The sequence below is a fragment of the Pyrus communis genome, chromosome 8, assembly GCF_963583255.1.
Source record: "Pyrus communis chromosome 8, drPyrComm1.1, whole genome shotgun sequence".
In the NCBI taxonomy this organism is placed as follows: Eukaryota; Viridiplantae; Streptophyta; class Magnoliopsida; order Rosales; family Rosaceae; genus Pyrus; species Pyrus communis.
The window spans coordinates 25,128,664-25,181,411 of record NC_084810.1 but is presented as its reverse complement, the minus strand read 5'-3'; the positions used below and the strand labels follow the sequence as shown (position 1 = coordinate 25,181,411).

Here is a 52,748-nt window from a genome sequence, read left to right as displayed (position 1 = left end):
CCCTAGAACCCAGCCTAGTTGACTAGATCAATTTGACGGACCTGGTTTGACCTGATCGTTGATCGGTTGACTTTGACCCAGTTTGACAGTTGACCTAGTCATCGATCAACGTTGACTTTGACTTTAACTTGTCAATGTTGACTTTTTGACTTTTTTCGACTTTTCGTCTGGAATCCTTCCTAGGCTAATTTCGACGTCCTAGACCTGTTTTTGACGTTCATTTTCCCAAATTCAATCATTTGAATATAGTTTTATTAATTGTACCTTTTATGTGTTTAGGTGCAATTAATAGCGGCGATTCTGTCATTCCTAGTTTGTACGGCTCTACTACGACGGAGTATCTGTGAGTCGACTCCTTTTAAAATGCATGTTTTAATAGTAGAATTGCATATATGAAAAGCATGATTTAATGATTACGTTTTATGAGATATTATGCTTACTTAGAATATTTTGGAATATCATATTTACTGTTGAACCCATATTCTTTGTAGGATACCTAATGGATGACGATATACTATTTAGAACATGTTTTTACACACTTCATTATAGTATAGATGGATAACTTTATACCATGAAGATGTTTTTGAGATATATGTACGTATGTTTGGAAAGACTATATTTAATGTTTTTGTACATATCTAGTGGTCACTGTTATGTTTGTTTGGCAATGATACTTATATTGGCTTCGGCCGGGCGTAGGTTGGGCCTGTTTAGCAATGATATTTATATTGGCTTCGGCCGGGTGTGCAATGATATTTATATTGGCTTTGGCCGGGTGTAGGTTAGGCTTGTTTGGCAAATGAATGACGTGTTCTAAATGGCCTGTTTGGCAAACGAAGGGTTCTGATTGAATAGATACTGATACTGATACCACTAGTTAGCACTATATATGAGATATGTTTTGTGAAGGTTTTATGGCATGCTAGGGTTTTCGGAAAACCTACTACATATTATGCTATTTATGTGTTTTGTTTAAAACTTTGGGAGTTGGTATGTTAATAACTGTTTCAGTATTATATATATCAACTTGATCCACTCATGTTTGTTTTGCGCCCCCTCAAGACTTAGAATCGAGGTGTACAATTCCAGCGTCAAGACACTTCCGCATCGGCATCTTCAAGTCTTCTCGGTGTAGGACCCACTCCTTTGTTCATTCAATTTTTTTTATATTAATTCTTTTAGTGTTTTAGATTAGATGTGTGCTCTGAACATGTTCCTTAAACGCATATTCATTATACTTAAATTTATAAGTCTTATTTATTCCTTGTTCTCAGCATTTGCATTCAATAAATGACATTGAACAAAGGTTAGAAAAAATTTGTGCATCGCTTCTCAGTATCGGTATTGTTCAATTTTCACCGACGCTAACTGCTAGGGCAAATATTTCAGTTCCTCCAACAAGCAATTATCTAATTTATGTTTGTGAAATAGGACACACTATCTTTGTCTCTGTGGAACCCCAGGACACCCAAAGGGCACCCAAAACCCAAGTTCGGCAAACTGTGGGTGTGCGAGCCCAAATTCGGCCACATCCGGTCTTCTCTCGATGAAACAAGGGTAACAAACTTCTTCCCTTCTCTTGTATCTTCATGTTCGTAAGTAGATTGGAGGGTAGATCGGCGAAATGGCTTCAACCGAAGCTTGGAAAGCTCCGACCTTCTTCCCTGGTGAGGAAAGGGCCTTCAAACCCAAACTAAAAAGACCAGGCCTTCGGGCCGTGACCAACATCTGACCTTTGGCCCGCTAAATCCCCAAACCCAACCCATTTATTTAATTGATTTTATTATATTTATTTTTTTTAAAACCCTTATTTTGGGCTGGGCTTACAAGCCCAAGGTCCATTAGAACCCCAAAGCCAAAACAGGCCTTCGGGCCGTGTGAAACGGGCATTCGGCCTAGTGAACCTTAAGGCCCAATTCCTTGGAACCAAGGCCTTTGGGCCTTAGAACCCGGCCCAGTTGGGAAGCCCAAACCCTTAGGCCCTTTTGACCCAATACCCTAGAACCCAGCCCAGTTGACTGGATCGGTTTGACTAACCCGGTTTGACTTGGGCGTTGACCCGTTGACTTTGACCCGATCTGATAGTTAACCCGGTCAACGTTGACTTTGACTTTGACCTGTCAATGTTGACTTTTTGACTTTTTTCAAGTTTTCGACCAGAACCCCTCATTGGTTAATTTCGATGTCCTAGACCCGTTTTTGATGTTCATTTTCCCAAATTCAATTGTTTGAGTATAGTTTTATTAATTGTACCCTTTATGTGTTTAAGTGCAATTAATAGCGGCGATTCTGCCATTCCTAGTTCGTATAGCTCTACTACGACGGAGTATTTGTGAGTCGACTCCTTCTAAAATGCATGTTTTAATAGTAGAATTGCACATATAAAAAGCATGATTTAATGATTACGTTTTATGAGATATTATGCTTACTTAGAATATTTTGGAATATCATATTTTCTATCGAACCCATATTTTTGCAGGATTTCTGATGGATGACGATATACTATTTAAAACATGTTTTTACACACTTCTTTATAGTATAGATGATGGATGACTCTATACTATGAAGATGTTTTTGAGATATATGTACCTATGTTTGGAAGGACTGTTTTGCCTGTTTGGCAATGATACTTATATTGGCTTCGGCCGGGCGTAGGTTGGGCCTGTTTAGCAATGACATTTATATTGGCTTCGGTCGGGCATAGCTTGGGCTTGTTTGGCAAATGAAGAAGTGTTCTAAATGGCCTGTTTGGCAAATGAAGGGTTCTGATTGAATAGATACTAATACTGATACTGATACCGCTAGTTAGCACTATATATGAGACATGTTTTGTGAAGGTTTTATGGCATGCTAGGGTTTTCGGAAAACCTACTACATATTATGTTATTTATGAGTTTTCTTTAAAACTTTGGGAGTTAGCATGTTGATAACTGTTTCAGTATTATATATATCAACTTGGTCCACTCATGTTTATTTTGCGCCTCCTCAAGACTTAGAATCGAGGCGTACAATCCCGGCGTCAAGGCACTTCCGCATCGGCATCTTCAAGTCCTCTCGGTGTAGGACCCACTCCTTTGTTCATTCAATTTTTTTTATATTAATTCTTTTAGTGTTCTAGATTAGATGTGTGCTCTGAATACGTTCCTTAAATGCATATTTAAATTTATAAGTCTTATTTATTCCTTGTTCTCAACATTTGCATTCAGTAAATGACCTTAAACAAAGGCTAGAAAAAATTTGTGCATCACTTCTCAGTATCAGTATTGTTCAATTTTCACCAGTCTCGCCAACTGCTAGAGCAAATATTTCGGTTCCTCCAACAAGCAATTATCTAATTTATGCTTGTGAAATAGGACACACTATCTTTGCTTGCCACCAAAACGGCAAAATTTGGAGGGTACGACCTACAAGAAAACAGTGTGACAATCAAGTTAGTCCATTTGTGGTAAAAAAGATTGATGTAGAGTTGACAAAAATTAATGTCTTACCATTTTCCCTCCCTTGTTTGTGAGCTTAAGTGGCCCTATGTGAACATTGAAGTCTTAAGTGGCCTTTATCTTTTGTTTAAAAAAAAAAAAAAAAAAAAAGTGGAATCACTTAGTATTACGGTCTAGTAGTATTCTTCTTCATTTGTAAGTGAGAGGTCTTAAGTTCGATTATCACCAAAAGCAAATTTGAATCATATTATTATTAACTCATTGTGAGGCTAAACTTACATTTCCTTTTTAATATAAATAATTTCGTTTGTTCCAAAAAAAAAAAATTACAGTGGCCTTTATCTCTCCGCTCTTGTTGTATATCCTATTTCTTCCATACATTTGTTCTCTAATTCTAGCCAAATAATAATAATAATAATAATAATGAAAAATTAAAAGCAAAATAGGTATCAAATTAAAAGCAAAATATTATTATATGTTCAATTTATACTTTTGTCGTCGCATTTGCAAGATTCATGACAACCAACGGGGCTAGGACTTTTTCCGGTGCCCTCATGATATCGATTGTATAATAGAATATTCAATAATTAAATGGAAAGTCTAGTTTACTTTGTGTACATATACTCATTATCATTTGATAAAAAAAACTCTTGATTCAAATAATTAAGAGCGTTACTCTATGCTCAAAATGTCTCAAGACCCAAAATTTTGATGGATAATATTCATCTCCTAATTATCCTCCCATATCAGGAACTAATACAAAACAGACAAAGCCCCAATAAATATGGACGGCTCAAATTAGCATTACATGCAAGGTTGATCAATTGTACCAATAACCAATTAGACTCCACCATATGACCCACCGTAAAAAGGGAGATACGATTTATCTCACAATCATGTCTCATATCCTATGGAACTAATACAAAACACACAAAGCCCCAACACCTTGGAGTATCAGAGGTTTCTCTTTGAATTAAGGTATTATTTCTAAATAAAATAAAATAAAAATAAAGCCCCAACAAATAAAAATGTTTAAAAATTATCACTAAAATTGACATAACTCATCTCTTTGGTATTTGAGAATTAAAATTAATAGAAGCAGTCCCTGAGTTTTTCCACTGTCAATCATTTTTGTCCTTCTGAGAAAATCTCCGTTAAATTGAGGGTATTTTTGTCAGATCAACTCCTTCTCTTAAACTGGTGATTTCTCCAATTTAATAAAGACTTGTCACAAAATGACTAAAATGATTGACGATGGACAATCTCGATTTTAAATCTCAAAGACCAAAATGAGAAGTTAAGACAATTTCATATACCATTTTGGTTAAAAAGCCGTCGTATATTTTTTGGGTCTTCCACTCCATCAAGTGACAGGCTAAGTGGTTGGCTCGAATTAAGATTACATGAAAGGTTTTGGTAAAAGATGTTTCATTATTAAGACTACGTAGGTTGATCGATGATAATAAACCCAATTAGACTCCACCATAGTTGTTTATATGAATTGACTCACATGGATGGTTCGGAAGACTCACTATGCACAAATATCAGCAACACCATAAAACTTTTGCAATATTTGATCAAAGCTTGGTCGTCCAAATGAAGCACATTTTTGTACTTGACCAAATGCGCAGACGTTTCAAACTTGGAGTTAATTTTTATCTTTTTTGTTCTTTCAGTTATTGTGGTTGTAACGTAATGCAGAAACTTTCCATTCCTTTAATTAATTCCAAAAACCTGAAGTCCAATGTATTCTTTGTTTAGACTAAGTTTTCGAATTCCATATGAAATGTAGAATGCCCCAATCATTAAGTCAACCCAACCTTAAGGATGACTTACCAACCCAATATCGGTCTCAAATGCATACCGTGTCTGACTTGGTCCAGATGACCCTTTGTACGTTTAACCCTTCTTTATGATACTCGTTTGCGTGGGGACACAAATAATACTGTATAAAGATTAAGCTCCTATAAATACCTTATCATTGGTTTCTAAGTGCATCCAAGTAGCTCAAGTAGAAATCTAGAGTAAACAGTTCATAGATTCATAAGACTGATTTTCTGTTCGCGAATATGAAGGTATGCTTTTTCATTTGTTCATATATAACGTATATATTTAATTATTCTCCTTTAAAACTTTCAAAGGAGTGTGTATGAGAGAAGAGTGTGCAGAAATCATTTCGTGTTCTTTGTTATTTTGAAATTTTTTCACCTTTTTAAGGCCACATCAAAAAGGCTTTAACTGTATGTATACTCTTTGTATATGCAGCAAAAGATAGTCATGAAGGTGCAGCTGAGCTCCGAGAAGTGCAGAACCAAGGCCTTGAAGATTGCTGCAGTTGCCAAAGGTACGCATCAATAAAATCATCAAGAAATCTAGTGACAATCCAAATGGTCATTGATCATTCATATGAAGTATTGAAAATTACTTAATTAATCAACTAATGATGAATCACTGATTAAGCAGGTGTGAGCACAGTGTCCATAGAAGCAGAGAAAGAGCATGTGGTGGTGATCGGAGACGGAGTTGATGCCGTTGACTTGGCTAAATCATTGAAGAAGAAGCTTGGCTCTGGCACCATAGTAAGTGTTGAAGAAGTGAAAAAACCGGAAGAAAAACCAGCTGAGCTGCCTGAGCCAATTCAGTGGGCATCAAGCTATATTCACTATCCACAGTATCCAACTGCGCAATACTACTATGATGGATTTTACAGATGGTAAATTCAGCAATTCAACATTAAGTGAGTTTGACGACTCAGCAATTTGTGGCCCGTAGTTCGAATCGGCTTCCTGCAACAGACCTCAAGAATCATGTTGTATATATTTGTTTTTTACCGCAGGCCCTCTCAGTGCCGGTGGTTAGAGAACTGTTGTGGAAAGTGTGGTTTCCCCTTCTTGTAATTTTGCTCTCTTATTTGTCTTATTAAAATATTGTTGGTTACAGTTTATGCGTTTACCTTTAATTTATGTTACTGTTGCCCATATATCTTTGTTAAATACTGTTCGTGTAAAATTGGCAATTCCTAACAAAATGGCTAAGTCTGTAACATCTTAGATTAGTGTATGTTTTTTATTGTGATATTTAAGTTTAAATTTGTCTCCAATGCTCTCGAACTCACAAAATGTCAAGCGTTTTATAAACATTCACTAGAATAAATTCGACATGCATATGCATTCATATGGTCTAAGTTTGTGTTCAATGGACTATTTAGTTTTGGGCTTTACACGTTAATTAGTTTGTTTAACTAAGATTTTATATATATATATATATATGTATATGTATATGTATATAAAGGGAGAGTTCTAATTTGGTAAAGCTTTCTAAAATATCAAAAATGCCCATTTGTTTCCTTCACAATCAAAACCCAAAAAATTCAAAAAAAATAAAAACAAGGACAAACTACTCTTAATCAAAAGCCCATGTCATTTTAATTAGCCGCATACCCTAGTCCTAGGTTTGTACTTATTGATCTACACTTTTCATAAATATTAGATCAGTTTGTATCCATCAGGGAATTGACAGCAGCAGGTGAATTCATCTTAGACAATGATGTCATTATGGTAGCTTTAGCTAGGTTACCAAAAGAATATGTCACTATTAGAATACTAATTCTTGCAAGGGAAAGTGCTATTTCAATGAACGAATTGAGGGCATTACTTTGGTGCTGAAAGACAGAATGATATGGTAATCAATGCCTTGTCCCGTAATATGTCAGCATTACATATGCAGGGCAGTTCAAGCTCTTCCTGTGGGATTCAGTTTCATTAATGGTGCTTCTAGTTTGGATTCCTCTAATACTTATTCTTCTAGTACTGGTGGTAGAATTACAATTATTCCTCCAATGTCTAATATTCCTCCTCAACCTCCTATATACCCCGAGTCTCAGAATATTGGCTTATTTTTCTCTTCCATGCCATCTACTAATGGGTTTGGTTCTGGTTTTGTTCGAAATATGGATCCTTTATTCGAGAGTTCATTTAGACAAATGCCTCATTCCAACATTAAAGGAGGTCAACAAAGATTTTAAAATGGAGGTCAACAAAGAGGGAATGATAATTTCAAGTTTAACTACAAAGGAAGAGGTTCCAATATTTCAGGCAGAATAATGGTTGGTTTGGAAATACTATTTTAAGGAATCCTCTACAACCTGAATGCCAAACTCCATAGAAGAGGACATACAACTCCAAAGTACTTCTTCAGGAATTCTAATCTTCTGGTTGTGTTCAAGAATGCCAAATCTGTGGAAAAGGGGGCACATTGCACTGGAATGCTATCATGTGAGGAATTACTCATATCAAGCTTCAGCATCACCATTTTCCTTGGCTCCAACTTACTATGTCCAGCCACAGCCACCATTAATACTTTCAGTTCTCTTTGCTGCTCATTATTCATACCAAATGTCTTCTCCTTAAGGATTTACAGTACAACAAAGTGTTCCAATTCCTGAGAATCATTATCAGCCTTCATACATGAATGCCATGACTGCTCAAGGATCTAAATCTTTTTCCAATCCTACCACTTAGGTTTATGGATACAAGAGCTTCTCACCATATGACTTCAGGTATTGCCAGTCTTAATCAAGCAAATCACTTTGAAGGTTCAAAGAAAATAAAAATAGGCAATGTTCAAGGTTTGCCTGTTAAGAATCTTGGATATTCATTGATTCACACTCCCTCTCACTGCCTTATTTTAAAGAATGTTTTACATTTGCCTTCCATTGCTGTGAATCTTATGTCATTTCCTTAATTGTGCAAGGACAACAAATATTAGTTTGTCTATGATGATACTAGTTTTTTGTGCATGACAAGGTGACAAGGGTGATATTTTACAAAGGCAAGAGTAATCTTGGTGAATTGTTTCATATTCATGTCTCTACTTTTCAGAATGCAAGTGCTTTCATTGGACAATCGGTGAAATCTTCTATTTGGCATCACAAATTAGATTATCCAGCAAATGAAGTCATGTCTGTTATGCTATCTAAGTCGCAAATTTCTCACACCTTAGAAGCTTAGATTTTACTCATAAAATGTGTACTGCTTATATTCAAGGAAAGAGGACTAGGAATCATTTTCATGTTGAATCTACTAGGTGTTTGTTCCTTTTTTATGGATTCATCCAGATGTATGTGGGTCATCTCCTATAAAATCCATTGAAGGCTATATATATATATATATATATTATGTAGTGCTTGTTGATGGTTGCACTTATTTTGTATGGATCTTTCCTTTATTTAATAAATTAGAAGTTTTCCCAATTTTTGTGAAGTTTTATAAATTCATAGAAGTTCAGTTTGGAATGAATATTAAATGTTTGTAATCTAATGGGGTGGTGAATTCACAAGTAAGTTCTGCCACCAAATTGTAGTACAGACTCATCTCCAAAGATCTCGGTCAGATGAGGCATATGCCACTGGTTTGTTTAAGCCAGGGGAGAAGCGAAGAAAGCTTGTTAGAGTCCAGCAGGAAATGCTATTTGGACAATAGTGGATCAAGGCATGCAACGGGCATTTAAGGATTTCCTAGAACCCAAGTGTATGGTTCATAGGATTTCAGGTCATTATAGCTTGTAATTACGTCAAGATTACTCCGTAATGACATGATTACATTGTCATACTCAGCTTGTCATTACTTCAAAATTAATCAGTAATGACATGATAGTCATGCACTTAGCTTGTCATTACTTCGAGACTACAATAATGATATGATTATATTAACCAACTTACACTAGCTATGGCTAGTGTATTGTATTGTATGCTATGTCACTAGAGTAAGTGGCTGTTTTAGTGAGCATGTTTGATGTGGTGACATCTTCCCGAAGCTATGACACATTCTTACTAGATAAGTTACTTACTCAGTTTTTTTAACTTGTATTCTAACAAATATACTCTAAACACGTTATTAGGCATGTAATTAAGGGTCAGAGACCTATTAGATGTGGCCTTTTGGGGGATGTCTAGGAATATTTGTGATACTTGCATGTGTTTTAATTTGGGCTTATTACTATTTTTAGGAGACGTACTGCCCAATTTTTGATAGATTGTAATAGTTTCACAATCTAGCTGTGATTTCATGTGTATCATGGCTTCATCACCTATTCGGGTGATGGCCAACACACCTCGGTTTCGGTGCCCACTGGACATCGGGTCAGGGTGTGTCAGAGAATATGTGAAAAGTAGGTTGTAGAGCTTTTAGAAGTATTTTTGTATGTTGAGTTGAATGTCCTTTTCTTTAACTTTTTTGCCGCCTTTTTTAGAAACCCTTCATTCTTTGAGATTAAACCTTTCATTCTCAGTTCATTGCCTTCGATCCAAGTGGTAGATTTGATAGTTGCTAGATGATGAGCTTCCACTTGGATACTTGAGCTCTGATCTTCTTGGAACTATGAACTTGCCATTAAAAAGTACTTTTCCTTTGCAAAACTCGACTGAACAATCCTCCTTCAGTGTGAAAGAGCGCGATCCTGCCGCCCATTCTTGCTACTTCAAAAGTACTTCCAAACTTTGAGTCGTCCACTGTTTATTCTTGTTAAAATGAGATACCCATTAAGAAATCAAAGTGATTTGTGGGATCCTGGGCTTTGGCTAGGCCCAATGTTTATTTTCAGTCCAAACATGGCCTACTGGACGTAACATTTTTAATAGATTGGGTACTTGTTTGGAATGTTTTGAAATATTTGGACCAATTTGAAATGACACTAAAAGGTTGGAGTGTTTTTGTTACTTAATCCAATAATTAAATGGGAAGTTTAGTTTACTTTGTGAAGGTGTACTTATTATCATTTAACAAGAAATTTGTAGTTCAAGTAATTAAAAGCATTTACTTTATACTCAAAATACCTCAGGACCCAAAGTTTTGATCCATAAAATTTCTCTTAATTATCCTCTCTTTGTACAAAACAGATAAAGCCCCAATAAATAAATAAAAAATGTACTCTAGATATTTTGGGTCTTCTCCTCATTTAAGTGGCAAAGGCTAAACTAGTGGCCCAAGTTAACATTACATGCAAGGTTAATCTACTGTACCAATAGCCAATTAGACTCCACCATATGTCTTTACCATGATAGATACACATCAGCATCACTCAAATAGATGATAATGTATTTGTCCTGTATCTTTAACAAAAAATTAAAAACCAAAAAGCAGACAATTGCAAACAATGTATTTGTCCTGTATCTTTAACAAAAAATTAAAAACTAAAAAGCAGACAATTGCAAACAAATGAGTTCGATCATAAAGTATTTGCCCTCTATCTTTAACAAAAAATTAAAAACTAAAAAGCAGAAAATTACAAATAAATGAGTATCAAACAGCCCTTTAAACTGTTATTTGAATTGACTCACGTATATGGTTTCTAAAACTCACTATACACATATCTGCAACACCATAAAACTTTTGCAATATTTAATTAAATATTGGTCCGTTCACATGAAGCACATTTTTGTCTCCTGGACCAAACGAGCAGACGTGTTACAATTTACAACTTGGAATTAGTTTATTTCATTTGTTCTTTCAATTATTGTGGTTGTAGTTTGTTAAACACCACCACCAATTAACCTTATTGGATGCCTTGCCAATCCAATATCTCTTATGTGCTAAATGAGCTTTGCAGCTAAAACAGAGAACTAGCGCATCGTACCGTGTCTGATTGAGTACAGTGTGAACAGCCTAATTATCTATAAACGCAGGTGAGGTCCCTTTTTTTTGGATGTGGGATTCGCTCTCAATATGTTTCTTCACGTGTGATAACTTTTCAAACCTAACACGGGGACCACAAATCCTAGTGACATGAAGCAAGTGTGGCCATTGAGTTGCTCACATGGAATAACCTGTTATGATACCATGAAGAAGTTGAAGTTCCATTATAAAACCAAATGACAATAGGGAAATATCTCTATTACTCATAGTCGAAGGATGTTCCCTTGTAACAAAGGATTATAATTAAGAAACTTTGTCGTGAATGGATCGTACCTAAACTAATAAAACTCCATTACTTAGGAAATGGCGGTGATATATTGTTAGGTGACACATTTTCCCTCAACTACACCCAAAACTTCAGCCAATTAGATAGAGCACCACCATGCTGTCCAAACCATTTTTTTGTATTTGTATATGACTTGCTCCTAGGAGTCATAGCATGCTATACAACATTAATTAATCAGGGTATTTTCGCTAATCTTTTCTTTATATTATATTTCTCCCTTTTTGTACATTGTTTTCTCTGAAAAAAAAAAGTAATATTGGATCAGATTAGCATCTTCGTTATTAAGAGGTCTTGGTCTAGAAATCTTGGCTTCCAAGAGTCAGTTAAATTCATATTTAGGCAATGGGACGGTGCCTGTAGGCATAAATCAACACGAATAATATATTCTGCAAAGACTAAGCTCCTATAAATACCCTACATCGTTGTTACTTTATAATTAAGATCCAAAAAGAAACTTTTTTTCATATTCACAGATTCAAAGAAATTTTTGTTCCCAAAAAGCAACTCATTTGATTTACATGAAGGTAAGAATTTTAATCGCAATTAAGTACTACATGCATTTTACGAAAGTTTAATAGTGCTTTCTAGGCAAATGAAACAAAAGGCTTTAACTTGCGAGTACTTGGCTTAATGTTACTACTATTCAGTTGGAAGAGGTCTCAAGTTTTACTCGACATGAGACCCCATTGTGGTTTGTTGGGCTATTAGTCGATCGGTCGTATAAATATATCTTTGTAAATATCATATCAGTCAACAAAAAGAGGAAACAAGAATTTAACTATGATCAATTTATGCACGCAGAAGATAGTCATCAAGGTTCAGCTGAAATCTGAGAAATGCAGAACCAAGGCCTTGACGATTGCCGCAAACGCCAAAGGTATGCAAATTAGTATTCAATTAACTAAATAATAGGCAGTTTTAACGAAAAGACTTGGATGAAGGTTATTTTAACCAAAAATCATTATATAACTTTATTTAATGAAAATGATTTAGATTTTAATGGAAAGAACTTCAATTTTAATAAAAAAAAAGGCAAAAGTTTAATAATAAAAAAGACAATATTTCTTAAACTGAACACGTGTATTACATTTTTAAACTGAACACTGACTATTTCTAAAAACTGAATGCGGATACTATCACTTTCTCAAACTTATCACTATTTCTTAAACTAAACACGAGTACTATTTTTTAAAATGAACACATGTAGATGTGCCTTGCACACACTTTTGGTCGAGTTTCTTTCTTTTGTCATTATCATTAAATAAAATTATTTGATGACCTTTGATTAAAATTTATTGTTTTGAAACATTTTTCATTAGTTTTATAGTGTCTACCCAAACGATCATTCCTAGGAATTAATTGTTGATAATTAACTAACTAATGATGGAGCACAAATTAAGCAGGTGTGAGCAGTGTGTCGATAAAAGTGGAGACTGAACAGGTGGAGGTGATTGGAGATGGAGTTGATGTCGTTAAATTGGCCAGATCATTGATGAAGAAGCTTGGCTTCGCCACCATAATAAGTGTTGCTGAAGTGATAACAACGGAGGAGGAAACACCAGCTAATCCAATTCAATGGGCATCAAACTATATTCACCATCCACAGTTTCTTAAGCACTATGATGATAGGTACTATGGAAGGCGTTTTTTGTCGCACTTGGTGTTTAGAGTTGGATTTAGTAAGTCACGTTTTAATGTTTAGGATTGGATTAGATAACTCACTAGATTTAAAGTATATTGAAAAAAAAAATTAAGATTAGCTTTAGATCCCCACAAAATTGTAGAATATCAACACCTTCTTCAACTTTCAACTTGAACAAATTTCCATAGACAGCCTTCATTTCTTACATTAATCTACCTTAAATCTAGTAGGTATCTAATCCAAAACTATCCAATCCAAGCGTGGCCTTGCTTTTTTAAACAACGTACATGTTTTTTGGATGTACGTTTTTAAACCTACTTGTATACTATTGACTTAAAGAATTAGTTGTATATGTCTGGTTTCTGCCGCATGACCTTATAACACCAGTGGTTAAATAAGTGCGCTATGGAGTGCCTCTTTATTGTTTTCGTTGCTATAAACCTTGCTATATATAAATTATGTTGTCGTTTTTTAATTTTGTTGATTAGGGTTTATGAAACCTTTAATTTATGATCCACGTATGTTTCCTTTGTTATTTTCCTTATTCACACCTTAAAAGCACCATTTGACCCAACAATAATGAGAAGGGTTAGATCCAACGACTTAGAAAAACAGAACCCTACTTCTGTTTTAGCGACAGTTGTCTTTACTTGTTGGAATTGGTTTTAGGTTCAACTTATGTAGGGTCAAGGAAGATATATGTGATGTGTTTGATATGGATATGTGGATACGGCTCCATTTTATTTGCGTCACAGTATTACAAAACAATGATTTAAGTTCGATTACGTCTCCTTTTTAAACCTATAAGCCCAAGTGTAAGAAGTGGCAGCCCATTTTAAGGGCATGTAGAACATAAACTTGATTAGTTGAGAAAATTTGATTCAAACGGCCAACTTTATATAAATGTGTAAATTGGGTCCAGATCCATAGAAAGCAAGAAATGCAGTTGGCCATAAAAATAAATTAGAAAAGAGAAGAAACTTTCCTGGTGCAAGCTAGATGGAGTTCCATCCTATGTAACTGTAGACATCAAAATTTCGATGAAATGAATGTTGATCAATAATTAAAATTTCAACACTCACGTGTCACATAAATTTTACATGTAGCGTGTGACTCAACGAAAAATCGAAAGAAATTGGAAAAGTCATCAAATAGAACACGTGTCAATACCTGGCAGAAATGATTTATTTCATCTGATTATTTAAATCCAAAAATCAAGTTTTGGAATGCTATAAATAGGAAGCCAAGGCATTCATTTTAGGGGGAGAAGAAAAAAAAGAAAGAAGGGAATTGACATCACACCAAAACCTTGAAGCCTTGAAACTCTAAAGCTCTCAAGCAAATCCCGAAGGACCAAGAAAGCTATCTTCGTTCTTCGTCAAATCTTCCTTCAAGATCAAGCCCCGACGGCCTTTGAAGAGAAGTGCTCATCATTCATCATCTATTCATTCTTCAAGATCAAGCCCCGACGGCCCTTGAAGATCCGCTCATCCATCAACCTTCAAGATCAAGCCCAAAAGCCCTTGAAGAAATCCGACGGCCCAGTCTTCAAGATCAAGCCCAAAAGCCCTCGAAGATCCGTTCATCAACTGTTCATCCTTAGATCAAGCCCCGACGGCCCTTTGGATCAACAACTCATCCACAAACCTACACCCTACGAAGATAGAATCAGATGATCAAATTACAAAGAGATTGTAACCCCAAAATCATTAAACTCAAAAATATATTTTGTACACGAAGATAGAAAAACTTAATTTTTCGTGTTTACAAACTTAAGTTTGTACACGGTATTCTTGTTTCTTGTTTACAAACTTAAGTTTGTAAACACGAAAAATTCCTGCAACAAGAAACAAGAATACCGTGTACAAAATATATTTTTGTGTTTAATGATTTTGGGGTTACAATCTCTTTGTAATTTGATCCTCTGATTCTATCTTCGTAGGGTGTAGGTTTGTGGATGAGTTGTTGATCCAAAGGGCCGTCGGGGCTTGATCTAAGGATGAACAGTTGATGAACGGATCTTCGAGGGCTTTTGGGCTTGATCTTGAAGACTGGGCCGTCGGATTTCTTCAAGGGCTTTTGGGCTTGATCTTGAAGGTTGATGGATGAGCGGATCTTCAAGGGCTTTTGGGCTTGATCTTGAAGACTGGGCCGTCGGATTTCTTCAAGGGCTTTTGGGCTTGATCTTGAAGGTTGATGGATGAGCGGATCTTCAAGGGCCGTCGGGGCTTGATCTTGAAGAATGAATAGATGATGAACGATGAGCACTTCTCTTCAAAGGCCGTCGGGGCTTGATCTTGAAGGAAGATTTGACGAAGAACGAAGATAGCTTTCTTGGTCCTTCGGGATTTGCTTGAGAGCTTTAGAGTTTCAAGGCTTCAAGGTTTTGGTGTGATGTCAATTCCCTTCTTTCTTTTTTTTCTTCTCCCCCTAAAATGAATGCCTTGGCTTCCTATTTATAGCATTCCAAAACTTGATTTTTGGATTTAAATAATCAGATGAAAAAATCATTTCTGCCAGGTATTGACACGTGTTCTATTTGATGACTTTTCCAATTTATTTCGATTTTTCGTTGAGTCACACGCTACATGTAAAATTTATGTGACACGTGAGTGTTGAAATTTTAATTATTGGTCAACATTCATTTCACCGAAATTTTGATGTCTACAAATGCCCCCACTTCAAGGCGCGTCGTAGACATGTGCTTGTCACGTGTAGAAGATGCGTTTTGAAGTCCCTTAATGTAGATGTCAACCCAAGGGCCGTCGGGGCTTGATCTTGAATTGGGCTGGAAATTTCTTCAAGGGCCATCGAGGCTTGATCTTGAGTGCGACTGGAAGATTTTCTGGTTTCCTCCAAGTGTTGATTTTCCACAGGCTTAATCTTGAACTGGGCTGGAAATTTCTTCGAGGGCCATCGAGGCTTGATCTTGAGTTCGACTGGAAGATTTTCTGGTTTCCTCCAATCGTTGATTTTCCTTTGTGCTACTCTTGAACTGAGCTGGAGATTTCTTCAAGGGCCATCGAGGCTTGATCTTGAGTTCGACTGGAAGATTTTCTGGTTTCCTCCAATCGTTGATTTTCCTTTGTGCTACTCTTGAACTGGGCAGCAGGATTCTTTTGGTCCCCCCCGAAGGTCTGAGCTTACTCCTTTTTTTCTGTTTCTTTGTTCAATCTCTCCAATTCGTATTGAAGAGGGTCAGAGGATAGCTCAGCATATGCAGTTGTTGCTTGTCTCCACATGCTTCAATGTATTATTTTCACTTGCCTTACTTGCTCCCCTTTGCAGAAGTGGTCCCTTCTCTGGAAGTGTATCAATCGTTGAAGATGACTACTCGAGAGCAACGCTAGCTAAGCAACCAGGGAATAGATTCCAGGCAGTCGGTTCCAGATCGGAAGACTGACTCCAAGTGCCGGCTGATTGCTTCTTTCACTTTGCCCTGCGAGTAAGAACAAGGACAAAGGAAAAGACAGGGAAAAAGCATGATATGAGATACCTTTAAAGAAGCAGCTAATGAATCAGCACATATATTTGTTGTGCTTGTCTCCACATGCTTCGATGTATCATTTTCACTTGCCTTACTTGCTCCCTTTGCAGAAGTGGTATTTCCTTATGCAGGTTTGGCATCTTCTCTTGTAGTATTTGTCCTCTGATGCAGGAGTTGAATGCAAACCTTGCATTTGAATGGACCATCACTTCTTGGTGGCAGCGCAAGTTTGAGTGGAGGTTCCGACATATTGCTTTCTTTGTCCTTATCCTGGCAGGTGAGAACAAAGGCAAAGGAAAAGACAGGGAAAAAGCATGATATGAGATACCTTTGCTTTCGCCCTTGATGATATGAGATACCTTTGCTTTGGAAGAAGCGGCGAATGAATCAGCACATGTATTTGTTGTGCTTGTTTCCACATGCTTCGATCTACCGTTTCCTCCTGGCTCATCTGTACTCCAGGTATCTGGTATCATCTTTGGGGAAGAAGAAAAAATTGAGTATTTCGAAAGGCTTTGCTGGGAGTGCGCCCTCAGAGGTGAGGAAGAGTTGGGCATTTTTTGCAGGTCTGCCTTGCCATAAAAGATGAAGGTCGACGTATATAGGGATTTCCCAATAGCAAGTGGTGGTACTGTTCTTTTACCCTTGTCGACAAACGTCTATTCGATTTTTGAGCGAGCGTCTCTTCGATTTCTGAGCGAGCGCCTCTTTGAAAAAGTAGTCACGGGTGCGGCTCTGTCACCACGCTTGTTGGCAAAGGCGCGTAGTTGGGATGATAACCTTCACGTGTTTTCAACTTTGTCAGAGATTTTTTGACAAAGTTGAACGCGTTATCTGAAAAGTCGCGAAAGCGTCGCCGAACTTCACGCAGGAAAATCCGGTTTTTTGAATCGGTGGTCATGTCGATGGCTTTTTATAGAGGTATCGATCACCTCCAACATGCACGCTTTGAAGATCGCCCGTTTGTGAAAATCGTCTTCGGCCCTTTCTGATTTAACTCCATCCACCCCTTCTCTTTGAACACTTTTGAAAAAATGGCAAACCCATCGAACCTTAGCTTAGACTTGAGTCTCAGCAGTGATACGGGCGCGCCGCGTCAAGGTAACGTATGGCGCCCTTCTTTCTTATCTTCTAACGGTCCTCTTACAGGTGAAGACTCCGTGATGCAGGACGCCACAACAGCTACAATAGTAGCTAGGAATCTCCTCACTCCAAAAGATAGTAGGCTGCTGTCAGGACGGTCCGATGAGTTGGCCGTTCAAGAGTCCCTGGCTCTCAGTGTTCAGTGTGCGGGCTCTGTGTCCAACATGGGCCAACGCCTACTTGCTCGCTCCCGTCAGGTTGAATCGTTGATGACAGAGGTGGAAAATCTTAAGCAGGAGATCAAACAGCTTAAGTACGAGAATAGAAGTTTGCACGTGCTTGCCAACAACTATTCGACGGGCATGAAGAGGAAGCTTGATGAGCTGCAAGAATTTGAAGGTCGGATTCAAAGTGACCGTCAAAGGCTTGCTGCTTATCTCCAGAGGCACCTTTTTCATGGGTCATCCAGCGTTCCACCAAGTATTGTGGCCTCGAATGATCTAGCTTCGATGCCTCCCGCTTCGATGCCTCCTGCTCCGATACCTCCTGCTCCGAGAGTTTTGCCAAGTAATGGGGCTTCACGTGGACATCCTTTGTGAAAGCTCCAATCTTGTATTTCTTTTCTTTTTTTTTCATGTGTAGGCACATATCTGTAATTTATCAGAGATATCAATAAATAAACTTTATTTTATTTAGCGTAATGTGCTAAATAGAGCGCATATATATATATTTTTTCCACATGGTGCCGGTGCACCAAGATCCTTTTTTTTTTATTATTATTTTTTTCCTTTTCTTTGCTTTCGGTGGTGCTGATCCACCAAGATAGATTTTTGTTTTATTATATTTTTTTTTTCTTTTGCTTTCGGTGGTGCTGATCCACCAAGATAGATATATATTTTATATATATATATTCCCCACATGGTGCAGGGAGGAAATGCAGAGGAGCTTGGAGTAGTAGGAGGTAAGAGACGGAGAAAGTCTTTGGGTGTGAGTTGCCAAACTTTGATTTTGTCAATCACATTCAAAGGCAGCAGCAGAGGCAAGCAGATGTGAGTTGACAAACTTTGTTTTTGTTAATCACATTCACAGGCAGCAGCAGAGGCAAGCAGATGTGAGTTGACAAACTTTGTTTTTGTTAATCACATTCACAGGCAGCAGCCATGGCGGAAGTGCAGAAGCCGGAGGCTGAGAATGCGGGTATCCTGGCTGCATAGGTGCTGACTGACCATAGCCTTCTGGAGTGCTGGGTGACTGAGCGGTTTGCCCATAAACTGCAGGATTTGCAGGAGGCTTTTGTGCTGGAGGTGCTTGAGCTGAATCACCCTGAATTCCGTAAGAGGGAGTGTGCCCATCTTGAGGTGGAAAACTTGCAATGACAATCTATAAGTGTATTCCAGGTGACGGTGTCCGGGTGGATTCCCTCAGATAGCATCCTTTCAAAGGTAGCCATAGCATGATCAAGACAGTTGGACTTTCCAAAAGTGTCAATCATGACATTGTAAAAATGTCTATCGGGTCTTACTCCACTGCTCTTCATCTCCCTCAAAACTTGGAACGACTTTTGCCACTCCCTTCTATCGCGGTAGCTGGCAAAAATCCTGCTGAAAACATAGGAATTAGGCTGCACATTGCTAGCTTCCATCTCTTTCAACACAATTCTTGCGCTTTCCCACCTACCTGCATTCGCGTAGGCATCAATGAACAGGCTGTAAGTGTGCTCATCAGGAGAAATACCGCTCTTCTCCATCTGGGACACAATGGATTCGGCATCTTTCAGTTGGCCTGCCTTCACATAGCCTTTGAGGAGGGCATTGTAAGCCCTAGTCCTGGGTTGCAATCCTCCTTCTCTCATTTCCTCAAAGATAGCTTCAGCTTCAACTACCCTGCCGGAATTCCCCAAGGCTGAGATGACAGCAACCAGAGTGGCAGTTTTGGGGCTCAAGCCAGTGGCCTGGACCATGGCTAGAAGGTGCACAGCCTGGGAGGCCTCGCCGGCCTTAGCGAAACCAGCAATGATGTCGTTGAAGAGCTGGCCATCAATCTCAATGTTCTCGGACTCAATCTCCCTGTAGAGCTTGAACATGATTGGGGAATCAATCTTATTGGAGCGGGTGAGGGACTGAATGATCAAGCTGTAGTTGACGAAGTCAGAGCGGTAACCGTCCTGGCGCATACGGGACATCAAATGGAGGGCCTTCTCGAGGTCCCCGTTGCGAGCACAGGCGCCGATGAGAGCATTGTAGGTAAGGGGAGTGAGGGATTGGCGCTGGGAGAGCAAGAAAGCCTCGTAGAGCTTCTCAGAGCGGCCGAGGGCGTGGATGAGGATGGAGTAGAGGAGTTCGTAGGAGAAGCAGAGGTTGTGCTTTTGGAGCCACGAAACGACGGCGTAGGCAAGTCCAATGTCGGAAGAGGGGTGGGAGGCGCAGAGGGACTTGAGGAGGGAGTGCCAGAGTGGGGCAGGGACAGCGCGGTAGGACTGGGCCGGCTGGAACTCGGACGGGTCGAGTGAGGTTGGAGAGGAGGAGGTGGTCGGTGGACTTTGAATTGAGGAACGAGAGCAGCTGCTCCTGGGTGGGACCCTTTGACCCAGCCGCGATCAGGCTCAGCACCACGTGGATGGACAGCGGCGAGTACACGAGGTTCGACTGCTTGCCTTCGGTCTGAACCAGCTGCTTCGTCAGCCTCCTTGCCACGTCGTTTTGGTTGATGATGCTTTCTCTCAGATCTATGTTTGCTGTGCGTCCGGTTTCAATAGTGGCGCGAAATTGGGACAGGAAGTGGGCAAATTTAGCGCCATTTCTTGCTGGGTTCCTCAAATTGAAGCCGAAAGCTTCAAACTTTTAGCAGATAGGAGTCCTTTTGCTGGGTTCTTCAAATTGAAGCCGAAAGCTTCAAACTTTTAGCAGATAGGAGTCCTTTTGCTGGGTTCTGGATGCATATTGGTCTGGAGTTGACGAATATCTGTACTGGAAGAGGTTGATGGATTTGAGCTTCTACAGCAGAGAAGGGGATCGAGTGATGATTTAGTGTAAGGGTGCTGTGATGGGGTTCTTACTTTCCTGGGTAGAATGGGACATCAGGCCCACCAATAATCTCAACGGCAACAACACCGGCCCACTGATAAAAGTCAGCTTAAGAGAGAATAGGGAACTGTTGCTTGATGGGTTTGGGCTCGATGACGAACCTGTTCGTCTGTAGTTTCTTCTGCTGCTGTTGCTGCTCTTTTTTTTTTTTATATATATATATTTTTTTTTTTGTTTTTTTTTTTTTTGAAGAAGAAGAAACTGTAATAATTTTTTTTTTTTTTAAAGAAATTGTAATAAAATTGACTTTCTTTAATGAAACATTTATTTATTTATTTTGATGTGACTGTACTTGAAGTTTTGAAGTTTCAAGTTGCCTACGTACCCTTGGTTGAGGAGGGATCAAGTCATGACGTAGTTCAAATGAGTGATGGTTTTGATGATGATTTTGCCGTGCACAGTTTATGCTCTTGCGGGCCAGGAGCGTTTGGTTGTCGCCTTTTAGGCTCGTGCGAACGAGGAACGTTTGTTGTCACCTTTTAGGCTCGTGCGAACGAGGAGCTTTTGGTGTCGTTTGCAGTTTCAACTCGTGCAGACAAGGAGCTTTTGGTGCCGTTGCAGTTTCAGCTCATGCAGACAAGGAGCTTTTGGTTGTCACCTTTTAGGCTCGTGCGAACGAGGAGCTTGTCTTTTTGATGATTTTGTCAAACGATCTTAGAGAGGCATTCCTTGCAATCTTCATAGCAAGGAGTCTTGACTGAGTGATTGAAGAAGTCTTTGGGGAAGAAATCGCGCATCGTGATGGCAACGGACGATCTTTGTGTCATAACTTTATCATCCTCAACAGTTTTATGTAGCTTTGAAGGTTGACGATAGCTGCTTTGCCCCCTTTCCGATTGGTGAACTTGTGGAGGAGACCTATGTTTCTTGTGCATTTTCTTTGGAGTGACATAAGTCCATCCTTCAACTTCACTTGACTTGACTGGCATGGTTTTGGAGCATGCCCCCAGCGGTTGAGGTGAAGATTTTGAGTTCAAAGAGCCAGAAGTGACGGAGGTATAGTTTAATTTCACCACATCATTAAGATCTAGCTCGATGATCCCTTTATGAGCCAACTTTATGATGAGATCTTTTAGCACAAAGCACTTTTCCGTCGGATGACCAATGAAGCGGTGGAATTTACAGTACCTTGGACTGTCAGTACGGTTCATCTCTTCCGGCCGTTTACACTCAGGTAGGTCGATCACCTTTTTTTTCAGCAAGTCATCTAACATGGCAACCACGTCAGAGTTGGGGAATGGATAAGTCTTCTCCTCAAGCTCCTTCAAAGTACGTCTACGTATCTCTTGATCACGAAAAGCTTCGGTTTGAATCGCCTTGCCTCGTGTATGGATTTTGACTGGAGTTGTGTTGACCGTCATTGCTTCCTTGGTGGGTTTCCACGCAGCCTTATCTACCTTTGGCCCCAAAACTTTGTCATTCTTGTAGTCGGCGATCTGTTCTTTCTTCCCATGACGGGTGATGCTTAACTCCATATCATGGGCGCGGGTGGCTAACTCCTCAAATGTTCGTGGTTTGATGCCTTGAAGGATGTAGTGTAGTCCCCACTGCATGCCTTGAACGCATATCTCAATGGCGGAGGTTTCAGAAAGTCGATCTTTGCAATCCAGACTTAAAGAACGCCATCTATTTATGTAGTCGATGACAGGTTCATCTTTCCACTGTTTCGTACTGGTCAGCTCTAGCATGCTTACAGTACGACGAGTGCTGTAGAAACGGTTGAGGAATTCCCTTTCTAGCTGGTCCCAACTGTTGATAGACTCAGGTTCGAGGTCAGTGTACCAGTCAAAAGCGTTACTTTTCAGCGAACGCACGAACTGTTTGACGAGGTAGTCTCCCTCTGTCCCAGCATTGTTGCAAGTTTCAATGAAATGGGCGACATGTTGCTTCGGGTTGCCTTTTCCATCGAATTGCATGAATTTTGGGGGCTGATAACCCATTGGCATCTTCAAAGCATCAATCTTCTTGGAGTAAGGCTTTGAGTACAGTACTGAGTCATGTGAGCTTCCTTCGTATTGTGTCTTGATGGTGCTTGCGATCATCTCCTGTAGCTGCTGGATAGAGAGAGATCCCATGAATGCCGTTGCTTGGTCTAGCTTCGGCTTCTCTTCAACTTTCTCCGTTGATGGCTCCTCTTCTTCGTCGTCTTCTTTCTTTAATAGGCCAATATTTGGGTCGACTTTCACGTCGGGCAGCGCATCTAGTTGGTTGACAAGTGCGCAATCTGCAAGTCTTTCTCTTCCACAGTCCGTGTGAGCTTTGCGATTGCTTCATTCATCTGAGCTAGCTGCTCCTCGATTGAAGTTGCTCCAGTGGTCATGACTTGCATGGTTGTACTGCCGCTTGGATCAGGGTCGGAGAGTAGGGACTCTGAGTATTTCCTCGGGCTTTCGTCTTCTTTACCTTCTTGAACCGTGATGTAGAAAACATCTTGGATCTCCTCTTCAGTGCCGTTCTCTTGGGTTTGTTGGCATGAAGATTTGCCAGTGTGGACGATGATGCGCCTCCTTACCTTCAGTGGTCCTTTTGTGTCGACCTCTAGGATTGCTTGGCGCTCCATCCTTGAAGGAATCAAGCTTCGAGCGTCGTCTTTTTCTCCTAACCCATCGAGCTTTTCTTCCTTTGGTGTTGTCTTCCTCTTTCCAAAAGGCTTACCATTATCTTCAAATCTTTCTGAAGCTGATCGTCGCAGAGGAGAGATAGCTGTGTTGCTTTGCTTCTTAGGCTTTAACAACCTTTCAAAAACAGAGCTTTGGGATGTCGGCGCGTTAAGCCTCTTGAAGACAGAGGTTCGGTCTTGACCACCAATGCGATTAAGCACTGAAGTCCTGGAGCTTGAATGGCTCATTTTATCGAAGACCGACGTCCGAGGGGAGGGTTTAGGCTCTTCTTGGTCTTGTTCAATGCTCACGCTGATGTGTTGAGCGCTAGCTTTCTTCACTTTGCTTGAAATCTTCACGGGTGCATTTGGTGTGAAGCCAAGTCCAGCCTTGTTGTTGTCAACTCCATAATCATGCTCCTTCAACTTCTTTTGAGTCTCGGTGAGGTCGCGATCTTTGTCGTTGACGGTGTTTGAAACCTTCTTTCCAAGATTTGAGGAGGAAGCAAAGTCATGCCTAGCCTTTGACATGAGTTTGTAGGCATTTAGGTTGAAGCCTTCTTCGGTCCTCTTAGTTGGAAGAGAGCTTGGTTTCACTATAACACCGTGTTGTGCCTCCAGACGGTTGATGAGTCCGGCGGTTTGCAAGTTTTTCTCCTTTGCAGTCTTTATCAGCCTTGCAATTGTTTCCTTCATCTGAACCAGCTGTCTTTCAATGGAGGTAGTGCCGATAGTCATGACTTGTTCTTTGTTTGAAGCCATGGACTGTGCTTGAATATCTTGAACGGAGACAGAGATGAGAGGTAGAGATAGTCCCACTGGGCGTGCCAAGTTTGTAAACACGAAAAATTCCTGCAACAAGAAACAAGAATACCGTGTACAAAATATATTTTTGTGTTTAATGATTTTGGGGTTACAATCTCTTTGTAATTTGATCCTCTGATTCTATCTTCGTAGGGTGTAGGTTTGTGGATGAGTTGTTGATCCAAAGGGCCGTCGGGGCTTGATCTAAGGATGAACAGTTGATGAACGGATCTTCGAGGGCTTTTGGGCTTGATCTTGAAGACTGGGCCGTCGGATTTCTTCAAGGGCTTTTGGGCTTGATCTTGAAGGTTGATGGATGAGCGGATCTTCAAGGGCTTTTGGGCTTGATCTTGAAGACTGGGCCGTCGGATTTCTTCAAGGGCTTTTGGGCTTGATCTTGAAGGTTGATGGATGAGCGGATCTTCAAGGGCCGTCGGGGCTTGATCTTGAAGAATGAATAGATGATGAACGATGAGCACTTCTCTTCAAAGGCCGTCGGGGCTTGATCTTGAAGGAAGATTTGACGAAGAACGAAGATAGCTTTCTTGGTCCTTTGGGATTTGCTTGAGAGCTTTAGAGTTTCAAGGCTTCAAGGTTTTGGTGTGATGTCAATTCCCTTCTTTCTTTTTTTTCTTCTCCCTCTAAAATGATTGCCTTGGCTTCCTATTTATAGCATTCCAAAACTTGATTTTTGGATTTAAATAATCAGATGAAATAAATCATTTCTGCCAGGTATTGACACGTGTTCTATTTGATGACTTTTCCAATTTATTTCGATTTTTCGTTGAGTCACACGCTACATGTAAAATTTATGTGACACGTGAGTGTTGAAATTTTAATTATTGGTCAACATTCATTTCACCGAAATTTTGATGTCTACAGTAACCACTTCCATGCTATGAGACGATGGGCTCTGGAGTATGCCATGACGGTTATAAAATAGTTAACTACATAGTGACTGACTAATTGAAAGTAAACAAATACAAGCACTCCTATATATAGAAAAAAAATTAAAACAAACCCTATATACTAACGAGTATAAGATCATAATCCTTGACACACAAGAAAATTATAAATAATAATAAAATAATTAACTACTTTTCCAACAAATATGATTCAATAAAATTATGTACCAATGTGTTCAAGCTGGGTTCATGCTTGAGATGATTTGGTGTAATTTCATAATCGTCTTGAACATCTTGGTTCTCGATTCGGTTGGCTAATTTCATTTAGAACCTTAGTTAGTGAAGTACTAATAATTTACCTACAAAAGTAACATACTAAAAAAATTGGAGTAATGTACGGAGAGTCATATGTCAAACTAAAAAAAAAAAAAAAAAAAATTGGAGGAGAAGGTTTGGTGTGTGTTGTTTTTTTTTTAAGAACGTTTGGTGTGTGTTGGTTGGTCCATATGCACTGGTTTGATGGCTTACCCTAGTGCCAATCACATAAGCATGAAGCAGCAGCCGCCGTTTGCCTCGTTAGTGTTTGCTGACCGAAACCAGTATTATTTGCAGTAATATATATTTTGGGGGAATTAGCCACACAATAGATATAATTTTTATATTTTATTACAGAGATGATCAATGTTTATTATTTCGTCATTATATAATTGTTGTGTCGTCTTTATGTCATCAATATATGAATAATATATTGTCGTTACTAAAAAATGATCATTTTTGTAAAATATGTTTATTATAGCTACTTTCCTTATGTTTTACTCTTCAGTTTTGCTTATATTGAAGTTTCATTAGAGTCATTTTAAATAAATAAATTTAAAAAAAAAAAATAGTATAATGCGTTACAAAGTTACCATCTTCCCCTGTGACAACTACCATTCAAAGATTCAAACTTTGACACACAGGTCCGTAGGGGCGCCATGTCCCAATTGTCTTTCTCAATGTCATCTTGTAGGCAAATGTCTCTTTCAGTTTTTTGTTCTTGTTTGATCATCTCCATACAATCAACGCCCAGGAAAGAAAGAACCAAGATTTTGATATTATTTGGACTTCTATTAGTTATGATTTAATTTAATTATGAACTCAAGACAAAAGGGTCACTAGATCTCCTTCAATAAACTAAAGAGTTTATTTAGAATTAGAGAAACATAAACAATATTCAAATAAAAGAATGTATAGAATATGCATGCGTAGAAGGTTTGTTGATTACGTGTTCTTATATTAGGATATCTAGCTAACTTGTAAGCTTCAACAGAATCTGTATATGGGAACTCGAAATTTCATAGAACCTTGTAGTCACATGGATGCAAATCATATCTATACCTACCATTATCTATTTAATCAAGTAGAAACTTTTCGATATCAAATGTTTACTAGCTACTACTAATTGTGGGTAGGTGTTTCGCCCAATAGTAATTACTTAAATGTGTTACAAGCTCACACTACTAAGCTCAGAATCCATAAAATCATTAAATCAAATTTAGCTTTAACCACCTTTACCCCATTGCGCCTTACTGGTTACTAAGCAAATTCTAGTATTGGTTGCTCACAATCAGATGTAGTCGCACATCATTTTTTACTTTTCACATATATTTCTAAATTTTCATTCATCAGATCAAATGAATTGAAAAAAATCAAAGAGTAATCAATGTATTTATCATATAATAATATACATGGTAGGGCTTTGGTACTTATGCCTCATTCTAGAAGATTGACTCAGCCCATGCTCACCATCATTGCCCATATATCTTAAATCTTCACAGGTGATGCAAGTTGCAACAAATATGTATCTCTTTTGATCACATTACATTTCTCAAGGATACGAGATTTACTTGCATACATAATTCATGTGTGAGAGACACATGATCAACGATGCAGATTCAAAATTTTTCTTTACAAGAACAAGATGAAGAAGCTCGCATATATTTTTATAGAAAAAGAAAGTTCATATTACTCAACTCGCAACTGCTCGTTTACACAACTTATTTAACGCACTTGAGCAAACATCTACCCTTAGTTAGCCTCGTGGTTGGGCAAATAATGAAACTCTATTTTTTGAGTGGGATAACTCGAGCCCGGTGCACGAGAGAATGTTTCATGCACCAAACACGAAGTTATTTTCCACCACCTCCGAATCCGAGACATGACACCCCCTCTACTGATCCGCTCCCATCATATACGTCAATTTCCAATATAAGTGGAGGAGATGTGATATACACACCCTATTTTATTTCTTACACATATTTTCAATTTTTGATCGTCGGATCGGATGAATTGAAGAATATCAACGGACAAAAATTATCAAGGGATGTGTGAAAAGTAAAATGAAGTATGTAGATAGCAAACTCCTAAGTGAAAACATCAGTTTCACTTGTTCACATTTCTCAACCCAAACAAGTAGAACAACCCAATTTTCAATTTCTGTGAAAAAATCATCAACTCTATAATCCCAATTGAGTGTCCTACATATACAGTTGGCTTTTGGTGTTTGAACAAATCCACCAATTTGGTTTGTTGCCTACTTATGTGGCTCATGATTCATCCCACTAGCATGCATAGTGTGTGTGCCTTATTTTATATAGAGGAAAGATGGATTAATGTGCCAAGTTACTTGTAATATTGGGATGCTTTATAAGGATTCGAGTTTATATGTCACACACAAAGATACCTTTCTTGTCGACTTGTATTGTATGCCCTAGCCTCCAATCAAAGAATTTTCATTTCCTAATAATATAATAAAAGAAGGAAACAAACGAACCCAAGATTCCAACCCTTCCTAATCGATGCCCCCACCCCAACTTTACTTTCTCCCTCTCTTAATTATCTTTCTAATGTTCTCTCCCTACAAGAAAACTATCAATTGTTTTTACTTTATTTTATTATGATTCACTTCTCATATCGCCAATTAGTTTTATAGTGGAGCTTTAGCTTTTTTCATAGTATCAAAGCCAGCTAGGTTATTCTACGTGTGAAACCCAACGGCCACACGTACTCCATGTCACTCAAGTTGTGTTGTCTGCGTGTTAAGCTTGAAAATTTAGCACATGTGAAATGTCGTGTTGAGAATGAATCGTCACATTCTCACACCCCTCCTATTCGAACAGTTACAATTAAGCCACATCAACATCTACTGTTAACTTTTTTTACAGAGAGAAAGAAAAAGATAAAAGTGAGATGGAAGTTGAGGGGAGAAGAGAAGAAGAGATTTGAAAGAGTGAAAATCGTACTCTATTTTATTAAGTAAATCATGTTTAATTACATTAGTAAGTAGATATCAGTATATGGTCCAAAAGATTTAATGGCTGATGACGTGTGGTACCATCAAATAATTTAAAGTGTACGCATAAATTCCATTGGTTTTTATTGGATAACAAATGCCGTTGGTTTTGCCTATTAGTTTGCATGTCCTTTTCCCTTTCCTTTTCCTTTTTCCCTTTTGGATATAATGAGACTACCAATAATAATATACTTGTAAATTGTGATTTGTGACTCATGAATTTTAACTTCAAAGTCACCACAAAGCTAACATACCTGAGGTGATGAGCTAAACATTCTAAAAATACATAGCCACAAGCTTACAAAATGAAACTACCAAATCATTACTAGTCTAGAGATACACTTATCCTTTTCTTGAGGTCTTAATTTACAAAAACATATTCTCTTCCCAATAGTCTAGATATCGGGTCAAAAAGATCGTCATGACAAATGACTCGCGCACAATAAAAGAAAGATTAGGAAAATGAGTTATTTCTATATTATTTGCTCACACACTGTAAATGCTTTTATCATAAACATGTTGAATTTTTTATGAAAAACCCTAGTGCTCTCGAAAGTGTTTTCAAATTGCAAGTTTTGTCAAACATCGACCTAACAATAAATAAGCTAGGACATTACTCAAAAGTATAAGATGCTTTGCTTCAAAGCACCAAACACCCACGCAAACAAACCAAAAATCCAAGCTTGTATGCTTAGTTAAAAAAACCTCCACACCCACACACATAACCCATCACATCCTCTCCTCAACCAGTTTGTAATCCAACAAACCACCCCCATACACAAGAGACACCTCTCCCTCTCTATAGGCCCCTGCCCCGTTCCCTCCCTCCCTCCCTCTCTCTCTCTCTCTCTCTCTTCCAAAACAAAGCTTCACTATCAATGGTGTAAGAAACAACCAAAGCAAAGCTTGCGTGCCAGAAACCATTGAAAAATCGCAACCCAATGAGATTTAAATAACAAAGATTAAAACCCATATCCAAAAAAAATTTATCTTCTCCCGAAAATTTTGAGATTTTTCACACTGATACAGTAGAAACAGAGGAAAAAACAGAGTCAATCAGTGGGAGAGACAGAGGGAGAGAGAGACCAGAACGGTGTCGTTTTTGGGTTCGTGGCACATGCTAATGAGAAGTAGCGAGCATTGTGGGAATTGTCAACCTGGGAAAGCCGGGAGAGTATCTGTTGGAGGGTATTTTCGACTGCATCCATGAAATCACGACGGCTCTGGCTTTCTCTACTGCTAATAGGATGAGCGATTCAGCTTACAGAGTCGAAACCACCTCACGCCTCGCCCAATGGAGAATCGACAACTTGGCTTCCTGCACATACCGAAAGTCCGATCCTTTCAAGATTGGCAAGTGGAATTGGTCAGTCATAAATTATTTCCATCTTTTTTTCTTCAAGTTTTCATTTTCTTTACCAATTTCCTCGATTTAATTCAAATCATTGATTAAGAAGCTTAATCAAGAATTACCCTTTAATCTTTCAATCATTTATATGATAATCTGATTGTTAGCTGGGAATTTTGGTTTGAATATTTTCTGGGATTGAATAATTTTTAACCTTTTTTTCCTTCTTCTTTTTTGGGTTTTTGGTTTTGGTTTGAAATGAAGGCACTTATCTGTGGAGAAGAACAGAGTGTTGTTTGTTAAATTGTATCCGGAGATATCGAATTTAACGAGAGAGAATCCGCCGATTGCTTCGTTTATTATTCGAGTGGTGTGTTCTGTTGGTGATCGAAAGACCTTAACTCATCCAGGTAATGGAATAGATATATTATCCATAATGTGTCGATATCATTGTCACCAACAAAACGTAGCAGCATGTTATCAGTGTGTAGATACAATATCGATGCATGTCCGTTCTCTATCGGGAGAATTTCTGTGAGGATTAACTCGAATGCCGGCTTTTAAGATATTGTTCTTTTTCTGTTTTTAATAGACTCTATCTTTGTTACATATGTTTTAGAAGTTACAAACAAAAAGCTCAAAAGCAATGATGATTTTGTTTGGGCTATTGAGGTTCCCTTAACTGGAAAATTCATCATCGACGTTGAATTCCGTGATTTGAAGACTGCGTCCGGAGAGGTAAGCATCTTTATTGCTGATCTCTTCCAATTTTTTTGGTAATACAACATTGATGAAATTTGCGTAGAGCCAACAAAATCACGTTGCTCTTACAGAAATGAGGTTAGGCTAAGCAAAAGTGTAGATGCTGCTTTTACCGTTCCTAATTTGACAATGATTTTACCATTACAAGTATAGGGTGGAGAACCTTGCTCCATTTGGGCTGGAGGATCAACGCAAAAGCGATCAAATGCAACTGCTCTTGCGTCCCTGAGTCGAATGTTAACAGAAGGCATCCACACGGACATCATGATTAACGTGTCTGATGGAAGCATTGGAGCTCATCGGGCAATTCTTGCTGCTAGATCACCTGTTTTCCGGAGCATGTTTTCACATGACCTCAAAGAGAAAGAACTGTCTACCATAAACATCTCCGATATGTCAATTGATGCTTGTCAGGCTTTTCTTAATTACATTTATGGAAACATCGGACATGAAGAATTTCTGACCCACAGGCTGGCACTTCTCCATGCTGCTGACAAGTACGACATCTCTGACCTGAAAGACGCCTGCCATGAAAGTCTTTTGGAAGACATTGATACAAAGAATGTGCTCGAAAGGCTCCAAAATGCATCTCTGTACCAGTTGCCTCAATTGAAAACCAGCTGCATGCGATACCTTGTGAAGTTTGGGAAGATATATGACATCCGAGATGATTTCAATGCTTTCTTGCTATGCGCAGACAGGGACTTGATAGCAGAAATCTTCGGCGAAGTTCTTGGTGCCTGGAAAGGTTTCTGAAGTCTGCAAAAATTAAAGAAAGAAGTCATAAGCGTGGCTTCGTACCTGTCCTACCTATGAATATGTGGATTGCTAGTAAAATTAGTGTCCAGGATTTGTTGTCATGATGATTCTTTAGTGCAGATTGAATTTTTTTTTTATGTCTTCATGTACATATATATTGGCTCTGAACTGATGACATAGGAGTCGTCATTCGTGTTACAGAAACATATATTCTTGGATTCGACAATGAAATTTGAATGATTTATATCTTGTTCTGTTCCTTTTTTTTTTTTTTCCCAGATAACTGGGGCCAATTGAGTTGATATGTGCATACTGAAATTACTTCACCATGTTTTCCATCTATTCGGGATCAACTGAACAAGAACCTAGAACAAAGATTTCATCCAAATTTTAACAAAATGCAATCCAACTATCTGAAATGATATCGACCAATGTCAAACAATATGGTCGAAACTGTATTCAATGGGGCAAAAATAAGCATATACAATTTATGGGATCAATATTAGTTTTCACCAAAAAAAAAAGAGACACACGTTTGTTTGCTGAATAAAATGCGAACATATTCCCACTCTGATATCAGATAGTTTAGTAAGCAACATCAATGTGAATTTAGAGTCCAACAACTCAATCCAACTCTTCCTCAATCCAATTTCTTCTCAGCGAGGACTACGGATTAGTAATTATGTCATTAATGTAATGCTAAGGAAATTATTAATGTAACGCTAAGGAAAGGAATGAAGAGAGAATAGTATAGAAATTCTCCTTTTTACTCAAGTCTTAAAACTCAGCATGAGCAAAGCAACCACAAGGGCAACAGGGCAAGTTTCAAAGCAAAGTTGCTTACCTTGGAGAGAAGCTCTCATTTGGGGTTCTCTCTTCTTCTTTCTAACGTTGATGTAAAGTAAGGGATGCATAAAAATGAGAGCTTGAATTATTGCTAGCAAACCATGACAGAAGAACACCTTCTGGGAGCTGCTTTTAATATGCATTTGCTCATGGAGAGAATATGGAAAGAATATATCAGGACCATCCTTTTATTCTCTTTTTGATTTTTGGGGTGGACTGCATGATAAAGTAGGCTTTGGGCGCTTGGAGCAATCAAATATATATTTATCTATAAGGCCAGTACAAACTCAATAATGAACTCTTCTAACATCCAGCCCAAATTATTCCAAAGAGAAATGGAGAAAGGTGTCAATAGGTCGTGTTCGAGTTTATTTATTTACATATATGTCGTGTTTATGTCAACATAGTTAATCAAAAACATGCATGACGATATAAAAACAATCATACAACTTAGACTATTCATAAGAAAAATAAGAAAACTATCAATTAGTAATACTAATATCAGTTTTTTTTTTTTTGGTCAAATAATACTAATATCAGTTGAACAGTGTTGTATACATCAAATGTTATATTTTATAATGTGTTGTATCTGAATTTATCATCCTTTGCATCATGATTTTATAGTTTTATTGTTGCTTTTGTTTCTTTCCTTTCTGTTTACCATTTTGGTGAATGAAGGGTTTCATCCCACAAAATAGCTTGTGAAATAATATGATCATTTTAGTAGTTGGAAAACGATAAGTTCCCACCCTAATAAAATAGACTTCTCAATAGGAACAAAAAAAGAAATAGATTCCTTAGCAGCAGGCAAATGTGTTAGGTTCTTCTTTGAGGGGAGGCTTGGAGTTATGGCCACATGTTAAAGTAAGAAGGTTACTGAAGGCTAGAAAGGCTTGAAAGCATTGTTTTCTACGTTCTGCCAAGTTTTAGCGTCCCGCAACCCATAAGCTATGCAGCAAACATGTAATAGGCAAACCTTTTTTATATTCAAAATAAATAAAAAACATTAGTATGAGAACGAGTCACTCAATACTATGGTTTGGTAGTATTTTTCTTTATTTATAAATGAGAAGTCTTAGGTTCGAATTTTACGAATTTGCGAATTCAATATTGATTTGTTCTTCCCATCTCTTAGTGTAAATATATTATAGTATATAAAAAAAAAAAAAAATATATATATATATATATATATGAAAAGATGAAAACTGTAAAAGGTTTCAAGATATGTATTGGTATAGGGTCGAACATGGGAGTTCATTTTGGTCTGAAAAAAGGTGAAAGGGTTAGATGTTCGTTGGTTAAAATAGCATACAGGTCATTCAAGTGGGTCAGTGCAAGACATTTCACTAAACAGTCTTCCTCTGCATATGATCTCTTTTATTTTTTAAAGACATGACACATTAAGAAAATCTCATGTTTACTTAATTTTCTTGATCACAGATATTCAGTTGAACTATGCATCAAATCATCACACAACTTGCTCAATTTTCTTCATCCCATTTATTGACACGATTGTTTGTTCACGGTATAGACTTTAGATTTCTAGTCTCATATTGGTTAATCAATTTAATCTTGTAGATTTTATATCCACTAACAATACCTTTCTATGAATTTATAACCTATTTTATTGACACGATTGTTTGTTCACGGTATAGACTTTAGATTTCTAGTCTCATATTGGTTAATCAATTTAATCTTGTAGATTTTATATCCACTAACAATACCTTTCTATGAATTTATACCCTATAAAAAACGACTGTGTCAATAAATAAGTCAAGTTGAAGAAAATAGAGGAAAAGCTAAGTTTTCTCAAGACACCTTTAACAAAATTGGGAGTAATTTAGCTCAACCTAAGACCCAAAAAAAGTGTACATAAAATTAAATCAAAAGGCTAGTCTAATTGTTCCCTTGCTAGCGTCTTGTTAGATTAAATTAAAAGGAACCTCCCGATTTTTCGGCGAATTTATTTGTAATTGAATGTTAAGGTTGATCTGTGTGAGGGCAATTTCGTGTCCCTTCTTGTGCTTGTATGGTGTAGTCTCAACCTTTTTCTAAATGAAATTCTATCGTTGCTCTTCCAAAAAAGAAAGGGCTAATCTAAATTCTAAATTTCTAATGGTCAAGAGGATCCTTGAGAGCCTCATGATGTGTCATGCAGCAATCATAAACTCTCATTTGTCTAAAACTGGACTACTTTATCCTTATATCAGAATGATGAAGACGTTTTTATCTATTTTGGCAAACCTAGTTGAAGGTTTGCATTGCCCAAAGCAGAAGATGTGTTTTTTCTTTTTCTTTTAGTATATCGATATTTTTACATTAAAGAAAGGGGGAGTTCGGTTAAGTCACACAATAAGCAGCCTAATTTGGTATCAAATTCGCCATCCATGAGATTCAAACCTAAGACCACCTCACTTTCATCGAAGAGGAATATTATCATATTATAATATTGAGTGGCACCCAAAGCAGAAGTTTGGCCATTAGTTGACTGAAATTCCTCAAACGACAGGGGAAAAAACCCAAAAAAGCAGATTAATTGATGCTAAATAGTAAATACTGATTTCTTGTACTTAATTTCTTGTCAAATTCAATCACAATCTCAAACTTCATATATAATCCAGCAAAATAGTGTTTGACTAATGGAGAACATAGTTATTTGCAAAATAGTCAATTGCCCTTTTTTGAGACCACTGATTTTTACACCAAAAATTTCGAAATCTCATCCAACCATATATCCAGATAAAATAAATAAATAAAACTGTTTGCAATGTTTTTTTTTTTTTTTTTAATTATATCTCCCCAAAATTACTCAAATTCCCTTAAAAGGTAACTTTCAAATTGGAGGAAATTCCACCACTTTCCGTTATTAATGCAGAAGGAGGAAGCAATTTTTGCTTCCAAAAACAGGCAAAAACGGAGTTTTAAAAACAGGAGAAGGAAGAGCCTCTTTCTACGCACACTTCTTCTCTTTACAAAATATTGGCAGATGGGAAATTCAATTCTCCCTTCTTTTCTTCTCTCAGTTCTTCTCATCTCCTTGTTTCATATTCCAGCACATGCTGCCAAAAGTGTATGCATGCATTGCATTCTTTCATTTCGCCGAATTAAGTTTTTGAAGTTTCGGTCTGGTCAAATTTCACTAATGGCCTTGAAATGATTTCTTTGTTTCAGTCTTACATTGTGTACTTAGGAGCAGGTCCTCATGTTCTGGACCCTTTGTCCGCCGATCTCGATAGCGTGACAAATTCTCATTACAATCTTCTTGGAACAGTTTTGGGAAGGTATATGCATTCTGTGTAGGGTTTGAATTTTCTCCCCATGCTAATATCGTTGGATTTTTTTTTTCATTTGTTCCAATTTGTTCAACAGCAATGAAAGGGCACAGGAATCAATATTTTACTCATATACGAGAAATATCAATGGCTTTGCTGCAATTTTGGATGATGAGGAGGCTGCTCAGATTGCAAGTAATATTTCTATTTGCAGCTTCCTTTTCTTTCCTACGTTACTTTTCTTTTTTTCTTTTTTTTTTTCACAATGCATTTTCTGTGAACTGCAGAGGATCCAAATGTTGTGTCTGTTTTCCCAAACAGAGGAAGAACACTACACACAACTCGTTCATGGGATTTTCTTCAATTGGAAGAAAACGGCGAAATCCGGGCCGGCTCTATTTGGAAGAAGGCACGGTTAGGTGCAAATACAATTATCGGAAACCTTGATACTGGTAATCTTAATTATTTTGTTGCTTTACAATTTAGGTTAAATTGTACTATTTGAAGTGTAAAATCGACCACATTCCTTGCTTTCCTTGATATATTTCTGCACCAATAGATGTTGCATGAGTATTTGACCTAACCACATTAGTTCAACGTTTTTCATATTATATAAAAGTTCAGGGAAGTGATATATGATAGTTTAGCTTCAAATGTTATAATTTTTTAAAAACCTACCAACCCAAATGATTTTTGACCTAACCATAATGATTTTGACCAAACCACTTTCATATTTTAAAGCATTTTGCAAGTTGATGTCAAATTCTCTGAATTATAAACAAACCAAATGTAATCCTTTTTTGTTTTACTTCACTACAAAAAGAGAATTTATTTGTTAGAAATTAACTGCAGTAAGAAATGCAGATCAGTCGAGATTGTGCTTCTAATTTCTTCATCATTGGAATTTTCTCGGAAATATGAACAAATTAATTTGGCTGTAGAATTTTAATTAAAATAGAATTGGAAGGATATTCTAAACAGACAAGAAATTGATACAAAATTTATAATTTATATACGATTATTGTCTATTTAAGGTCTTTTAGTTCTATTCCTGAATAAAAATTTATAACTAGTTTTATTTCTGAATATTTCTTTTCTTTGGCATATTTTCTCCATGCGTTCTAGTAATTTTCCATTATGTATAGCATATTATTTGGTGGGCAACACTAGTCATTTGTCAATCATGCTTTCTGACATTTTCTTGTTGGGTGCTATGTTTTCTTTATTGGTTTTGTGATAGGTGTTTGGCCGGAATCAAAGAGCTTTAGCGATGAAGGGATGGGACCAATCCCATTTAAATGGCGTGGAATCTGTCAGCTGGACACCAAAGATGGTTCTCGTTGCAATAGGTCCATTCTCTTCTCCACTTCTTGCTCTTTTTTCTCAGAGACTTCATTTTTTTAAGTAGATTACATCGTTTTAAGGGTTCATTGGTCCCAATTTGTATATTCAGTTAATTTAGAATCTTGATATGTAAGGTGAAAATACCAAAAAGTTGTAATCGAATCGTACTCAAGTCCGTCTCTTATTCGGACGACTACTGACCGCTAATATATGTTGATGCCTTATTGCATAAATAGTTAGAAATTACTCATTCATGCAAGCAGTTATCATTAGCGTTGTCCATTAAATACTTGCCCACTTAATGTGTGCGCGCTAACGACCTGCCTTGATATTTCATTTATTAGGCACTTGTTTAAAATATGTGCAAGTGAACGGCTGTTCTTAGCACTTCACTTATTAAACACTTGCCCGAGTAATGTAGGATAGGTTCTCACCAATATGTTGGTTTCTACTACTTAGGAACAGCTTTCATTCACGTGGAAAGTGATTGGGTAATTGACTTTTGAAAAGTGAAATAGCATACGTTGGGAATTGTCGAGCTACATCTATCTAAAACGCGAACTTTAATATAAAGTTTGAAAACAAAGGTGGGTCCTTGGTACAAAGTTCCCTAAAGTTGTGTCTCCCACCTCTTTTTCCAGTGTTGTATATATTTTAGCAATTTATCACATATCATGTTGGAGAAAAACTTTTTATTGTACTCAGAACAAAGAATTCATTATATGTTATTAAAAATGTTGAAGAAAGTTTTATTTTTGAAATGTTATTCCACTTGTATAATAACATGTAGTGTATTATTCCATAGTTTGGGCACACTACAAAATTTCTCCAGGTTGGACGGCAAGAATATTTTGGAATTGTGATGGCAAAAATATGTTTTGGGCGTCATCAAAAGAAAATGTTTAGATGACAAGAAAAGCAATTTCCTCACTTATATCCACATTTAGAGGCTTTTGTTTGGCCAACTGTACCCAATAAAACTGGAAAATAAGTCAAACGGATCATTGTTTATTTTGTACATTTGCATCACATGCAGACGTAATACCAACTATGCTAGTAATGTTTGTATCATACAAAATCATTTGGGTTTGAACTAATCTAATCCAATTAAACAATTATTTACCAGTTAATATCATATTTAGATCTGTTGCTGTGTTTTGTTCATTTGCTTAATGCACATCACATCGTTATTTAATTTCGTTAATGATGTTGTTTAACTAGGCGATAATGGCTAATTAATTCGGATTAACACCTATGTAGGAAGCTGATCGGAGCAAGGTACTTCAGCAAAGGATACGCCGCGTATGCTTCCATGGTTAACTCCACTGCAGCCAAGTCCATCCAGCCCAACGCTCGTGACCATTCCGGTCATGGCTCACACACCCTTTCAACGGCAGGTGGTAATTTTGTTCCTAGAGTAAGTGTTTTCGGTAATGGCAATGGCACTGCAAAGGGTGGATCCCCAAAAGCTCGCGTGGCTGCGTATAAAGTATGCTGGCCTCCAATCAATGGCAACGAGTGCTTCGATGCAGACATCTTGGCCGCATTTGAAGCTGCAATTAATGACGGTGTTGATGTGCTCTCGGTGTCTCTTGGTGGTGAAGCTGCGGAGTTTTTAAGTGATGGGATTGCAATAGGGTCCTTCCATGCTGTTCAGAAGGGGATTACCGTGGTGAGCTCAGCTGGGAATTCAGGTCCTACTCCTGGGTCAGTGTCGAATGTGTCACCGTGGATGCTCACAGTTGGAGCTAGCACAATTGATCGCGAGTTCACCAGTTATGTTACTCTTGGCAACAAGAAGCATCTCAAGGTATATAAATCTAACACCCTAATCGCTAGTCGTGTGTTTATTGTAACGAGTAATGCTACAGGGGTCACATTAATCTATGACATGATATGGTAGTCGGTGTGCAAATACACAGTTTTATGTAAACAATTAACCCTAATCGCTGTTAGTCTGTTCATCATCATGAATAATGCTAGAGAAATCACATTGATTTACAACACGAACAGTTTAACATCCTTACCATATTCTTTTAGGCATTGTACTTGGAATGAAATCCTTTACAAGTATGAAATTTCTTCTCGTTGTACTGATAGTATTCCAACGTCTGTTACTAGGGAGCAAGTCTTTCCTCTGCAGCATTGCCAGCTAAAAAGTTCTACCCATTGATAAGTGCATGCGATGCTAAAGCTGCTAATGCGTCTGGTTATGAAGCGTGAGTAACATCAATTTTCAATGATATGCCGTTCATAATGTACATTAACTGTATCTTCTCGAACTTCTTCAGCCATCTCTGCAAACCTGGAACCCTCGATAAAAAGAAGGCAAAGGGGAAAATTTTGGTTTGCGTTCGAGGGCAAAATCCAAGAGCCGACAAGGGTCAACAAGCTATTCTTGCAGGCGCTGTTGGTATGATTTTGGTTAATGATAAGCTAAGCGGGAATGAAATCATAGCTGATCCTCACTTGCTTCCTGCTTCACACGTTAATTATTCTGACGGAAAATCTGTCTTTGCCTACATGAAGTCGACCAAGTACATATACTGATCTTTCGTTACGTGTTTTTTTTTACCTGAAAATTTCATGATTAATTCTAGCCTCTCATTCAATGAAAATCCATCAGGAATCCTACGGCTTACATTAATCGTGTAAAGACGGAACAAGGAACAAAGCCAGCTCCATTTATGGCTTCATTCTCTTCGAGGGGACCTAACGCCATTGAGCAGTCAATCCTTAAGGTATTCCTTTGAAATTATTATGTATAAGGCTTCTTCAAATTAGTCTATCTAACTTATTCTTGTTTGCACATCAGCCTGATATCACAGCGCCAGGAGTGAGTATAATTGCTGCTTATACTCAAGCAACCGGGCCAACTGGTCAGAAGTTCGATAACCGGCGTGTATCTTTCAATACACAATCCGGAACTTCCATGTCGTGCCCTCATGTATCTGGAATTGTCGGTCTTTTGAAAACCCTTCACCCGACATGGAGCCCTGCAGCTATTAAATCTGCAATCATGACCACCGGTACAAGTTTCCCCTTCTGATTTAAGGCACCATAATTTTGTCACACTTGTGTTCGAATGGTTAAGTTTATTCGCTGGTTCCTTCTGCAGCAAGAAAACGAGATAACAGCAAGGGCACAATGCTGGACTCATCCAAAGCCAGAGCAACACCGTTTGCTTATGGTGCAGGACATGTTCAACCAAACCGTGCGATGGACCCTGGACTTGTTTATGACCTAACTACCGATGATTACTTAAACTTCTTATGCGCTCGTGGCTACAATGCAACGCTGCTCAAAGTGTTTTCTAAAGAGCCACACAAATGTTCCAAGGCATATAGTCTTTCTGATTTTAACTATCCTTCTATAACAGTTCCCAATCTCCGTGACACGCCAGTGACCGTGACTAGAAGGGTTAAGAACGTCGGCTCTCCAGGCACATATGTAGTTCGTATTAAGGAACCGGTGGGAGTTTCTGTTACAGTTAAGCCTAGTACCTTGCAATTCAAGAGCAGTGGCGAAGAGAAGAAGTTCAAGGTTGTTCTGAAGCCTAAGGTTCAAGGGCCTGAAGACTACGTATTTGGAGAGTTAAATTGGATGGATGGGAAGCACAATGTCAGGAGTCCTATTGTTGTCATGCACTATCAGAGATGACAAAGTAGTTCAATTCATGTTCATCATTGTTTAGAGCCTTCAAGATATCTGAATTTTAGGCTAGGAAGATGTATTTATTCGTCTTTTCTGTCATTCGGAAAAGATTTACTTATCGAAAACATCAGTGCAAAATAAGGGGAATAAAGAAGTTGAAGTATTCAGTTGGTTATCATGGTACACATGTTCTATAAATTTCATAGTTATGTCAACTTCTGCAATTCTTGAAGAAGAGAAGAAGAACCTGCAGGGATTGCAAGTACTTAGCTAATTACGCTTACCCCGCGTTTCGATGAGGAAATTTAAGGATTATAATTTTTATTCCAAAGTCGTATCTTTATTTATTTTTTCATCTGTACAAAATTACAAGAAGTATGAAGTTACACAACCAACACTCCAAACAACCATATTAGATACTCATACACCACGAACGAACGCCAACCCCCTGTTAAACTTAAGCAACCACACACCATGAACCAAAATAGATAGGAACTTCATACTCGGAGATGCACCACGAAAATATGAAATAGCATCGTATTCAAGTGCCAGAACCTGATAGTTTCATTTGAACACAACTTTCAGCGTCTTTAAAAATAGAAATACCCTGATTAATTAATATAACAAGTAGAGGTGTCAAAACAGATTAGAAAAAGGGAATCATCAGTCAGTAGGAAAAAGAATTAAATAGTAAGGAGGACGGGAAAGAGTAGATACAAAAACAACAGAAAGTTGACCAGCTCGGAGACCAGTGATGAGATGGCGGTGTTTACTGAGAGATGGTACTGCTTCACCAGAGGAAGTAGCAGATTTCGTGGGATGCCGCCATGAAAATAGAGTTTGGTATCGATTCATCTCTCAGCGAATAGATCAAGTACATACAGATTGCAAAGCAGGTGGTGTTTTACTTTTTTTTGGTAAGAAGAAGAAGAAGATGGACAGTTGGGGTGCTAAGATGGAAAGCTCTAATTTATAGAGAGGCTAGATGGAAGTTGACTATGAGTCGAATGTTAGTTGAGCACAAATAATATGTGAGTATATGCTAAGGAGACCAAAATTTTTTAACCAAATTTGCAAACGAAATGATATGGTTGTAGATGATTGGATTATTAATTAAGTATCGATTAACGGTTTGTTTCTTATTGGTGACACATCATTTGGTTTGCAATTTGGTTTAAAAACTTTGATCTTCCTAGCATCACTCATAATATGTGGACTCTTAAGGGTATGCGTAAATACACCTAAATAAAAGAGTTTGCCAACTCACCACTTAGTCTCGAATTTTAGGGTGAATGTTCCGCTTCTGTCAATCTTTGTTAGAATATCAAAATCATCATTTGCTGGCACGTGATAATTTTCTTCATGCGTATTGACACCACTCCAAGACCCCTAGACAACTTACGACTTGGGGTAAGAATTTCGTTAACTATGTACAACTTGTTTTAGAGGAAGAAAAACATACGTTCACGGTTTTAGTCAACTGAGTTCTTTCCCGGCCTTAAGTCATTTAGCGGTCTTTAAGTGGAAAATCTTTGAAAAATGACTCACATCTGTCGTTGCAAATGACACATTTTTTTACTCAAACTTTGTAACGAAAATTAATGGAAGTGGTACAATCACACTAAAACATATACAATACGAACGGTAAATGACAAGAAAATTTGGGTGGTATTTGTGTCCATCCCTAATTGTCCGTGTTTAAGCTATGCATTTGACATGTCCTTGATGATGAAGGTTAGAATAAACCTAGGAGGTCAAAATTAAGACTAGGAAAACGGATAGCCAAGTATGTCTCAAAAGAATAAGCAGCAGCAAGAGATGCTGACCAAATTACGAAATAGCTCAGGCAATTGTCCGACTGTCAATGAATTAAACTTGTTCTTAACTACAATCTGTTAGAGAATTATTTGAGAAAATGTTACAAGACGATCCTATACACAAATAATTCTGTATTTTCCGGCTACATTCAGCCCGAAAGAGGGTCACTTGCTCAAGAAACTGTTCACAAATAGACTTTGGAAAATCTGCTGCAAAAAAAAAAAAAACCAATTACTGCGAGTATTTTGGCTTCGGAGGACAGTAAATTTTGGATCCACTTTTTCCATGAAAAAAGCCAGACTGAAGATTCGCTGCATGAAAACTCACATCAAACATCTCATCTCTCTTAACTTTTCTCTCTTCGTTGCAGGGAAGCAGACATGAAACTCTTTCACAAGCAACCACGTGATTTAATTTCCGGATTCTAAAGGACGATGAAGTGTTAGTATGTAAGTTGTTAAGCTGATTAAAACATAATATAAGGTTGTTATGTGTGTTATGTCTCAGCTCATAGGCTGAGCTATTGTGTAAATCTGTGATGTGTTGATTAAGTCTCATAGGGCTTATCATTTGACAAGTGTCTTGATCTTAAGATAGGTTGTAATGGTTGGTTGAGATTGAATTGAGGATATGTCTCTCTCTCTCTCTCCCCTACCAGTTAAGTGACTCTTCGAGCTACACTGCTCAGCAAGAAATACAATGATAGTTGATGAAGAGCTGTGCTCTGTGTGTTTCTTCTCTCTCTGATTTCATCTTCAAACCTTTACAAAATATTTGTTTCGAATCTTGTTAGGCTTAGTTGTGTAGTTGTATAGCTCGGATTCTAACATGGCCTCAGAGCCGAGTTTGATCTAAACCTTCTGGGCGTTGTTTCTACGAGTGGGTGCGCTCGGATTCACAGCAAAAGCTTATTGCAGTGATTTGAGTGTCTAGTATGGCTGGATCTGGAGGAGGAGATCTTCGGGCTCCAGTTTTCAATGGCGAGAATTTTGATTTCTGGCAAATCAAAATGAAGACCATCTTTCGCTCGTATGAGCTGTGGAATATGGTGGAGAGTGGGTACAGAGCTCCGATGAAGGAGGAGGAACTCACAGAGGCGGAGAGGAAGCTGCTGCGTGAGAATGTCGTTAAGGATGCTAGAGCACTGGGTATTATTCAAGGTGCAGTTTCAGATCAAATTTTCCCGAGGATCGCAACTCAGGAAAGTGCGAAGGCTGCGTGGGACATTCTGAAACAAGAGTTCGTTGGTGATAAACAAGTAAGATCCGTGAAACTCCAAGGTCTTAGGCGAGATTTTGAATACACTCGCATGAATGATAGTGAATCTCTTTCTGTGTATATTGCTAAATTGTTTGATCTGATTAATCAAATGAAGAGCTATGGTGAGGATCTGAGTAATCAAAGAATTGTTCAGAAATTGTTAATTAGTTTACCTAAGTCCTATGATAGTATTGCAGCTGTGATAGAGAATACTAAGGATTTAGACACCATAGATGCACAGGATGTTGTAGCTATTTTGAAGGGGTATGAACAAAGGTTGGATAGACATGGAGAGAGTAGTATGGAGAAAGCATTTGCTAGTTTGAAATTTGTTCCGAAGTCTAATAGGTTCACTGGTCAGCCAAACAGTAACAAATATCACAAGAATTTTAAGCCAAAAGAGAAACAATGGAGTAACAAGGGTGATTGGAGTAATAAGGGTGGATTCACTGTGAAAAATGAGGCAAACAACACTGGGGATAAGTGTAAGTTCTGTGATAAACTTCATTATGGAGAGTGTTGGCTTAAAAACAAAGTTAAGTGTCACAAGTGCAACAAAATTGGGCATATTGCAAGGTATTGTAATATGAACAAGGCTGTGCAGCATGTGAACTTTGCTAATCAGGTTGAAGAAACTGGGAATTTGTTTTATGCAAATCATTCTGGAGAAGTGAGGAAGATAAGTGATGAATGGTATATAGATAGTGGATGTAGTAACCATATGACATCCAGAGAAGATCTACTTGTTGATATAGACAGGAAAGTGAAAGCCAAAGTCCAAGTTGGCACTGGAGTTTTGGTTGAAGTTGAAGGGAAGGGTACACTGATCATTGAAACTGTAAAGGGTCGAAGATATATAAAAGAAGTTATGTTAGTACCTGGTCTTGCAGAAAATCTGTTAAGTGTGGGACAAATGACTGAGCACGGTTACTTTCTTTTATTTGGAGATTACAAAGTGGATGTGTTTGATGATAGATCCTTACAAAATCTGGTGGTCAGTGTGAAGCAGAAAGGAAACAGATGTTTTCCTTTATTTCTCAACACAAACAAGGAGTTTGCATTGAGGACAAATGTGCAGGAGTGTGTTAGAATTTGGCACAAGAGGTTTGGTCACTTAAATTTCAGAAGTCTCAAACTGTTACAGAGTCAAGAGATGGTTTTGGGGCTGCCTGAAATCCAAGACAGTGAAACTGTGTGTCAAAGTTGTGCACTGGGGAAAAATCACAGGGAACCATTTCCCAAAGAATCAATGTGGAGAGCAAAGGAACCACTTGAGCTAATACACTCAGATGTGTGTGGTCCCATGCAAACATCAAGTTTGAGTGGCAATCGATACTTCATTACATTTATAGATGACTATTCAAGAATGTGCTGGGTATACTTCTTGAGAAACAAATCTGAGGCTTTCTATGTGTTTAAGAAATTTAAAGCCATGGTTGAGCTTCAAAGTGGATATCATATTAAGAAGCTAAGAACAGATAGAGGAGGAGAGTTCAACTCAAACGAGTTTGGCAAATTCTGTGAAGACTTGGGGATAGAAAGACAGCTCACAATTGCATACTCTCCACAACAAAATGGAGTAGCAGAAAGGAAAAACAGGACAATTGTGGAGATGGCAAAATGCATGATCTTTGAGAAAGCACTTCCATACAGTCTCTGGTGTGAAGCAGTAAACACATCTGTTTATCTGCTAAACAGGAGTCCTACAAAAGCAGTGAAGAACACTACACCTTTTGAGAAGTTTAGTGGAAGAAAACCTGGGGTTAAACACTTGAAAGTGTTTGGTTCAGTTTGTTATTCACTTATTCCAGGGAATCTAAGACACAAATTAGAAGAAACAAGTGTTATGGGTGTGTTTATTGGATATGGCACTTGTGAAAAGGGGTATAGGATACTGAATCCTTTAACTCAAAAGGTTCTGTTATCTCGAGATGTAATTTTTGATGAGAATGGTAGATGGGACTGGGAGAAAAACAAAGTCAAGGAAGTTTGTATTCCTTTATCTGCAGTTGAATCTTCAGAGTTTGATAGAATTGATGAGTTGACTGATGTTCATGCACAAGAAGAATCTGATGGGTCTCAAATTCAAGCTGGAAGTCCTTCAGTTACTGCTATTTGTGAGTCAAGTAGTTCACTGGTCTCACCTCAGTATGATAATACTCCACTGAGGTATAGGAACTTGAGTGAGATCTATGAGAGGTGTCACTTATGTATTGTTGAACCTGAATCATTTGATGAAGCTGCACAGGATGCAGCTTGGAACAAGGCAATGCAGGATGAAATGAATATGATTGAGAAAAATCAGTCATGGGAGTTGGTGAGAAGACCTTCAAATAAGCCTGTGATTGGGGTAAAATGGGTGTATAAAACAAAGCTGAATTTGGATGGAACAGTGCAGAAGAACAAGGCTAGACTTGTTGCAAAAGGCTATGCACAAAAGCCTGGGATTGATTTTAATGAGACTTTTGCACCTGTTGCAAGGTTAGACACTGTTAGAACGCTGATTGCACTGGCAGCAAAGAATAAATGGAAGTTATTTCAACTAGATGTGAAGTCAGCTTTTCTGAATGGAGTATTAGAAGAGGAAGTATATGTTGAACAGCCAGATGGGTTTGTGGTGCAAGGAGAGGAAGAAAAGGTTTACAGATTACATAAAGCCTTGTATGGTCTAAAACAGGCACCTAGGGCCTGGTATGGTATAGATTCATATCTAATGCTCTGTGGATTTAAGAAAAGCATCAGTGAGGCAACTCTGTATACCAAGTACAAGGGAGACACAGATTTGATCATAGTATCCATCTATGTCGATGACATTATATACACTGGAAATTGTCAAGAGTTAATGGATGGTTTTAAAGCTGAGATGATGCATAAGTATGAGATGACAGATCTTGGTCTGTTACATCACTTTCTTGGAATGGGAGTGATCCAAACTGAGGAGTGTATCTTTATTCATCAGAGAAATTATGCCTTATCTCTTCTGAAGAAATTCGGATTACAGAATTGCAAATTAGTACATACTCCTTTGGTTCCAAGTGATAAACTGAGAAAAGAAGATGGAAGTGGAAATGCAGATGAAGCTCAGTATAGACAGATTGTAGGTAGTCTGCTGTATCTCACAGCAACTAGGCCCGATATAATGTATGCTGCCTGTCTCTTAGCTCGGTTTATGCATTGTCCTACTAACAAGCACTATGGAACAGCAAAGAGAGTATTGAGATATGTTCAAGGAACTCTTGATTTTGGTTTGGAATACAAGAAAGGTGAAGGAACACTCTTAATGGGATACTGTGACAGTGACTGGAGTGGCTCAGAGGATGATATGAAAAGCACATCCGGGTATGCTTTTACTTTTGGAAATGGGATTTTCTCTTGGTCTTCAGTCAAGCAACAATGTGTTGCATTATCTACAGCTGAAGCAGAGTATATCAGTGCTTCTGAAGCAACAGCACAGGCTACTTGGTTGAGATTTGTTCTAGAGGATTTTGGTGAAATGCAAACTGTTGCAACACCAATGAATTGTGACAATACATCAGCCATAGCCATCACCAAGAATCCCATCTTTCATCAGAAAACCAAGCATATAAACAGAAGATATCACTTCATAAAGGAAGCATTGCAGCAAGGAGTAATTGATTTGATTCACTGTCCTACTAAGGAGCAACTAGCAGATATCTTTACAAAAGCATTGGCAAGGGAGCAGTTCACTTACTTGAGAAATCTTCTTGGGGTGAAATCAGTTCACAACTTAAAGGGGAGTGTTAGTATGTAAGTTGTTAAGCTGATTAAAACATAATATAAGGTTGTTATGTGTGTTATGTCTCAGCTCATAGGCTGAGCTATTGTGTAAATCTGTGATGTGTTGATTAAGTCTCATAGGGCTTATCATTTGACAAGTGTCTTGATCTTAAGATAGGTTGTAATGGTTGGTTGAGATTGAATTGAGGATATGTCTCTCTCTCTCTCTCCCCTACCAGTTAAGTGACTCTTCGAGCTACACTGCTCAGCAAGAAATACAATGATAGTTGATGAAGAGCTGTGCTCTGTGTGTTTCTTCTCTCTCTGATTTCATCTTCAAACCTTTACAAAATATTTGTTTCGAATCTTGTTAGGCTTAGTTGTGTAGTTGTATAGCTCGGATTCTAACATGAAGCACATGAAACTCCTGCATAAGTGCAGCGGCCGTAGGTATACCCTAGCTTCTTTCACATGGACACCATACGAGTCTACAAAGAATTATGATTCCACCTACCAAACCAAAAAAAGGAACAAGGATAGACAAAACAATTTCAGGCAATTCTGATTGACGAAACAGATACCGAAGATTATTGCGATGATAAATTACGCACCGATTGTCGTCATTCAAATGTGCACTAAACACTGTTGTGATGATTGATTCACTTGCAATTTGGATTCCTGGAGAAAATTTAAGCAGAGCAGTCCAATTGAAAAAAATGCAGCACATAAGAACAAAATTTCACTTACAAATTGCAATTTGGATTCCTTGAGAAGGCAAATTTCAATAGAAAATCATCCATAAATGCTGCTAGTATACGAAAGAACGTCATATATCGCCCTAACCAGCCTCTAGAGACCAGTGCCATTGTCTCTAAACTTTAATCTCTAGCAGCCTCCCACACTCTTACTGCAAATGCAAGTTCACATGCCAAGTTTAATAATTAAAGGAAAGCAGAAACAGTAGGAACACAAATTGGCTTGATTCAAACAAGGTATCACTAAATCCCTATAAAACATGACAAGCAAAGAGGCAGGCACATGTTGTGAACATTTGCTCAAATATTTCGAACTGTATATACCAACCTGTGCTGATCATTAGACATCTAGTAATATTCAATTTGTGATGCTTGTCATGTCTTGGCCAACAATGATGTTCTGGAGTGCAATGATGCAAGGGTTACCATGTCAAGATAAGTTATGACAAGCCATGCCAAGCGTGCAATATGCATGCCATGGCATGTCATCGCATGCCCACAACGATGTTTTGGTGTGCCATGATGCAAGGGTTAGTGTGTCAAGACAAGTAATGACATGCACCTTATTTGCAGGTGTTCTTACTGGTAAGAACATGTTCAATATATTCTTCACTGATTATGTGGTTTTCTAACACCAAAGCTTCTTATAAATAGAAATCTGTGGTGCGAAAAGGATTCCAAAGTTTCTTTTTGTAGCTTCGGTGATAGTGCATCAGCTGAACCGTTACTTCCAGTCACGTATGAAACCATCAAGTGAGATAAGTACCGAACTTTCTAACATATATTTCAATCACTTTAGCTGTAATAATTGGCTCTATGAAAATGAGGCGTTGAACTTTGTTACTGGTTCTGCAATGGCAAAGCACTCCAATAAATTAACTTTATAAGAAAATTAACTAACAAGGACTTGGCCATGCGTAGTTCTACTTACCAAATGACTGGAAAATTAGTAGTTCCTATAACTTTAGAGATATGAAACCCAAATTGCACGCCTTTGTGTAGTCAAACTGAGAGTCTGCATGAAGTTCGCAGCCTGAGCAGTGTGAAGGAAGTAATATCAATTAGAAATAAGTATAAATCCAATGCACCCAATCCAAAAGTGAGAAAAAAAAACTTACCAATTGGTATGCCAGGTTGAAGAAATCTGGCAATCATAAGCAAGACTTCTTCGAGAAAAATTTTCAACTGCGAAGAACATTCTCTATAGAATTGGCACCGTTCTTTGGCATCAGGGACATTCTACAGACAAACTTGAACAGCCTATAAAATGTGGTAACACCAAACAGATCACATTCCTCTTTTCATCTTTCTACCGCATTTTAGTTTTATTACTCTTTTGTTTTGACTTAGAGAACAAAGTTACCTCATATGCGCATACAATGCCAAGGTCATCGAGGCAGTACAAGTTGTTGTGTAACTTCTTTTGAAGCATCTTTATATTGTCCTTGATGTCTTGGTACTGACTTGGCAGTTGCTCTTGCAACTCCAACTCAGAAGCATACTGTCTATGAAATTAAATACCTCTTAGTGTATTCAGAAGTACAGTAAGTAGAAGCTAAGACATAAGTCTTAACATATTCTGTGAACGAAAGATATGATACGACGTGGGACTACCTTCGACAGCAGAGCTTCCATCTTTTCTTTCAAATCCAAATAGGCGGACCATGCTTGCTCGTAAAACCTACATTTGTGGACTGCTGAGGGAACAAATGTTTTGATTTCAGTCATGTCTTCTACAGTGTAAACCTGCATCGGCCCGTCTCAAGATATTTAGACAACAAAACTGTGACTAAGTCTAATAATAAATGGAGAATAATCATAACCAAACCTCAAAATACCTGAGCATTCAAGATGCTTTCAAGTGCAGATATTTAAGCCTCAGAATCCATGGCGGACGAGACACTAGAAATTCGAAAGGATCTCTTGAATATTTTGCATAACAGATCGTAGAATTTCACTAGCTATGAAGCACCAATATCTGACCGTTTCTAAGTTGAAGATTGCTGGTAGCGCGATGACATTCGTCAAAGATGATCAAGCTAAACATTTCTAAGTTGAAGAAAGCATTCATCATGACATCCAAGAGAACCTGTGGTGTCATGACCAGTATCTGCAGCATAAGAAGAAAATAAATCAGTGATTAGTTCTAAATCTCGGAAATAGTTTGTACAAAAAAAGCTGATTAAGCATCGAGTAATGATTACTTGAAAACCGAAGAAAATTAAACTTACATCATGTCCGGCACAATCCCATTCGTTGTTGGCCATTTAACATTTCGAGGAAGTTGGGATTATGCCTTGTATAAGGCTGCCATGGAATCTAGAAAATTCATATTATGTAATGCAAATTAAATAATTTGGAATAAGCCAGAAGTGATGCAGAAAAGCCAGAAATTATATAAACTCATACAAACTTAATGATTTTGTTTGAAGGGTGACACGCCTCAACCTAGATATTCAAATGACATCTGGATGGCATGTGCTGACCGACACTCGAGAGTGACAAAAGTCATAATTATATGAATATGCAAGAACATAAGAAAACATGTAATTGAGAAGTTGCATGAAAAACAACAATCATAAAGAATATACAAACGCTAATGAAATAGCAACGATAAAACATTAGTCATAATATAAGGATAAATTGGATAATATCCAACTGTTAACAATCTGAAAGAAAGGATGCACGAATATGTTGAGAGCATACAACTAAACAAGAGTGTTAGTGAAATGAAAGACATTAAGTTACAATTATACATAAAAAGGTCATATGTTGAGAGGAGAACACAAGATCACTAGAAAGGAAATGCCTCGATGCTTGGGTCGTATTCCTCATCACTAGGACTTGAAGGGGGCACAAAAACAAAAGGTGAGTGGATTAGAGTTTATAATAATAGTAATAATAAGAAAACCATTATATATCTAAACATACTAACCCCACCATTTTGAAAACAATATAATACTACATACTAGGTTTTTCCTAAACTGTGACATTCCCTGCAACACAATTTCCTTGTTAATTGTGAAATCTTTCATCCTTCTAAGCTTTGTTTTTGGTTTTTTCTCAGAATCATGAATACTCGTGGTGGGAATGTGCCTCGTGGTGGTAATGTACCTTGTCATCCTCGTACTGGTGTTTTGAGTGGAATTCATCAATTGGTTGCCCTTCTACAACATGCATTCTCTAGGAATAGCGGGCAAAACCACACTTATGTGGAAATTGCCCGAAGTCATGGTGTTACTAATTTAAATGTTGTGGGCGCATGTGAGGAGGCCAAGGTATGGCTTGAAAATGTTGAAGATATTTTTGAATGTGTGGATTGCCCTGCAGAGAAACGGGCGAAGACCGCAGGGTATTTTCTTATACGTGGTGCAAAAATTTGGTGGGAGTCTACGAAATGATCTCAACCACGTAATCGGCCAATGACATGGAGTACTTTTCGGAGACTCTTTTCATATTATTTTATGAGTCCTTAGTATAAAGCAAGTAAGAGACGAGAATTCTATGCGCGTTGCCAGGGCAACATGTCGGTGACAGAACTTGATTGTACTTTTAGAGGATTGGCGAGACACGTTCCCTCTGCTTATGAGCACCCGCAAGAGATGATGAACCAACTTGATATTGCCCTGGATGATGATATCCGCAACTTTACGTCAGCACATGAGTATAATTCCTATGAGAGTATGATCAGAGCAGCTTTGAGAGTGGAACGGTCACTTTTGTATTGCAGCAATCATAATTTGCCTCGAAATCAGTTTACTCGGGGTCAAGGTTTTTTATCTCGGAGCACCAAAGAGCGTTCATGTTCTTCTACTATCGGCCCTAGACACTCAATATCATTCAAACGTCACGGTTAGGGTTCAGGGATCTTCTAGTGAAGGATCGGGTAATGAGGTATCGAGATAGTTTTTTAGTCATTTCACACCAGCCGCTCCGATTTGTATGCGTTATGGTAGACGTCATCGAGGAAATTATGCTGCATGGAGTGATCAGTGTTTTAGGTGTGGAGGCGCTGGACACTATGCCCGTGATTTTTCTACTGGTCAACCTAACGAGGGTATTGCATCTGGTTCAGTTTATGGAGGAGGTGGTAGCTCGGGTACTCAAAATCAAAGTCAAGGACAGCATCAGAATTCAGAAAATGCGCTGGCACAAAATTTAATTAATTCGTATTAAAATATTATTAATTATTTTATAAATTAAAAAAAATAGTTTTAATTTCAGATAGGATTCTTAATCAGTATTGTGACGCCACGTGTTATTATCCAAAAGTATTATTTTGTGGATAGATTTCCGATAAGATTTTCAACTAATCCCAACGCGCCACAAGTCACTATCTGTTTACAATAATTTGACCAAGATTTCGATAAGATTTTCAATCAATCTTGTTACACCACGTGTCATTATTCGAAAGTACTATTTTATGGATAGATTTCCGATAAGATTTTTAACCAATCCCGACGTGTCATGTGTTTACAATAATTTTGTCAAGATTTCAATAAGATTTTCAACCAATGTCACGTGGCATTATCCAGAACCTCATCCTTTCTTTTTTTGTCTATATAAACCCTACATCCATCCTAATTCATACACCAATCTCAAATTAGCTCAGAATCCTTCTTCATCGTTTTTAAATCTTGAGTTCTTACAATGTCTTCTTCAAGAAGATTGTATGAAACCGATGAGCAACATAAAAAATTGTTTGTAGGACAAGAAGAATTGTTCAATCTCGAGAAAGGTGGAGATGAAGCTTTCGCAATGGAAAAGGATGAGGATGATGAACATAGAAGGCAAAGAGCCTCACATTTCCGTCGTATCATGAAAGTTGTGGATCAGATATCCAA

At 38.0% G+C, this 52,748-nt stretch overlaps 4 protein-coding genes across 5 annotated transcripts; 3 read left to right on the top strand and 1 right to left on the bottom strand.

Annotated features, from left to right (window-relative positions):
* Nucleotides 1-5,426: 5,426 nt before the first annotated feature.
* LOC137743907 (heavy metal-associated isoprenylated plant protein 47-like) lies at nt 5,427-6,405 on the top strand. The gene is made up of 3 exons (XM_068483837.1): nt 5,427-5,512; nt 5,703-5,781; nt 5,901-6,405. Exons 1-3 carry the CDS (start codon nt 5,507-5,509, stop codon nt 6,152-6,154), a joined length of 339 nt encoding a protein of 112 aa, XP_068339938.1. The 5' UTR covers nt 5,427-5,506; the 3' UTR covers nt 6,155-6,405.
* Nucleotides 6,406-18,944: 12,539 nt separating this feature from the next.
* LOC137743218 (pentatricopeptide repeat-containing protein At5g42310, chloroplastic-like) lies at nt 18,945-22,784 on the bottom strand. Its single transcript, XM_068483101.1, has 3 exons — nt 22,646-22,784; nt 20,261-20,456; nt 18,945-20,193 (listed from the first exon to the last, which is right to left on the bottom strand). The coding sequence occupies exons 1-3, from the start codon at nt 22,782-22,784 to the stop codon at nt 18,945-18,947; spliced, it is 1,584 nt and encodes a 527-aa protein (XP_068339202.1).
* A 6,229-nt stretch (nt 22,785-29,013) lies between these two features.
* On the top strand, nt 29,014-31,424 carry LOC137742789 (BTB/POZ domain-containing protein At1g55760-like). Of its 2 annotated transcripts, none has more exons than XM_068482742.1 (4): nt 29,014-29,714; nt 29,961-30,106; nt 30,319-30,434; nt 30,612-31,424. In XM_068482742.1, the coding sequence occupies exons 1-4, from the start codon at nt 29,596-29,598 to the stop codon at nt 31,212-31,214; spliced, it is 984 nt and encodes a 327-aa protein (XP_068338843.1). In that variant the 5' UTR covers nt 29,014-29,595; the 3' UTR covers nt 31,215-31,424. The 2 variants fall into 2 exon arrangements, with proteins under 2 accessions (XP_068338843.1, XP_068338842.1); XM_068482741.1 differs by having other exon boundaries at nt 29,016-29,714; nt 30,316-30,434; nt 30,612-31,371.
* Nucleotides 31,425-35,049: 3,625 nt separating this feature from the next.
* On the top strand, nt 35,050-40,458 carry LOC137743216 (subtilisin-like protease SBT5.4). Its single transcript, XM_068483100.1, has 11 exons — nt 35,050-35,133; nt 35,235-35,344; nt 35,433-35,530; nt 35,623-35,787; nt 36,576-36,684; nt 37,940-38,489; nt 38,801-38,898; nt 38,971-39,216; nt 39,306-39,420; nt 39,495-39,708; nt 39,798-40,458. The coding sequence occupies exons 1-11, from the start codon at nt 35,050-35,052 to the stop codon at nt 40,337-40,339; spliced, it is 2,331 nt and encodes a 776-aa protein (XP_068339201.1). The 3' UTR covers nt 40,340-40,458.
* Nucleotides 40,459-52,748: the final 12,290 nt, after the last annotated feature.

Excerpts from the sequence above, each read along its gene's own strand:
- LOC137743907 (XM_068483837.1), top strand. Across the intron at positions 5,782-5,900 it reads GATTGCTGCAGTTGCCAAAG|GTGTGAGCACAGTGTCCATA; the intron begins GTACGCATCAAT and ends CTGATTAAGCAG.
- LOC137742789 (XM_068482741.1), top strand. The coding sequence starts at position 29,596 with ATGAGCGATTCAGCTTACAGAGTCGAAACCACCTCACGCCTCGCCCAA. Across the intron at positions 29,715-29,960 it reads AAGATTGGCAAGTGGAATTG|GCACTTATCTGTGGAGAAGA; the intron begins GTCAGTCATAAA and ends TTTGAAATGAAG. Across the intron at positions 30,435-30,611 it reads TGAAGACTGCGTCCGGAGAG|GGTGGAGAACCTTGCTCCAT; the intron begins GTAAGCATCTTT and ends TTACAAGTATAG.
- LOC137743218 (XM_068483101.1), bottom strand. The coding sequence starts at position 22,784 with ATGGGATCTCTCTCTATCCAGCAGCTACAGGAGATGATCGCAAGCACC. Across the intron at positions 20,457-22,645 it reads TGCTTTGAAGATGCCAATGG|CTTTCGGCTTCAATTTGAGG; the intron begins GTTATCAGCCCC and ends AAAAGTTTGAAG. Across the intron at positions 20,194-20,260 it reads GGCAAGCAGTCGAACCTCGT|GAGCAGCTGCTCTCGTTCCT; the intron begins GTACTCGCCGCT and ends GGTCCCACCCAG.
- LOC137743216 (XM_068483100.1), top strand. The coding sequence starts at position 35,050 with ATGGGAAATTCAATTCTCCCTTCTTTTCTTCTCTCAGTTCTTCTCATC. Across the intron at positions 35,134-35,234 it reads CAGCACATGCTGCCAAAAGT|TCTTACATTGTGTACTTAGG; the intron begins GTATGCATGCAT and ends TCTTTGTTTCAG. Across the intron at positions 35,345-35,432 it reads CTTGGAACAGTTTTGGGAAG|CAATGAAAGGGCACAGGAAT; the intron begins GTATATGCATTC and ends TTTGTTCAACAG.